The sequence below is a fragment of the Coregonus lavaretus genome (genome assembly GCF_964263955.1).
Source record: "Coregonus lavaretus genome assembly, chromosome: 33".
Taxonomy (NCBI): Eukaryota; Metazoa; Chordata; class Actinopteri; order Salmoniformes; family Salmonidae; genus Coregonus; species Coregonus lavaretus.
Window position 1 is genome coordinate 35714512 of NC_140020.1, and position 72089 is coordinate 35786600.

A 72089-nucleotide genomic window follows, 5' to 3' on the forward strand; every position below is an offset into this window, starting at 1 on the left:
AGACATGATTAGCCCAAATTACTTACATCAACTGTAAGATAACAACCCACACAATGGAATGGAAAAATATGATTTCCAGGGTTAATTTACAAATAATATACACACTGCAACTCCTTTTAGACAACATTCTTTCGTTCCAGTAGTGTGCTGGCAGTTTTAAGACTCAATGTAGGGGGCTTACGGATGGAAGAACCAAAAACATATAGTGACTATCAGGTGTATTACAGAAAATATACCGTTCACAAGTCAAAGCAGCCACAGCCACCATTGCATTATCTAACACATTTCCATGTGTCCTATCTGTGCTTGGAATTCAAAAAAGTTAACCCCAAATAAGCTAGCAGTGTTATTGAAACATTCAGTGGAAGATTTAAGGAAGTTATTCTTAAAACTCCAAATAACCATGTACATTTCGTGTTAAGAAAATGTTTTCACATTGGTGGTAGGAACAAAGCCATACGTTTCCTGACCGTTTATTTTAGGGCAAGCTGCCTGCTAATTATCTATAGGCTGTGTTTCAACTTGTCAATTTCTAATTATTTTCTAATCGTTTTTTAATTGAGGTGTTTTCCGCCTCATTAATTCACATAGAAGTAGCCCATTTTCACTGTTGCGGTCAATTTATGTTTGAGGCTTTACTGAGCAGAACAAACTTCTCTCTTCAACGAGAGCCCAAACACTTCCCCAGTGTTTCCCCAGATCAAGTATGCAGACATTTGCGCATCTCCAGTCAGAACAGAAATTGCACAAACTTTTCCCCCTGGCACATTTTCTGGCTGGCGCCCGCATTGCCTTCATTATTGTTTTTCTTACTAATAATAACTTTGAACATTTGTGCGTTCCTATCAGTGCCTTACTACGTTATCATTATAGTTTATGTATATCGTGTTGTCATTTCTACTGTAGTACACCGTATGTATGTATGTAGCATAATGTATTTACTGTTTTATTCACAAGTACTGGTGACAAATCATGCATCCTGATTCTTGCATAGATTGTAATGGAAACACATGATGTGTTTAAAATACTTTTTGGAAGGTTGTACTGATTATGATGAGCTAATGCTAAGCTAAATGCCAGCTATGTGTGGTGGCATGCTTGTTGACATCATACAATGCATTCTGGTTGTCACGTAAACGTCTGTCAGACCAAAGATGTTATAACAAAATGAGGTGAAGGGATGGTTCACTCGACTGACTTAGTTACAATTTATCATTACTCAGGGTTGCCAGTTCTGGGGTGATCTGTGAGGTGATAAAATATTTTTTGCTTTGTGATTTGTCAAACTGTAAATTACTTATCAAGTCATGTGATCCGGTTCTTGTATACACTGTAACAAGTAAATCGAAGATTTGTAATATGCTGAAAAATGGCCAAACTAAGTTCATAATTTTCGGGCAATGGGCGCAGCCATCTCTGACTTTGTTTTACTTGCCTTTTATAGTGAATGGGATTTGGGAGTTTTCACTTGTCAAACATAAACAAACATGGCTGCCATCATAAAGAATTTAGCTGCTGTTAGCTTAGCTGACATGCATCTCTTTTCTAAACAATATTACATTTCTCCTTTGTGCTCACCAGAGATTTGGTACATTGTAAACAAGTCTAGCTGTTAACAACCTAACTTATGTTTTGTTTTTTGTCAGCGCAACATATTATTTAGACTGGTTTATGGAATGTGTTTGTGTGACACTCTGGCTCCGGGACTTTTGTATTTGAGCCAGGGTGTATTTTGTTATGTTTGGTTGGGTGTTTCTAAGTGTTGTATTTCTAGGTTTGGTCAATGACTCCCAATCGGAGGTAACGAGTGTCAGCTGTCGGCTCGTTATCTCTGATTGGGAGCCATATTTATTTCTGTATGTTTTCCTGTGGGGTTTGTGGGTTTTTGTTCCGTTTCAGTCATAGTCACTGTTGGACTTCACTATCGTCATTTGTTTTGTATTTACGTGCTTTATCTATTAAAGTCATCATGTTCACTCAACGCGCTGCGTATTGGTCCGTTTCCTCAGACGATCGTGACAGAAAAACCCACCATAGAAGGACCAAGCAGCGTGTCCAGGAGCAAGACAGCTGGACATGGGAGGAAGCGCCTGGTAAAGAGATCGAGAGGCTGGCGATGGCCCAGGTGGGCAAATCGTGGTCCTGGGAGGACATGCTCGGGGGCAAGGGACCTTGGGGGAAGATCAAGGCCCTGGCGAGAGAGGAGCAACGGCGTCAGCAGGGCCATCATCGTTGGAAGGACGAGAGGCAACCCCAAAAAGTTTTTTGGGGGGGGCACATGGCTTGGACGACGGGGCTAACGGAGGCAGAGAAGGGGCGAATTCAAGAGGCCACCAGGTTACGGGGGCTACTGGTTAAAGGAGGGAAAGGAGATGTAGAGGCACGGCGTGAGAGACTGAGGTGTGTATCCAGTCCGGTCCGGCCCGTTCCAGTTCCCGGGGTAGAGCCAGTGGTGTGTGTCCCCAGTACGGTCCGGCCTGGTACGGCCCCTCGCACCAAAGGGACGGTGCGCGTCTCCAGCCCGGTCCGACCTGTTCCTGCCTCTCGCACAAGGCCTACGGTGTGCGTTGCCAGCCCAGCCCGGCCAGTTCCTGCTCCACGTACTAAGCCTACGGTGTACGTCGCCAGCCCGACCCGGCCTGTTCCTGCCACTCGCACCAAACCTACGGTGCGCGTCGCCAGCCCGGTCCGGCCTGTTCCTGCCACCCGCACCAAGTCTACGGTGCGCGTCGCCAGCCCGACCCGGCCTGTTCCTGCCACCCGCACCAAGTCTACGGTGCGCGTCGCCAGCCCGACCCGGCCTGTTCCTGCCACTCGCACCAAACTGACGGTGCGCGTCGCCCGGCCAGAGTCTGCCGTCTGCCCAACGGCGCCTGAACTGCCCGTCTGCCCAACGGCGCCTGAACTGCCCGTCTGCCCAACGGCGCCTGAACTGCCCGTCTGCCCAGCGGCGCCTGAACTGCCCGTCTGCCCAACGGCGCCTGAACTGCCCGTCTGCCCAACGGCGCTTGAACTGCCCGTCTGCCCAACGGCGCCTGAACTGCCTGTCTGCCCAACGCCGTCTGAACTGTCCGTCTGCCAAGCGTTGCATAAGCCGCCCGTCTGCCATGAGCCGTCAGAGCCGTCCGCCAGACCGGAGCTGCTAAAGCCTTCCGCCAGACAGGATCAGCCAGAGCCTTCCGCCAGACAGGATCAGCCAGAGCCTTCCGCCAGACAGGATCAGCCAGAGCCTTCCGCCAGACAGGATCAGCCAGAGCCTTCCGCCAGACAGGATCAGCCAGAGCCTTCCGCCAGACCGGATCAGCCAGAGCCTTCCGCCAGACAGGATCAGCCAGAGCCTTCGGCCAGACAGGATCAGCCAGATCCGTCGGCCAGCCATGAGCAGCCAGATCCGTCGGCCAGCCATGAGCAGCCAGATCCGTCGGCCAGCCATGAGCAGCCAGATCCGTCAGCCAGCCATGAGCAGCCAGATCCGTCAGCCAGCCATGAGCAGCCAGATCCGTCGGCCAGCCATGAGCAGCCAGATCCGTCGGCCAGCCATGAGCAGCCAGATCCGTCGGCCAGCCATGAGCAGCCAGATCCGTCAGCCAGCCATGAGCAGCCAGATCCGTCAGCCAGCCATGAGCAGCCAGATCCTTCAGCCAGCCATGAGCCGTTCAGCCAGGATCCGCCAGAGCCGTCCAGCCAGGATCCGCCAGAGCCAGCCAGCCAGGATCCGCCATTGAGTCAGGTGCTGCCCCTTATCCTGGTGCTGCCCCTTAGTCCGGTACTGCCCCTTAGTCCGGTGCTGCCCCTTAGTCTGGTGCTGCCCCTTAGTCCGGTGCTGCCCCTTAGTCCGGTGCTGCCCCTTAGTCCGGTGCTGCCTCTTAGTCCGGTGCTGCCCCTTAAACCGGTGGGGGTCATGTGGAGGAGGCTAGGGAAGCGGGTGGTGACTAAGGTGGGGTGGGGACCACGACCAGGGCCAGAACCGCCACCGTGGACAGACGCCCACCCAGACCCTCCCCTAGACTGTATGCTGGTGCGCCCGGAGTTCGCACCTTTAGGGGGGGGTACTGTGACACTCTGGCTCCGGGACTTTTGTATTTGAGCCAGGGTGTATTTTGTTATGTTTGGTTGGGTGTTTCTAAGTGTTGTATTTCTAGGTTTGGTCAATGACTCCCAATCGGAGGTAACGAGTGTCAGCTGTCGGCTCGTTATCTCTGATTGGGAGCCATATTTATTTCTGTATGTTTTCCTGTGGGGTTTGTGGGTTTTTGTTCCGTTTCAGTCATAGTCACTGTTGGACTTCACTATCGTCATTTGTTTTGTATTTACGTGCTTTATCTATTAAAGTCATCATGTTCACTCAACGCGCTGCGTATTGGTCCGTTTCCTCAGACGATCGTGACAGTTTGGCTGTGGATGTGTTCCGAGTGATGCTTGGATGATGAAGTTTGCATTTATCTTTTACATTAAAAGGTGAAATTGAGGCACAAAGTTGTGAAGACCTTTATTTCCCATCAGTACAACACATTGTTTAGATGCTTTTCAGACAACACTACTGTTTAGACGCGTTTGTTGCATCATATGTTCTGTTGCTACTGTTCCAATCACATATTTGCAATGGTACGCTGCAGGGACCACCCAACAATGATTACAAATATGTGATAGTACGCGTCAGGGTTAAATGTGCTGAGAATGTTCCAAAGCCAAGCAACTATCCTGCACCATTCCCAGAAAGTTGTGGGAAGGTTGTATGCAAAATAACCATAGGACAAGCACGCTCTCACCAAGGTTTAATAAACATTCCGTTTACCGGTCAGTAAACGTATATGGCTTCGTTCCCACAACCAATGTGAAACCAAAAACATACGTTCCCACAACTTCTAAGGAACCACGTGCTAGCTGGGGAGAGATGAAAGTAAGGAGAGGCTGCATGGCTGTGGATAATAAGTGTCTTTCCCTCCCTTTTCTGTCTCCCTGGCTGAATCACTGACACCAGATGCCAGAGCTGACAGCTCGGTTAGCATGGTAATCATTAGATCAATGGGAGATAAACTATTCAATGAGAGAAACGTCTATCATCCTGCTATAGTTCCATAGGGGATAGCTAAAATAGTAGTTAGCTCAGAGACGTTTAAAACATGAGCATTTATATGATTTTAAAATGCTCTGAAAGTTCCTAGGAGGAGCTTCTTCTGAGTGATTTAATGTTCACAATACACTAAATACCTACGTTCAAGTAAGCATGTCTCCTATCGAATGAATGGAGAATTTACCTTTTGATCCTGGTTAGAATAGATCTCAATTTATCTATCCAATATTCTGACTTACTCTTATCCAGAGTCTAATAGCAAGATGCAGCCCCTCTTCCCTCAACACCTACCTACTTCCTGTCAAACAGGATGTGTGTCACACAGAGAGAGCCTCAGGGAACCAATATGGCAGCAGAGGTGGTGAGATGCAAGGGGCCCTGACAGGGACAGAGAGTGGACATGGAGCGTCCTTACCCTCCCTTCTCCTCCTCAACCTCCTCCTTCACCCAGAGTTAAACACTGAGGCCCTGCCAATGCTGATAAAACTCTGCACAGGAGCTCAGCACTTCTACACAGGAGGTAGCACCATCTGTGTGGTTTTCTGGACCACTGTCACATAAGCCCCATTTATACCTGGTTAGGGATGCAAAATTCCGGTAACATTCCCAAAATTCTGAGGTTTTCCACATTTCCTAATGATTCCCTACTGATTCCGGGGAATCTTTCAACCAGAATTTATAGAAAACCAGGGAATTTTGGGAAAGTTACCGAAATTATGTAACCATATACCTGGTGCTAATGTTAGGGGGAAATAAACTCAGCAAAAAAAGAAACGTCCACTCACTGTCAACTGCCTTTATTTTCAGCAAACTTAACATGTGTAAATATTTGAATGACATAACAAGATTCAACAACTGAGACATAAACTGAACAAGTTCCACAGACGTGACTAACAGAAATTGAATAATGTGTCCCTGAACAAAGGGGGGGTCAAAATCAAAAGTAACTGTCAGTATCTGTTGTGGCCACCAGCTGCATTAAGTACTGCAGTGCATCTCCTCCTCATGGACTGCACCAGATTTACCAGTTCTTGCTGTGAGATGTTACCCCACTCTTCCACCAAGGCACCTGCAAGTTCCCGTACATTTCTGGGGGGAATGGCCCTAGCCCTCACCCTCTGATCCAACAGGTCCCAGATGTGCATAATGGGATTGAGATCCGGGCTCTTCGCTGGCTATGGCAGAACACTCATTCCTGTCTTGCAGGAAATCACACACAGAACGAGCCGTATGGCTGGTGGCATTGTCATGCTGGAGGGTCATGTCAGGATGAGCCTGCAGGAAGGGTACCACATGAGGGAGGAGGATGTCTTCCCTGTAACGCACAGCGTTGAGATTGCCTGCAATGACAACAAGCTCAGTCCGATGATGCTGTGACACACTGCTCCAGACCATGACGGACCCTCCACCTCCAAATCGATCCCGCTCATTCCTTCGACGATAAACACGAATCCGACCATCACCCCTGGTGAGACAAAACCGCGGCTCGTCAGTGAAGGGCACTTTTTGCCAGTCCTGTCTGGTCCAGCGACGGTGGGTTGTGTGATGTCTGGTGAGGACCTGCCTTACAACAGGCCTACAAGCTTCCAGTCCAGCCTCTCTCAGCCTATTGCGGACAGTCTGAGCACTGATGGGGGGATTGTGCGTTCCTGGTGTAACTCGGGCAGTTGTTGTTGCCATCCTGTACCTGTCCCGCAGGTGTGATGTTCGGATGTACCGATCCTGTGCAGGTGTTGTTACACGTGGTCTGCCACTGCGAGGACGATCAGCTGTCCGTCCTGTCTCCCTGTAGCGCTGTCTTAGGCGTCTCACAGTACTGACATTGCAATTTATTGCCCTGGCCACATCTGCAGTCCTCATGCCTCCTTGCAGCATGCCTAAGGCACGTTCACGCAGATGAGCAGGGACCCTGGGCATTTTTCTTTTTGTGTTTTTCAGAGTCAGAAGAAAGGCCTCTTTAGTGTCCTAAGTTTTCATAACTGTGACCTTAATTGCCTACTGTCTGTAAGCTGTTAGTGTCTTAACGACCGTTCCGCAGGTGCATGTTCATTAATTGTTTATGGTTCATTGAACAAGAATGGGAAACAGTGTTTAAACCCTTTACAATGAAGATCTGTGAAGTTTTTTGGATTTTTACAAATTATCTTTGAAAGACAGGGTCCTGAAAACGGCTGTTTCTTTTTTTGCTGAGTTTATACATAGAAATTGCAAGGAGATGTAGCTTTGGCTTCAAGTCACTTGTAATGAGTGTTTTTCATATACAAATCAACCATAGGTACAAAATAGAATGATTCACAAATGCACAAAATATCTTCTCTCAAATTACAATGCTGTTACAATTGTTCAATAAACCAGTCTTCTTATTTATACATTACAATGGCTCAATTAATACTTTTTTAGTATCCCTCTTTAAATTGACACTATGAAATGTAATGTCAAATCTTTGTACCTTTTTTTTTATGCATCACATATCCCACTATTTGTTATCATCATGAATTATCCTTGTATATACTGTTCCTATATTTGGGTCAATGACGTGACGTGTCCATTTTGGTGTCCAAAGCATATTTACAGTATTACAAAAACAAGCATTTTTATAAACACAGCATTATAAGACTTAATTTTCCCCTATGTATTGGCTTATAAGAGTATTCATTATGAATAATGGGAATTTGGGGAGCAATAGCGCTCAGAAGTACCAAAATGTCATTCGGAGTAACTGTCCACAACTAAAATCAATATGCAAAAATGCTCAAATGTCAACCCCAATAAAAATGTAAAAACTCCCCTGGCATATTTGTGAGGGTATCTGTATTGATGATAATTAAAAATGATGGTAAGGATCCTAAACTGTTAAATGTTTATGCTTGAAAGACTTTTGTCCCTACATTGAATGACATCCCAATGTAATTCAGGAGCCATTTCAGACCATAATGCTTTGCAATAGTCACATGACAGGATATTGCATCAGAAAGAAGATTCAGAAGCACCCCCACACAGCACATGAAGGTCAATAAGTCTCTCCTAAAATGTTGATAATTTCACCTTTTCGGTCACTGGTGCACTATGATACAAACTCCTGTGTCATACGGTACAACGCTTAAACATTCATTTTTTTTTTTTTAATGGAATATTTGATGTGAAAGATGACATTAAAAAGCTGTAGATCAAGGTCATAGTTTTTTCATAGGTGGCCAAGCAATTGCCTGTAGAATAAGTAAAACTGTTTTTTTGTCATACGGAGTAACGATTGTCATTCTGTATAACTGTTATACCACAATGTCATTCGTTACTCCGCATGACACATATATCGTTTTTGCGTTTTTATGACTATTGTTAAGCTTTTAGGGAATGTGTGTATATATGTATGTTTTATTAACATATTTAAGGTATATTTTCTTTACTTTAGTTTTTCACAATGTAATAAATAATGACAACATGGTCATTATTATTTTGTTTTTGTGAAGTGACCTATTCAAGTCATAAGCACTTAATTATTTTCATAATGTTTTATTAATGCTTTATCAATACAGTTTAGATTTTTTAGATTTATTTTTGATTTATTTCACCTTTATTTAACCAGGTAAGCCAGTTGAGAACAAGTTCTCATTTACAACTGCGACCTGGCCAAAATAAAGCAAAGCAGTGCGATAAAAACAACAACACAGAGTTACATATGGGGTAAAAAAAACATAAAGTCAAAAAAAATACAACAGGAAATATATATACAGTGTGTGCAAATGTAGCAAGTTATGGAGGTAAGGCAATAAATAGGCTATAGTGCAAAATAATTACAATTAGTATTAACACTGGAATGCTAGATGTGCAAGAGATTATGTGCAAATAGAGATACTGGAGTGCAAAAAAGCAAAATAAATAACAATATAGGGATGAGGTAGTTGGGATGTTGAGGGAATATTTGTCCTTATCGATGCCTCTATCCAACAAAGAGAGGGCTGCACAGTTCAGGGCCTGGGAGAACTCAGATCCTTTAGTTAGGGAAGAGTGGATTCTAAGCAGGAAAGCAAGGTATTATAGTGGTCATGCAGTTAAGTGAAAAGTGCAGTTCAGTAACCAGCAAACCTGAATTAAGACTAAGTTCAATTAGGTTCACACTAATTTGCAGTACTAAGCTGTGGGTGATTACTCAACGGATGTTTACAACAGCATTTAGGAAATATTAATGTAATGGAAGTAAATTTTTACTATAGCCTGCATTATATCTCTGTAATTATATTCGTCTTGTGCTTAGCTACCGCAGACGTAAGGAGGATGGACACATAGACCATCGCCCTGTTAGGGAGATGACGACCTCTGCAGTTGAAAAGTGAAGGGATAAATGGAGGAAAACCCAGAGGAGTCAGAGGGAAAAATTGAGGCAGATGCATGCTGTGATGAACCTCACTCCAGTGTCCATGGATGGTGACCATCTTGAGGAGCACCCTGATCAACATCTACAAGAGCCACAAGCTCAACAGCAGCACCCACCTCAGCCCTCAACTCCACACCAAAGCCAACCACTTACACAGCACCCACCTGAGAAGCCACCAACAGAGCAGGGACAACCACTTGCTTCATCAAGCCCAGAGAGAAGTGATGTAGAGAAGATATCCAGGCGATGCACGCAGTTGGGTAAAGAAAAGACACAAGTAACAAATGATCAGACTTAAAATGCAACTTCCACAGTCAAAAAGAAAATGTGAGAAAATTTGAGAATATGCATAGAAGGGAAAAAGAGAACTGTGAATGAGAAATACAAGCAAAGAGGGAGAAAGAAACTGGCAGCAGAGAAGGCACAGGCCACTCAATTCCTGTGTAGGGAAGAAAATAGCAGACTTCTTCCTAGGAAGAAAGACACCGTAACGAAGCACAAAGAGAAAGTTTAGAGACAAGTCCTTCTCAAACCATTGAAAGGGCAATAAAAATAACTCTCCCTGTCATACAGTTTGTGCGTTTGTGTCCCTTTTAAGTCACAGAACCAAAAACAAGTGATCGCAACACTTGTGCATGCATTGATCATGAACATGTCAAGCTCCTTGTTGTCAAACTGAACCAAAGTGGATATTTGAAAACCTTATGCATCTCAGAGCTGCTGGCCTCCATAGTGTGACCCTAATAGCAATGACTGTATGTATCGTGTCTGTGCAAATTGTTGTTAAAGTGAGGTATAACTATCTCTGTCTGAAGTGAATACCACATGGCAGCAATGGGAAAGAGATAAGACCAGCACTGAAGAAAAGACGTTCAAACTTTGTGAAAAAAAACTAAGACAGGAACATGGCAGGTCTGGACAGAATCCTGAATCTAAAACTGGACCTGCTCGCCAAGCACCATTTCATCTGGCTTCATCAAGTTTAGAAGTGACGAAATCTAAGGAAAACATCGGTGACAATGAGGTAGTTCTTCACATGGACTTCTCAGAAAACTATGCATGTAAATTGCACACAGAGGTTCAGACTTTCCATTTTGGAGGGAGCAGAAAACAGACCACCATACATACTAGGAAGTGGGGCAAAATCCCTCTAACTACTCTTCACTTCATGAGTGACGGTCCTGTCACACAGTACAGGAACAAAATAAATGTTTACCTATTCAGCACACTTCCATTACTTTGGGGATTCAAAGAAGTAACATGGAACTTCTCAGAGAAGGCGCATGGTAAAGATGCTCCTGATGGAGTCGGTAGAGCAGTCAAACGTAGAGCTGATGACATGGTGAAAATGGGAGCAAGTAAGTCGCTCTGGATAAGAGCGTCTGCTAAATGATGTAAATGTAAATGTAAATATCCAGACCCCAAAATATCTGTACAGCAAACTAAAGGAGAACACAAGCTCAAGCATAAAGTACTTCCGGATATCTGCAGGGCCGAGTCAGTTGCAAGTGGTTAAAGGCACCATGAAAATAAATCAGATCGCCTCACAAACCCCTTGGAAGATAAGTCACAGTGAGCTGTCCTGCTTCTGCAGTCGCAGAGAGAGACATTGTGACTGCAACGGTCCAAATGAGGTGGACTTCAATCAAGAAGGATCTGAGGAGCCTGCCACCTCAAGCTCATAGTCAACACTGCAGCCTGCACAAAAAAACCACACCAGATTTAGTTGGGAAGTTTATTGTGATGTATGATGACCAACCTTTCGTCGGCCAAGTCCTTGATCTGGTGGGGAATTCAATTGAGGTGAGCTGCATGAGACAAACTTTGGGAAATAACTCATTCATGTGGCCATAAACAAGTGATGTGATCTTTTACTACATATCTGACGTGAAAGCAGTCATCTCAGAGTCAGAGCCATCCACCAAACGCAGCTCAAAACTATGCAGCCCGGACTGGGAAAAATTCAAAGATATGTGGTAACTCAAAGGCTCCATCTAACATGGAGAGAGTTCACCACAGATTGGATACTTTGTAGCTTAATTTAAAGTGATAGTTACAAGGCTATGTAACAGAAGTCAAATGTGAAGAGAAAATATTAAGTAAAAAAAAAAAAGTTACTTTAAGTTTTAAACCAACATTCCAAATGATAAACAGGGACAGTGTCATTATTTCATAGCATCCTCAGTCCTGTCAGTTGGATAAGACACCAACCAAGATTTTGTTAATTTAATTTTCAATCCAAGTTCATCACATTTTGCTGACAATGTTATTCAATCAAAATGTTGTACTTTTCAATGTTTCAAAATGAATTGATCTTGACTTCATGTCATATATGAATTAGAGTTCTGATATGCCTTTTCCATATGCCTTTTCTCCATTTACATTATTATAAAAAAGCTGATTTTAAAAATGATTGCCAGTGCCTCTCATTTCATATTTAGTATGTAATAAGTACATCTTTGTTGTTGAGACAGTCTTTTAGGATCATCCAATGTGGAATCTCACAGTATGTCATTTGGTATAATGATTCCACAGTCAGACGGTGTAACACAGGTATTTCACGTCATATTACATAATTTAGTTTAGTCAAGCTGAGAATACAATCACCATCTTTACCACTTTACAGAAAAGCAGAACATTTTCAAGTTTTCACTTATTAGCGTTAAGTTTTTGGTGCTAAAATCAACAAATGAACTCATGTTAGTAGAAAAGCCTAAATATATTATATTAATTGATGCAATTTTGATTTTCAAAGCAGTACATGTTTGTTGAGATCAAACTATTACTATCTATAAACAGCTGAATGCTAACACTGGTAAATAATCAAATGATTGTAAAATCCATTATCATTACACCGAATGACATTATTCATGTGAGAAATAATGATTCAAAATTAAAATGCATGGTTTTAATTATCGGTGACTAAAACTTGTTGAAATATATATACACAACACTAATGAAGGTAGAAAGAACTTTAATTAGCATTATGAACTTCCATTGACCTGTTTTTTACATATAATAATTCCTATCAGTATGCAAACTCATCCTAATAACAAAGAAAACATTCACATTTCCCAAAAGTTTTCCATTGATCCCATTCACCCACACACACAGGAGCTGTGCGCGTGTGGTCTCTCTCGGGCACGCTCTGATCAAGAAATCACCTCGTGCAAGCTAGCTAGCAAAACAGCTAATGGCTAATTTCTAAGTGGTCTAAACATACAAATAATAATGACTAAATAACACCGTAACATATGTAACATTTTGACATGAACAGATACATTCGAAATCACATTCATACCTGAAAGGGGAAATATACAAATAAATCACATGGAGATATAGCTTCGGCTTCAAGTCACTTGTAATGACTGAGCTGGGAAGCCTGTGCGCCCCTATTGGAATTCCTAGGTATAACCAATCAAACTCAGATCAGACATCAATAGAGCACACAGATCGCATTATCAACATTTGGTTAAATGAATAGCATATTACTTACTGGACAGTGCTTAATTTGAGCCGGATCCTGCCGGAATAGTATCCGGCAGCTCTCAGATTTCACTTTGCTTGTTCCGGCACCTATTTTCCCAGATCTGGTACCTCTCGCGGCATGATTTATTTCACAGTTCGCACTGTAGACATTCTAATAAAAGCGATCAGCATTAAATCAAGTTGCCTCCTCGTTATTTCTCCTGCCCCACAGAAAGACCATCATGTAAAAGCGGTAGGATCCTTCGGTGTACATAGAAGTTATGGGGAGGGCCAATGGGGGTAAGTTACTGATCTTGACACAGGTCTTGGTAGTGGTGGTCAGCTAATGAAGAGGTCCCTATGTAATCACGTCACATAGCCTAGTCTAGTCGTCTCCCTACTGAATTTGAATTGTGGGAAAGCCAAATATTTTTTTAAATAATTAAAGGCAATCGAGTTTGACATTTTTCAGCTCCAAAAATCCAGAGAAAGATGGTGAATCTAACCCAGAACGAGCCAGAGAACTGGCAGTGCCGGAGGAGAGGAGTGAGGGGCAAACTGTTCCTGATGGCGATGCCTTAGCAAGCAGCGCTGCTATTCCCGCCAGTTCAGCATCACCACCGGCACCTCTACTAGCTAGTAGGCCTACTAGCGAGTCAGAGGGAGACGGTGAGCTGGGGGGGAGTGGGGCAGTGCATCCACCGATGCTCGGAGCAGGTGCAATTTGCAGTTCAAGAACAGGCAAACGTATAACCCCTGGCTTGTCATGCAGAATTCAAAGTTGGCCTGTACAACATGCAAAAAGGTAGGGAGCTTGGGTTTAGAAATGACTGGGGGGTTTAAACTAGCAAAAGAGTGGGTGGAATGTACAGTAAATGAACATCCTATGCATCAGACGTAAAAAAAAAAAAAAAGGGTTTTGAACATGCCTGAACCAAGGTGCATTTGGTGGCAGCAAGCCTTGTAGACAAGGCTAAAGAGGACACCCAGGTTAACACTCAAAACAGCCTTAGAAGGAGGCTTAACATCACAGCCACATGCCCGCTCATGGCTTTGAGCATGAAGTTGACTCTCAGGAGTTAAATGGACTTGACATGGGGAGAGTCATTGTGGGAGGTTTTGAAAACTAAGGTAGGACATTTTTTTTCTTTACAAACTTGTTCTGTGCTGTGAAGGTAATATGAATATGTGCTTCATATTATTATTCTCATGTGTGTTCTGCTGTAGCCTACATTTACATTTACGTCATTTAGCAGACACTCTTATCCAGAGCGACTTACATGAGCAATTAGGGTTAAGTGCCTTGCTCAAGGGCACATCGGCAGATTTTTCACCTAGTCAGCTCGGGGATTAGAACCAGCAACCTTTCAATTACTGGCACAACGCTCTTAACCACTAAGCTACCTGCCGCCCCACCTACATTTAGTTATTTTATTTGAAGTCATATTCCGATATTGTGATATTTGTTCTACTGCTACATTGATGTCCTGAAAATTATATGAAATTCTGGTCTTGTAAGCCCCACAGCTGAGTATGTGTGCATATGGCGGGTGTTCTGCAGTGTCCTCTAAAAATGTTGCTGTACATTGATGTCTAGAAAATTAGGCTGTAAGAAATTCTGACTATTGTAAGCCCTGCAGCTATACTTAAATATGTGGGCATACTGCAGTGACGTCTAAAATGCTTAGAATTAATTAGTACCTTGGAGAGTGCTGTCTGTTTCACCACCATAAATACTAGGCTACTTGGCTGCTACGTTGTGTTTGACACTTTTTTTCTCAATGCGTTCCGGTACCTCAGAGCCCCCTGGTGGCACCATTGACTTAAGGCATGAGGTGTCTTAAAATAAATACATAAATATTATTATGAAAGAATAGCTGTCAATTAATTTGCAATACAGGGAGGGACAAGGAAATCTGGTCACAATGCAGACACAGTGCACAGATAAGACATTTTAGTAACATGTGTAGACACATTTCTGAAAATGTGGGCACAATCAGAATGTGGACAAGATCAGGACACAGGACGTATGTCAGAACCAGGTGTAAAGGGGCTATAGATATCAGCATAGAGATCCCAAACCTGATGATGTACAGCTAATCATCTCCATGGTATTACAGGGGCTAAACAGATAATGAACCACTTAACATATTGGAAGACATATTGAGAGTGGCCCCAGCTGAATGGGCATCTTTGGGTGTAATGTAATTGCTACACTAACAGGACCTAATACAAAACTGGCGGACACTCAACACAGAAAAGAGAAAAGGCTGTTTTTGTTGCTGTTTGGCAAGTGCAATAGGCCCCAGAATTGCTTCGAAGAGCTTTTCACTTTCAAATCGACATCTTGCGTGTTTTGCTAGGTGAGCAAAGTTGGGAGAGCCAGGAGAGAAACTAGGGAATATTCGTGAGTCGATGCCATTAAAAGTTAATTTGGGGTATTTATTGTCTTTCGATTATGTAACCAAACATCATTAATTGAGCAGGTCCCAGTGGGACCTGTTGGGATGGGCCAACATATGGCCGGCAGAAACTTAGAATGCCAGAACTATAAATCACCCATGACAACAGATTACGAATACAAATCTATTGGAGAGGATTAGTTTGTCCATCTCAATATCAGCACTGGCTGCCTCAGTCTGTGATGATGGGAGGGGCAGGAGAGCCATGGGTCTGGATCTGATAGAGTAGCAGTATTATATGAGTATTCATGGGGAGGAGTCTGTATGGTGATTCGGACATTGGTGTTTTTTCTAATGTAAGTAAAGTGAAGTCTTATTAGCTGTGAGTCTGTTGATTATGGTGACCAATAATGCTCTACTCAGCTGAACGGCTTTGGCTTTTTACCAGAGCATGTGGTGTAATTGTAGTCTAAATGGCTGGACTTAAAGCTGCAATATGTAACTTTTTGGGCGACCTGCCAAAATTCACATAGAAATGTGTGTTATAGATCTGTCAATCTCATTGAACGCAAGTCTAAGAAGTGGTAGATCTGTCCTATGTGCGCAATTTCTATGCTTTCCGTTCTTAAGTTTAGTTTTTGTGTCTTTTACTTACGGTTTTGTACACCAGCTTCAAACAGCTGAAAATAAAATATTTTTGGTTATGGAAAATATATTTCACAGCGGTACAATGATTCTCTAAATTATACTTGCTTGTTTTGTCACATAAACTGAAATTAGGTGAGCTATTTGAATTTTTGCAACCAGGAAATGGCGGAGCTATATCTGCATAGTGCATCTTTAATAGGTAGCATTTATCAAGGTTAGGACTAGTAAAGGTAAAGGCGTCCACATACTAGGTTCAGTTTAGAACTCGGCTAAGCGAAGTGAACGTCTGTGCCTCACATACTCCCATAACAAGACATTTGCTTGAAAAATGAGAAAAAAGCAGCAATATTACTGTTTGTCCCTCTTGAGACACCGTACAATAACATAGCCATAACACTTCCTCAAAATAGTCTGCATTAATCGAAGATAAATCAAGAAATCTGTAATTTATGAAGACCTCCTCCGCGTTTTTGCGGAGGAGATCTTAGTCGCGCAATTTAACATTTAAGTAAGATGTTTGGTGCAGTATTTCTCAAGTGAAAATATGTGCTTGAAAACATGTAGTCTCTCATTGAATAACAACAAACACTTAATTGAAGAATCCCTACTGTTGACCAATCACCGACGAAGGGGCGTAGATTTTCAGCTACCGAACTTCAGCCTGCCTCAAGACAGACGGAAAAAAAAACCTGCCCAACGCTGCCAAACACCAAAACGTTTCAAAAAGTAATCTTAATATATGCGCAAACTGTTTCGATTGGGAAGCATACAGTAAGCTTAACATAGGTGGGGTAGGGATATGGTTGCCTGCCATGTGGGGACCTCTGCCTTTGAGCTCTCTCTGTATCTGTCCTTCATAACCGTTTATCCACAGCACATCTGGCCATTCTACACAGACAGATGGAGGGAGATGACCCAGTCACAACACAAACTCATCCTTCAATGCTCTCTCGATAAGCTAACCTTACCCGAGACCTGAATATGGCGTCATTTCAGTCTTACAATTCGAGTGCGTTATTTTGGTCTGTCTTTTTGAGAGGTTTCAGAGATGGACTGATTTAGCATTCTTTTTTGAGTCAACAGTGTTCTAACTTTATTGCGAGAAGATATTGATCTGTTTGCTGTTACCCTTTGGACAGCAGATCATTAGTATAGCTAGTAGGCAAGGTTATGTAAAATTATTTCAATAAGACTTTTAATAACACTTCTAGCTTAGTTTGAGTTAACTGTTTTGAACTCCAAGCACCATAGGACACCTGGAAATTCACTTGCATGTCGAGAACGCAGAGGATAATGATGAGCGCAAGAAAGGAAGTGTAGAGCACGCATCTCCCTGCTCAAGGTATACTTGCCTGCGCTCGCTCGGAATTCACCTATGCTCGCTCGATATGATCTCTGTGCACTCGCAAATCTACAATGACATGTTACTCAAATGTGATTGGCAGCCTTACTGTCCAATCATATAGCACTGCTTTTTGTTACAATGCCATAGATTGGCTAGCTAAATGGAAGGTGGGACCCATACATCTTGACATTTACATCCCCAGGTAGCCACATTGCAACATGGCGGACCCCCAGCAAGGCGCTTCTTCTCAGGTAAGAAAGATAAAGTGCATTCGGAAAGTATTCAGACCCCTTGACTTTTTCCACATTTTGTTACGTTAAAGCCTTACTCTAAAATTGATTAAAATCTTATTTTTCCTCATCAATCTACACACAATACGAATACATTTGGCTTGGCACCTAAAACCCTCACAAACTTTTACAGATGAACAATTGAGAACATCCTGTCAGGATGTATCACCGCCTGGTACGGAAACTGCACCGCCCGCAACCACAGGGCTCTCCAGAGGGTGGTGCGGTCTGCCGTACGCATTACCGGGGGCAAACTACCCGCCCTCCAGGACACCTACAGCACCCGATGTCAAAGGAAAGCCAAAAAGATCATCAAGGACATCAACCACCCGAGCCACTGCCCGTTCACCCCGTTATCATCCAGAAGGCGAGGTCAGTACAGGTACATCAAAGCTGGAACCAAGAGACTGAAAAACAGCTTCTATCTCAATGCCATCAGACTGTTAAATAGCAATCACTAGCACATTAGAGTCTGCTGCTGCCTATTGAAATCACTGGACACTTAAAGAAGTGGAACACTAGTCACTTTAATAATGTTTACATATCTTGCATTACTCATCTCATGTATATACTGTATTCTATAATATTCGACTGTATCTTAGTCATTTCTCGTCCATATAAACTACCGTTCAAAAGTTTGTGGTCACTTGGAAATGTATTTGTTTAGAAAGAAAAGCAATTTTTTTGTCCATGAAAATTACATCAAATTATCAGAAATACAGTGTACACATTGTTAATGTTGTAAATGGCTATTTTAGCTGGAAACGGCTGAATTTTAATGGAATATCTACAGTTGTGGTCAAAAGATTTCAGAATGACACAAGTATTGGTCTTCACAAATTTTGCTGCTTCAGTGTTTGTAGATATTTTGGTCACATGTTACACTGAAGTATAATTACAAGCATTCCATAAGTGTCAAAGGCTTTTATTGACAATTACATTAAGTTTATGCAAAGAGTCAATATTTTCAGTGTTGACCCTTCTTTTTCAAGACCTCTGCAATCCGCCCTGGCATGCTGTCAATTAACTAGCCAGCTAGCCAGCCAACACTACCAGCTGGCTGTACTGTGGTAGCTAAATACAATATCTTTGTGCTAGCTACCCAACGTTTAATCATTGCTGCGTTATGAAAGGTAAGCTTGGCTTCTTATATGGTGTTGAGTTAAGCTTAAACCATGTATTTAGATTGTAGGTAGGTATTGTAGTTTGGTATTATAGGTAGCTTACTCAGGTAGTTATTGAAGGTTATTGTAGGTAATTATTGTAGGTAAGGACTGTATTCGGCGGACCCCGGCGAAGCACGAGGCTAGCTTACCCACTACTTGGACCAACAAAGCTAGCTAGCTAGCGGGTAGCTACTGGTAACTTTTTGCAACTGTGGTTAATTGTTTCCAATGTTATTTCATGCTTAAGAGTACCTGTGATTGAGCCAGCTAGCTGCTACTATTCAGCTGTTTTTCTAACCTCATCCGAGGCATTAACGTTAGGTGGTTGGTAGCTGCTGTACTTAATTACAGCTACTGATAACAGTCTGCTGTAGTTTACAACAATTCTAATTTCTAAAGTGGAAGTTGGGAAAGTTTTACTCGGGTGGTTCAGTGAAACAATTATAGTTTCTGAGGTGGAAGTTGGGAGAGTTATATATATATATAATTATTATTATTATTATTATTATTTATTTTTTGGTGAGGGAGGCCTGCTCTCTCCTTTCCCTGATGTTTAGTTCATTTCATTCCGATCTCCTCTGCATTATTGTAGCCATCTGCTGCAGCCTGTCAACTATGCCTCTGCCTATCCCTGTTCTCTCCTCTCCGCACAGGCTACACAAACGCCTCACACCGCGTGGCTGCTGCCTCTCTAACCTGGTGGTCCCTGCACGCACCACACACCTGGAGTTCCAGGTCTCAGGCAGCCTCTGGAACTGCCGTTCTGCCGCCAACAAGGCTGACTTCATCCCAGCCTATGCTACCCTCCAGTCCCTCGACTTCCTGGCGCTGACGGAAACATGGATTACCACTGAAAACACTGCTACTCCTACTGCTCTCTCCTCGTCTGACCATGTGTTCTCGCATACCCCGAGAGCATCTGGTCAGAGGGGTGGTGGCACAGGAATCCTCATCTCTCCCAAGTGGTCATTCTCAATTTTTCCCCTAACCCATCTGTCTATCTCCTCATTTGAATTCCACGCTGTCACAGTCACTAGCCCATTTAAGCTTAATATCCTTGTCATCTATCGCCCTCCAGGTTCCCTTGGAGAGTTCATCAATGAGCTTGACGCCTTGTTAAGTTCCTTTCCTGAGGATGGCTCACCCTTCACAGTTTTGGGGGATTTCAACCTCCCCACGTCTACATTTGACTCATTTCTCTCTGCCTCCTTCTTTCCACTCCTCTCCTCTTTTGACCTCACCCTCTCACCATCCCCCCCCACTCACAAGGCAGGCAATACGCTTGACTTCATCTTTACTAGATGTTGCTCTTCTACTAATCTCACTGCAACTCCCCTCCATGTCTCCGACCACTACTTTGTTTCCTTTTCTCTCTCGCTCTCCTCCAACACTACTCACTCTGCCCCTACACAGATGGTAACGCGCCGCCGCAACCTTCGCTCTCTCTCTCCCACTACTCTCTCCTCTTCCATCCTATCATCTCTTCCCTCTGCTCAATCCTTCTCCCTCCAATCTCCTGATTCTGCCTCCTCAACCCTCCTCTCCTCCCTTTCTGCATCCTTTGACTCCCTGTGTCCCCTATCCTCCCGGCCGGCTCGGTCCTCCCCTCCAGCTCCGTGGCTTGATGACTCATTGCGAGCTCACAGAACAGAGCTCCGGGCAGCTGAGCGGAAATGGAAGAAAACTAAACTCCCTGCCGACCTGGCATCTTTTCACTCCCTCCTCTCTACATTTTCTTCATCTGTTTCTGCTGCTAAGGCCACTTTCTACCACTCTAAATTCCAAGCATCTGCCTCTAACCCTAGGAAGCTCTTTGCCACATTCTCCTCACTGCTGAATCCTCCCCCCCCCCCCCTCCTCCCTCTCTGTGGATGACTTTGTCAACCACTTTGAAAAGAAGGTTGACGACATCCGATCCTCGTTTGTTAAGTCTAATGATACTGCTGGTCCTGCTCACACTGCCCTACCCTATGCTTTGACTTCTTTCTCCCCTCTCTCTCCAGATAAAATCTTGTGACTAGTGACTGCAGGCCGCCCAACAACCTGCCCGCTTGACCCCATCCCCTCCTCTCTTCTCCAGACCATCTCCGGTGACCTTCTCCCCTACCTCACCTCGCTGATCAACTCATCCTTGACCGCTGGCCATGTCCCTTCCGTCTTCAAGAGAGCGAGAGTTGCACCCCTTCTCAAAAAACCAACACTCGATCCCACTGATGTCAACAACTACAGACCAGTATCCCTTCTTTCTTTTCTTTCCAAAACTATTGAGCATGCCGTCTTTAGCCAACTCTCTTGCTATCTCTCTCAGAATGACCTTCTTGATCCAAACCAGTCAGGTTTCAGGACTGGTCATTCAACTGAGACTGCTCTTCTCTGTGTCACGGAGGCTCTCCGCACTGCTAAAGCTAACTCTCTCTCCTCTGCTCTTGTCCTTCTAGACCTGTCTGCTGCCTTTGATACAGTGAACCATCAGATCCTCCTCTCCACCCTCTCCGAGCTGGGCATCTCCGGCGCGGCTCACTCCTGGATTGCGTCCTACCTGACCGGTCGCTCCTACCAAGTGGCGTGGCGAGAAGCTGTCTCCGCACCACGTGCTCTCACCACTGGTGTCCCCCAGGGCTCAGTTCTAGGCCCTCTCCTTTTCTCCCTATACACCAAGTCACTTGGCTCTGTCATATCCTCACATGGCCTCTCCTATCATTGCTACGCTGACGATACACAACTAATCTTCTCCTTTCCCCCTTCTGATAACCAGGTGGCGAATCGCATCTCTGCATGTCTGGCCGACATATCAGTATGGATGACGGATCACCACCTCAAGCTGAACTCTGGCAAGACGGAGCTTCTCTTCCTCCCGGGGAAGGACTCCCCGTTCCATGATCTCGCCATCACGGTTGACAACTCCGTTGTGTCCTCCTCCCAGAGTGCGAAGAGCCTTGGCGTGACCCTGGACAACACCCTGTCGTTCTCCGCTAACATCAAGGCGGTGACCCGATCCTGCAGGTTCATGCTCTACAACATTCGGAGAGTACGACCCTGCCTTACACAGGAAGCGGCACAGGTCCTAATCCAGGCACTTGTCATCTCCCGTCTGGATTACTGCAACTCGCTGTTGGCTGGGCTCCCTGCCTGTGCCATTAAACCCCTACAACTCATCCAGAATGCCGCAGCCCGTCTGGTGTTCAACCTTCCCAAGTTCTCTCACGTCACCCCCCTCCTCCGCACACTCCACTGGCTTCCAGTTGAAGCTCGCATCCGTTACAAGACCATGGTGCTTGCCTATGGATCAGTGAGGGGAACGGCACCTCCGTACCTTCAGGCTCTGATCAGTGCCTACACCCAGGCGAGGGCATTGCGTTCATCCCCCTCTGGCCTGCTGGCTCCCCTTCCTCTGCGGAAGCATAGTTCCCACTCAGCCCAGTCAAAGCTGTTCGCTGCTCTGGCACCCCAATGGTGGAACAAGCTCCCTCACGACACCAGGACAGCGGAGTCACTCACCACCTTCCGGAGACATTTGAAACCCCACCTCTTTAAGGAACACCTGGGATAGGATAAAGTAATCCTTCTACCCCTCCCCCCACCCCCCCCCAAAAAAAAAAATAGTATAATTGTAAAGTGGTTATCCCACTGGCTATAGGGTGAATGCACCAATTTGTAGTCGCTCTGGATAAGAGCGTCTGCTAAATAACGTAAATGTGCCCTTGAGCAAGGCACTTAAGCCTAATTGCTCCTGTAAGTCGCTCTGGATAAGAGCGTCTGCTAAATGACTAAAATGTAAAAATGTAAATGTAACTTCTGGGCACATCCTGACTGATGGCAGCCCATTCTTGCATAATCAATGCTTGGAGTTTGTCAGAATTTGTGGGGATTTGTTTGTCCACCCGCCACTTGAGGATTGACCACAAGTTCTCAATGGGATTAAGGTCTGGGGAGTTTCCTGGCCATGGACCCAAAATTTCGATGTTTTGTTTCCCGAGCCACTTAGTTATCACTTTTGCTTTATGGCAAGGTGCTCCATCATGCTGGAAAAGGCATTGTTCGTTACCAAACTGTTTTTGGATGGTTGGGAGAAGTTGCTCTCGGAGGATGTGTTGGTACCATTCTTTATTCATGGCTGTGTTCTTAGGCAAAATTGTGAGTGAGCCCACTCCCTTGGCTGAGAAGCAACCCCACACATGAATGGTCTCAGGATGCGTTACTGTTGGCATGACACAGGACTGATGGTAGCGCTCACCTTGTCTTCTCCGGAGAAGGTGTTTTCCGGATGCCCCAAACAATCGGAAAGGGGATTCATCAGAGAAAATGACTTTACCCCAGTCCTCAGCAGTCCAATCCCTTTACCTTTTGTAGAATATCAGTCTGTCCCTGATGTTTTTCCTGGAGAGGAGTGGCTTCCTCGCTGCCCTTCTTGACACCAGGCCATCCTCCAAAAGTCTTCGCCTCACTGTGCGTGCAGATGCACTCACACCTGCCTGCTGCCACTCCTTGAAGTTCTTGATGATCCGATAAATGGTTGATTTAGGTGCAATCTTACTAGCAGCAATATCCTTGCCTGTGAAGCCCTTTTTGTGCAAATCAATGATGGCTATTCCATGCGAAAAATTGACAAGAAACTGAAGATCTCGTACAATGCTGTGTACTACTCCTTTCACAGAACAGCGCAAACTGCCTCTTACCAGAATAGAAAGAGGAGTGGGAGGCCCCAGTGCACAACTGAGCAAGAGGACAAATACATTAGTGTTTAGTTTGAGAAACAGGCTCCGCACAGGTCCTCAACTGGCAGCTTCATTAAATAGTACCTGCAAAACACCAGTCTCAACATCAACAGTGAAGAGGCGACTCCGGGATGCTGACCTTCTAGGCAGAGTTGCAAAGAAAAAGCCATGTCTCAGACTGCCCATCTTAATCTTTTCTTTTTATTGGCCAGTCTGAGATATGGCTTTTGTAGATAGCTTATATAGCCTAATGCTAAATGGAAGGCGGGACCCATACAACTTGATGTTTACATCCCCAGGTACAGTGGCTTGCGAAAGTATTCACCCCCCCTTGGCATTTTTCCTATTTTGTTGCCTTACAACCTGGAATTAAAATTGATTTTTTGGGGGTTTGTATCATTTGATTTACACAACATACCTACCACTTTGAAGATGCAAAATATTTTTTTGGGTGAAACAAACAAACTTGAGCGTGCATAACTATTCACCCCCCCCCCCCGAAAGTAAATACTTTGTAGAGCCACCTTTTGTAGCAATTACAGCTGCAAGTCTCTTGGGGTATGTCTCTATAAGCTTGGCACATCTAGCCACTGGGATTTTTGCCCATTATTCAAGGCTAAACTGCTCAGCGCCTTCAAGTTAGATGGGTTCCGCTGGTGTACAGCAATCTTTAAGTCATACCACAGATTCTCAATTGGATTGAGGTCTGGGCTTTGACTAGGCCATTCCAAGACATTTAAATGTTTCCCCATAAACAACTCAAGTGTTGCTTTAGCAGTTTGCTTAGGGTCATTGTCCTGCTGGAAGGTGAACCTCCGTCCCAGTCTCAAATCTCTGGAAGACTGAAACAGGTTTCCCTCAAGAATTTCAGGGTTATCTTTGGTCTCTTTGTTGCCTCTGATTAATGCTCTCCTTGCCTGGTCCGTGAGTTTTGGTGGGCGGCCCTCTCTTGGCAGGTTTGTTGTGGTGCCATGTTCTTTCGATTTTTTTTATAATGGATTTAATGCTGCTCCGTGGGATATTTTTTTATAACCCAACCCTGATCTGTACTTCTCAACAACGTTGTCCCTGACCTGTTTGGAGAGCTCCTTGATCTTCATGGTGGCGCTTGCTTGGTGGTGCCCCTTGCTTAGTGGTGTTGCAAACTCTTGGGCCTTTCAAAACAGATGTATATATACTGAGATCATGTGACAGATCATGTGACACTTAGATTGCACACAGGTGGACTTTATTTAACTAATTATGTGACTTCTGAAGGTAATTGGTTGTGTAACCCTCTCACCAGGCTCGAATTTGACTCTCACAATATTACCTTATTTAGAATATCTGAACAGCATGGGATATTAGGTGAGAAGGACATCTCCAATAAGAATCCCTATTGTAAACTTGCTAGGGTGAATGACAAATAGGGTAGTAACTTCAGATAGAATGATTATAGACTTGGTTATTATTGTAAGGATATGCTTTCCCATGCATTAAATGAAACGGAAACAGTAAATGACTCCACCAATACAACAGACATAAGGTTCAAGATCTATATTAATCAAATGTTCAATGTATCACATCAAAAGAAATAAAAATAATAAACCCCAATGATTTTTCCACAACCCATGTCCAAATTATTTGCAAGCTTGCTTAAACCCTGGGCGCGCGTTGGAGCTCATGAAAAAATTACGACATACATAAAGTCCCGTAGTACACCCCACATTTGTAGTTACTCACTACTTGTAGATAATGCCTCAGCAAAATATAATAGTTCCATGCAGGTGTCCTCACAAGATCCACAGTGAACACAGCTATCAATGCAGCCAGTGCTCGGTAGCAGCAACAGACATCCGTTGGAAACCCGAACTCGTTGATCGTCACAAGCAATTCTCTCCAAGTCTTGCACGATGCTAGGCTAACCTCTAGGATGTCGAATGTCTCCACAATGCGACAGCAGCTTCAGTCTCCACTAGGTCTTTCTTAACGAAATAATAAACACTCTCTTATAGAAATAAAATCAGGATTTCCCTTCAAAAAACTCTGTAGGTATGGTTTTTTTCTCTCTTTATCGTTTCCTTTGGTCGTTTTTCCTTCACCAACCCCACTAACGTCTCTCCTCTCCCTTCTTTCAACCTTTCCCTCTCTTTTCTTTCCCAGCAACCAGTCCACTCTCCCATTGGTCAAAACTTTAACAAGATACGTGGGAAACTTAAACTTAAAAGTAAACCAAACTATTCACTCATACATTTTTTTTAACATTGCTTCAAAAGAAATGCATTAACGACATTACAAATCAGGAGCTATTTGATCACCTTTTAAATCTAATACCAATGAATTATAACAAATAAACTCTATACTTGGTTTTAGCAAGGTATTACAGTTGCACCAGATCTTATTTAGGGGCTTCATAGCAAAAATCCATACATTTGCACGCACCACTTTTCCGTTATTAATTTTTTAGAATTGTTTGAAACAAGTTATTCATTTCACTATTATGTGTATGTCCATTATATGAAATCCAAATAAAAATCAATTTCAATTACAGGTTGTAATGCAACAAAAATAGGAAAAATGGCAAGGGAGATTAATACTTTTGCAAGGCACTGTAGCCACATTGCATCATGGCGAACCCCCAGCAAGGTGCTTCTTCTCAGGTAAGAACGCTAGATAGCTAATATAGCATAATGCTATTTCAATTTGCTTAGGCATTAATCATGCAAACATATTTATTTTTTGTATTGTGGCACTGCGTCAGTGAGATTAAAACCTATGATCTTCTGATCTCTTTCAATGGATTTAGTGCACTGCGCCACCAGGATGGAGCTAGCATGCTTAAAAAAAAAAAAGTGCTTATACAAACTGTTCATTTATGTTTATTCAAACAGACCCCATTTCAAAGAAACAAGCAGTCATTAAGATCCGGTGTGGCCAATTAGTGGGTGCGGTCAACAATGTAGAGGTGTGATCAGTTCGCTTGAATGTTTGCTATGCTGTGGAACAGTTTGTACCCAAAACGTTCTTGTACATTCTTGAGCAGACTTTGAGGTACATTTGCTCCCGTTTTGTGGGTGTGGCGAGGTGTGGCTTGAAGCAATGAGTGACGTATTTAAAGGGCAGTGGCTATGCTGACAGCGTTCCCCAACCCACAACCTCCCTGTTTTTCAACTGGTCGTTCAGTACATCACCGTTTCTGTTCAATTTAACTTTCCAGAACATAAAAACGTAGTTTATCGTTTGTGTCAACTTTTAATTCAATCTCAGCCACAGATTGCTAAAGTCCTCCATTTTGTATTTTACCTTTTTATAGACATTCAAGCAGCACTGTGAGAGCAAGCATCTAAAGTCTCCAATGGTCCCAGAACTGGTTGGTGTGCAGGGCTATGATGTGTTGATGTGATTACTAGATTTTCTTATGTAGCTAGAACGAGCTGTGGCTCAAAGCAGCAATTTTCAGTCAGACATTCAGGCTTGTCATACAGAGTTGAAATAACAAACCAATACATTTTAAATGTAATAACATTGCTTGTGAACATCAGAGGTGTAACGATTTTACGCTTTGGTTAAAGGCAAGTCCAAACACGTACTACTAGTAGTTATCGCTCCTGTTCAAGAGTCTACACATTCTGGGTGATCCAGTACAACTTCATCTCACTAGCTTCTTCTCTGGCGAGCTCTCATTGGTGGTCCTCTGTAGCTCAGCTGGTAGAGCACGGCGCTTGTAACGCTAAGGTAGTGGGTTCGATCCCCGGGACCACCCATACACAAAAATGTATGCACGAATGACTGTAAGTCGCTTTGGATAAAAGCGTATGCTAAATGGCATATTATATTATTATTGGCTATTGCTGATCACCTTTATGAAAACTTGTCGTTGCACATCTCCTACTACAAGAGCATTGCAGATTTTGTGCCATTAAAAGCAAACATGTTTGAAAATCTGGGACGGCTCAAAGACGGGATCGGTTGCCCTCAGATTGCGTCTATGACTCGCTCACATTAAACAAGCGTTGGTGACGGCCGCACGCCCCGAGTAGCCAACGACATGGGGATTTTTTCTCCAATCTCAAAAAAAGTATGGGACAGCAAAATCGGGGCCAAAATCATGTAGTGTATGCCAGGCTTAAGTGTGTTGTTTATGACTCAATTTGTTGAAATGCTGTGATCACTCATCCTCTTTAAAGGCCCAGTGCACTAAAAACCGTGATTTTCCTGTCTTTATATATACAGTACCAGTCAAAAGTTTGGACACACCTACTCATTCCAGGGTTTTTCTTAGTTTTTACTATTTTCTACATTGTAGAATAATAGTGAACACATCAAAACTATGAAATAACACATATGGAATCATGTAGTAACCAAAAAAAGTAACGGTAGCCGCTAAGCTAATAGCAACCCTATAGGCTTGACAGGCACAGTTAGCGGAGTGTTAGCGTATACAGTTAAAACATATATATACTACTCTGTAATACACAGTGCCTTCGGAAAGTATTCAGACCCCTTGACTTTCTACATATTTTCTTACATTACAGCATTATTCAAAAATGGATTAAATAAATAAAAAATCCTCAGCAATCTACACACAATACCCCATAATAACAAAGCGAAAATAGTTGTATATTTATACAAAATAAAAAACCGAAATACCTTATTTACATAAGTATTTAGACCCTTTGCTATGAGACTCGAAATTAAGCTAATTTGCATCCTGTTTCCATTGATCATCCTTGAGATGTTTCTACAACTTGATTGGAGTCCACCTGTGGTAAATTCAATTGATTGGACATGATTTGGAAAGGCACACACCTGTCTATATAAGGTCCCACAGTTGACAGTGCATGTCAGAGCAAAAACCAAGCCATGAGGTTGAAGGAATTGTCCGTAGAGCTCCGAGACAGGATTGTGTCGAGGCACATATTTGGGGAAGGTTACCAAAACATTTCTGCAGCATTGAAGGTCCCCAAGAACACAGTGGCCTCCATCATTCTTAAATGGAAGAAGTTTGGAACCTCCAAGACTCTTCCTAGAGCTGGCCGCCCAGCCAAACTGAGCAATCAGTGGAGAAGGGCCTTGGTCAGGGAGGTTGAACTCTTTGGCCTGAATGCCATGCGTCATTTCTGGAGGAAACCTGGCACCATCCCTACGGTGAAGCATGGTGGTGGCAGCATCAAATATGAACAGAGCAAAGTACAGAGAGATCCTTGATGAAAACCTGATCCAGAGCGCTCAGGACCTCAGACTGGGGCGAAGGTTCATCTTCCAACAGGACAACGACCCTAAGCACACAGCCAAGACAACACAGGAGTGGCTTCGGGACAAGTCTCTGAATGTCCTTGAGTGGCCCAGCCAGAGCCCGGACTTGAACCCGATCGAACATCTCTGGAGAGACCTGAAAATAGCTGTGCAGCGACGCACCCCATCCATCCTGACAGAGCTTGAGAGGATCTGCAGAGAAGAATGGGAGAAACCCCCCAAATACAGGTGCCAAGCTTGTAGCGTCATACCCAAGAAGACTCGAGGCTGTAATCGCTGCCAAAGGTGCTTCAACAAAGTGCTGAGTAAAGGGTCGGAATACTTATCTAAATGTTATATTTCAGTTTTTTATTGTTTATAAATTTGCAATTATTCATAAAAAAAATTTTTTGCTTCGTCATTATGGGGTATTGTGTGTGTATATTGATGAGGGAAAAATACTTTAATCCATTTTAGAATAAGGCTGAAACGTAACAAAATGTGGAAAAAGTCAATGGGTCTGAATACTTTCCGAAGGCACTCTATGTAGGATCTTAATTTGATCACCCTGTTGCAGGATAACATATTAATTTCAGACTTGATTTGAGGACTTTTTGAAGATCGGAAGGCACATGCCAAATCTTTTCAACCTCCTGAGGAGGAGGAGCCGCCTCTTTCTCAACTTTGTGAGTGTGTGTGGACCATGTTAATTCCTTAGTGATGTGGACACTGAGGGGCTTGAAGCTCTCAACCCGCTCCACTACAACCCCATCGATGTGGATGGGGGCGTGCTTGCTCCTCCGTTTCCTGTAGTCCACGATCAGCTCCTTTGTTTAGCTGACGTTTAGGGAGAGGTTGTTGTCTCTGACCTCCTCCCTATAGGCTGCCTCATCATCGTCAGTGATCAGTCCTACCACCATCGTGTCGTCAGCAAACTTGATGGTGTTGGAGTCGTGCACATGGTCGTGGGTAAACAGGTAGTACAGGAGGGGACTAAGCACACACCCATGAGGGGCCCCAGTTTTGATGATCAGCATGGCAGATGTGTTGTTGCCTACCCTCACCACCTGGAGGTGGCCCATCAGGAAGTCCAGGATCCAGTTGCAGATGGAGGTGTTCAGTCCCAGGGTCCTGAGCTTGGTGATGAGTTTGGAGGGGACTATGGTGTTGAATACTGAGATGTAGTCAATGAACAGCATTCTGACGTAGGTATTCCTTTTGACCACTTTATAATTGTATAGTAACAGCTTATTTAAACAATAAGGCACGGGGGGGGTGTGGTATATGGCTAATATACCATGGCTAAGGGATGTTCTTATGCATGACGCAACGCGGAGTGCCTGGATACAGCCCTTAGCCGTGGTATATTAGCCATATACCACAAACCCCCGAGGTGCCTTATTGCTATTATAAACTGGTTACCAACGTAATTAGAGCAGTAAAAATACATGTTTTGTCATACCTGTGGTATACGGTCTGATATACCACGGCTGTCAGCCAATCAGCATTCTGTGCTCGAACCACCCAGTTTATAATGCATTACGCATATGGGCTTCATAGAAAGTCAAATCAAATGTTAATTCTCACATGCTTCATAAACAACAGGTGTAGGCTATCAGTGAAATGCTTACTTACGGGCCCTTCCCAACAATGCGTAATAAAAAAATATATAAAATAATGATAATATAAAAAAGATTGTAACATGGAATAAATACACAATGAGCAATGATAGCTTGGCTGTATACATGAGGTACAAGTACCGAGTCGATGTGCAGGGGTACGAGGAAATTGAGGTAGATATGTACATATAGGTAGGGGTAAAGGGACTACGAAACAGGATAGATAATGGACAGTAGAAGTAGCGTATGTTTTGGAGTGTGAGTGTGTGGGTAGAGTCCAGTGTGTGTGTGCATAGAGTTCAAAAGAGTTAGTGCAAAAAGGATCAATGCAGATGGTCTGGGTAGCTATTTGGTTAACTATTTAGTGTTACTACTATGGCAACAATATCCTCTCTGACAGGGCTAGATATGTCTGTTGTTTCTTTATAAAAGCCTGCCTGTCAATCTTTAGTACCCAAAAATAATTGCACCCAACTGAAGATCCCTGACAACAACTGTAAGAAAATAGATGTTTACTTCAGCCAGGAATTACTATTCTGTTGTGAAGACCTTTGACCTGTAGCTCAGTTGGTAGAGCATGGCGCTTGCAACGCCAGGGTTGTGGGTTCGATTCCCACGGAGGGCCAGTATGAAAAATGTATGCATTCACTAAAACTGTAAATCGCTCTGGATTAGAGCGTCTGCTAAATGACTAAAATGTAAAATGTAAGTTTAGAGAAGACCCTTTAGCATCAGGCTCAAAATTCTCTCAGAACACTGCAAGTCCAAAATCATCTCTCTTCCAAACTACCAATAGGAACCTAGCTTTTGTACCAGTCCAAAGTTTGTTTTCAGAGAATACAAAACAAAGCCGAACCATTCAATTGTCTTTATTCTTACCTCCATTTGAGGTCTCATTCATTCTCTTAACCTTAATATACCATTTTAGAATGACGTAGTTGATATATTCCCAACTGAAAAACCCAGGTAAGAACTTTGCCCAGTGCAAATATGGAGTAAATCTGGCTCTTATAGTTTGAACATTGATCTCTGTGAGGACTCCATGGCGCCCGGTGAGAGGGCCTGACTATAAAGACCAGTAAACACTTCAGCCCTCCCACATGCCTGTCAGTGTGGCACTCACTCACTCTAATAGCCATCTCCCTTCCAGCTTTGAGGAATGGTCTAGCTGGTTCAGTGCCCTGCTCTGACCTGACAACCACCTGTCTTTCTCCTTCTCTCTCTACCTTCTACGCTCGCCCACGGCCCTTCTTCCACCTCCTCCAATCTAACGCCCCCACCCTCAGGGAAGAAGGGTTTGAGGAAATGTCGAAGTGTGTGATTGTGTGTGAGGAAATGTGTGTGTGTGTGTGTGTGTTTTACTCCTGAGTGGCGCAGTGGTCTAAGGCACTGCATTGCAGTGCTAACTGTGCCACTAGAGATCCTGGTTCGAATCCAGGCTCTGTCGCAGCCGGCCGTGACCGGGAGACTCATGGGCGGCGCACAATTGGCCCAGCGTCGTCCAGCGTAGGGGAGGGAATGGCCGGCAGGGATGTAGCTCAGTTGATAGAGCATGGCGTTTGCAACGCCAGGGTTGTGGGTTCGATTCCCATGGTGGGCCAGTATAAATTTAAAAAAACAACAACATGTATTCACTAACTGTAAGTCGCTCTGGATAAGAGCGTCTGCTAAATGACTAAAATGTAATGTAAAATGTGTGTGTGTGTGTGCGCGCAGCCTGGTCTCATAGACTAGATGTAACATAGTAAATGTAAATCGGAGACACTCAAATTAGTATGACATGTTACGTTTGGTATTGTTACGTAAGACAGATGGTTACTTGAGGCAAAAACGAAAGTAGGGTGGTTGGTCGGGGAGGATGGGTGAGCATATAACATGAACGTCTAGCAATCCAAAGGTTGCAAGTTCGATTCTCATCACGGACAACTTTAGTATTTGAGCTAATTAGCAACTTTTCAACTACTTGCTACTTTGCAACTAATTAGCATGTTAGCTAACCCTGATGTTAACCCTTTAACCTAACTCCTAAACTTAACCATATCCCTAACCCCCTAGCCTAGCTTACGTTAGCCAGCTAGCTAATGTTAGCCACCTAGCTAAAATTCGTAACATACCACGTTTTGCAAATTCGTAACATATAGAACATTCTTCAAATTTGTAACATATTGTACATGTTTGAAATTCAGAACACATATTACGAATTGTAATTTGTAACATATTATACAAAATGGGTGACGGATACAAATTAATACATACCATACGATACGTAAGATATCATAGTAAATGTAGTGTCATGGATTTACATACAGAATAATACGAAATGCTCTAAGACCAGGTTGGTGTGTGTGTGTGTGTGTGTCCACATTTGTGTGTGTGTGGGAGCCCTATTCATCAGTGGCAGTCTGGGGGCATAGACTATGGGTAGAGCTGGTGTGATTGGCGTTTAGGATCGATACGTAGCAGGACAACTTCACCAACAAATTGGAGGGAGATGCTGCTGAGCTAGGGCTGGGCGGTAAACCGTATTTTACGATATACAGGTATTGATGCACGGACCGGTTTGGGTTTTTACTTTACCTTCTATAAAGGTATTTCAAAGTTTGGTTTGTTAAATGTGATACGCCGTGTGTAACGCCCATTTTTATAGTTTACTTCGCTACTTGACATGCTGACTACATCGGGAACTTACGTGCGTGCGCCATCGCGCTCATGTTGATTTCTTCCATCCACACCAGACGTGATCAGGACATGCAGGTTGAAATATCAAAACTCTGAACCAACTATATTAATTTGGGTACAGGTCGAAACACATAAACATTCATGGACATTTAGCTAGCTAGCTTGCTGTTGCTAGCTAATTTGTCCTGGAATATAAACATTGGGTTGTTATTTTACCTGAAATGCACAAGGTACTTTTTTCCCTCGATCTTTGTAGATTTTTGACCCATTTTGAGTCACACACAATTTTGTGTTCTCTACTCCTACAATTAATCCACAGATAAAAGGGGAAACCTAGTTAGTTTCTAATCATCTCTCCTCCTTCAGTGTTGTTCTTCTTCTGTGGACTTTATATTGTGGTTGGAAACCAACTTTAAGGTGCATTACCACCACCAACTGGACTGGAGTGTGGACCTCAATTCAGCTTTCAATCACCCTCGTGGGTATATGCTCCTAAAAACCAATGAGGAGATGGGAGAGGCGGGACATGCAGCGCGTCAAGCATGCAAAATAGAACCAAGTTCTATTTTAGCACCTGGCTACGCAGCCGCTCACAAGTAGTTTGGATGAAATGGTTGAATAACATGTACAGTGGGGGAAAAAGTATTTAGTCAGCCACCAATTGTGCAAGTTCTCCCACTTAAAAAGATGAGAGAGGCCTGTAATTTTCATCATAGGTACACGTCAACTATGACAGACAAAATGAGAAAAACAATTCCAGAAAATCACATTGTAGGATTTATTATGAATTTATTTGCAAATTATGGTGGAAAATAAGTATTTGGTCAATAACAAAAGTTTCTCAATACTTTGTTATATACCCTTTGTTGGCAATGACACAGGTCAAACGTTTTCTGTAAGTCTTCACAAGGTTTTCACACACTGTTGCTGGTATTTTGGCCCATTCCTCCATGCAGATCTCCTCTAGAGCAGTGATGTTTTGGGGCTGTCGCTGGGCAACACAGACTTTCAACTCCCTCCAAAGATTTTCTATGGGGTTGAGATCTGGAGACTGGCTAGGCCACTCCAGGACCTTGAAAGGCTTCTTATGAAGCCACTCCTTCTTTGCCCGGGCGGTGTGTTTGGGATCATTGTCATGCTGAAAGACCCAGCCACGTTTCATCTTCAATGCCCTTGCTGATAGAAGGAGGTTTTCACTCAAAATCTCACGATACATGGCCCCATTCATTCTTTCCTTTACACGGATCAGTCGTCCTGGTCCCTTTGCAGAAAAACAGCCCCAAAGCATGATGTTTCCACCCCCATGCTTCACAGTAGGTATGATGTTCTTTGGATGCAACTCAGCATTCTTTGTCCTCCAAACACGACGAGTTGAGTTTTTACCAAAAAGTTCTATTTTGGTTTCATCTGACCATATGACATTCTCCCAATCCTCTTCTGGATCATCCAAATGCACTCTAGCAAACTTCAGACAGGCCTGGACATGTACTGGCTTAAGCAGGGGGACACGTCTTGCACTGCAGGATTTGAGTCCCTGGCGGCATAGTGTGTTACTGATGGTAGGCTTTGTTACTTTGGTCCCAGCTCTCTGCAGGCCATTCACTAGGTCCCCCCGTGTGGTTCTGGGATTTTTGCTCACCGTTCTTGTGATCATTTTGACCCCACGGGGTGAGATCTTGCGTGGAGCCCCAGATCGAGGGAGATTATCAGTGGTCTTGTATGTCTTCCATTTCCTAATAATTGCTCCCACAGTTGATTTCTTCAAACCAAGCTGCTTACCTATTGCAGATTCAGTCTTCCCAGCCTGGTGCAGGTCTACCATTTTGTTTCTGGTGTCCTTTGACAGCTCTTTGGTCTTGGCCATAGTGGATTTTGGAGTGTTAATGTTTGAGGTTGTGGACAGGTGTCTTTTATACTGATAACAAGTTCAAACAGGTGCCATTAATACAGGTAACGAGTGGAGGACAGAGGAGCCTCTTAAAAGAAGAAGTTACAGGTCTGTGAGAGCCAGAAATCTTGCTTGTTTGTAGGTGACCAAATGCTTATTTTCCACCATAATTTGCAAATAAATTCATTAAAAATCCTACAATGTGATTTTCTGGAGAAAAATAAATCTCAATTTGTCTGTCATAGTTGACATGTACCTATGATGAAAATTACAGGCCTCTCTCATCTTTTTAAGTGGGAGAACTTGCACAATTGGTGGCTGACTAAATACTTTTTTCCCCCCACTGTATGTGTACATTTATTTTCCAACGCATGCCAAGCAATGCTTTGCTCTCTCCATGCCGCTTTCCACAAAGACCTAGCACCGCCCCCTGTCACTCAAGCAGCACATTTGCTGTTCCTCTACCACGAGACACTTGCGTTCAGTATCTGCATGGTCAATAAACTCACACTGCATTTGCTTCCACACTCCCTATGTCTACGTTACACGTTCTATAATTACACTATTAGTTTGTTTTTCTTACATCTGCAAGCAGCTAGATTGTATTTTCTTAGTAAATTGGGCCTAAATCTTGTTAGCCACTAATGTTAATCACTAGCTAGCTAATGAATGTACTGACTCAGAGCAAACGTAACTAGCTATACAGCTTGATAATACCAGTGATGGTGTAGACCTACACTACAGGTCAACGTTTTAGAACACCTACTCATTCAAGGGTGTTCTATATTTGTACTATTTTCTACATTGTAGAATAATAGTGATGACATCAAAACTATGAAATAACACAAATGGAATCATGTAGTAACCAAAAAAGTGTTAAACACTTCCAGGTTATGTAAGGGCTATTTTCCCAAGAAGGAGAGTTATGGAGTGCTGCATCAGATGACCTGGCCTCCACAATCCCCGGACCTAAACCAAATTGAGATGGTTTGGGATGAGTCGGACCGCAGAGTGAAAGAAAAGCAGCCAACAAGTGCTCAGCATACAGTGCCTTGCAAAAGTATTCATCCCCCTTGGTGTTTTTCCTATTTTGTTGCATTACAACCTGTAATTTAAATTGATTTTTATTTGGATTTCATGTAATGGACTTACACAAAGTAGTCCAAATTGTTGAAGTGAAATGAAATAACTAACTTGTTTCGAAAAATTCTAAAAATTAAATAACAGAAAAGTGGTGCGTGCATATGTATTCACCACCTTTGCTATGAAGACCCTAAATAAGATCTGGTGCAACCAATTACCTTCAGAAGTCACATAATTAGTTAAATAAAGTCCACCTGTGTGCAATCTAAGTGTCAAATGATCTGTCACATGATCTCAGTATATATACACCTGTTCTGAAAGGCCCCAGAGTCTGCAACACCACTAAGCAAGGGGCCCCACCAAGCAAGCGGCACCATGAAGACCAAGGAGCTCTCCAAACAGGTCAGGGACAAAGTTGTGGAGAAGTACAAATCAGGAAACTTTTAACATTCCACGGAGCACCATTAAATCCATTATTTAAAAAATAGAAAGAAAATGGCACCCCAACAAACCTGCCAAGAGAGGGCTGCCCACCAAAACTCACGGACCAGGCAAGGAGGTCATTCATTAGAGAGGCAACAAAGAGACCAAAGATAACCCTGAAGGAGCTGCAAAGCTCCACAGCGGAGATTGGAGTATCTGTCCATAGGACCACTTTAAGCCGTACACTCCACAGAGCTGGGCTTTACGGAAGAGTTACCAGAAAAAAGCCATTGCTTAAAGAAAAAAATAAGTAAACACGTTTGGTGTTCGCCAAAAGGCATGTGGGAGACTCCCCAAACATATGGAAGAAGGTACTCTGGTCAGATGAGACTAAAATTGAGCTTTTTGGCCATCAAGGAAAACACTACGTCTGGCGCAAACCCAACACCTCTCATCACCCCAGGTTGCTATTGTTAGCAACCTGGGGACTGTTTCCTTATCAATACAATACCAAGAATAAGGAGTGTTTTTGCTTTAAATGTAAGTTCACACCCTGCTCTGTTTCACCTGTCGTGTGCTTGTCTCCACCCCCCACCAGGTGTCTCCTATGTTCCCCATTATCGCCTGTGTATTTATACCTGCGTTTTCTGTCTCTGTTGCCACTTCGTCTTGTCTCGTCAAGTCGTCCCAGCGTGTTTTTCCTTCTCTCTAGTTTGTGGTCTAGTCTTCCTGGTTCCGACCTGTTTTTGCCTGCCTGCCATTCTACGCCTGCCTGACTCTTATTAGGATTACTGATCTCTGCCAGCCTTTTGCCTACCCCTTGTATATAATACATCTGAGACTCAAACCATCTGCCTCCTGTGTCTGCATCTGGGTCTCATCCTGTGTCGTTATAGTAAGCAATCATCAGTGGTTGGTATGCCTTTTAATAGCTCTAAGAATAGGAAGGCAAACACCAAAAACCTATTTAACGTTGCTCAGCAGCTCTATTACGATCACTACTATAATTCAGGAATATCTGTGTGTCTATAAATAATTATGCACTACATGTTGTTGTAACTGTTAACATGCACAGTTACGGCCAAATCTACTATCAGAGCCAAGCACTTCAAATCACCAGCACAGAAAAATTGGTTTCTTTTGAAAATACTAAAATAAATTCTACTTGGCTGATTTGCATAATTAAGGGCTCTATTCAATCCACATCATGGAAGTTCAGCTTGATTTAAATTTAAAGGAAATGTTCCCGCTTTAGCAGAGACTGCATTCATGGTAAACGCTGCATATGTCGGCTCAATCGGAAATGACCTTTACATTTCTATCGCGGAATCCGTAGCGCTTAAGCTACATCTAACAAGACGCAATTAACGGAAACATACGGGCGGAATACAATCACCGTCTTCATTTCTCAGTGAATTACACATTTGTAGAACACTGGAATTATTAGTTAGTGCTGGGAAATAGCAGCACATATTTACAAAAATAGATTAAAAAGAGAGAAAATATAATTCTACAATTTGTGGAGTAGGGAATTCTCTGTGGAAGTACACCAATATTGTAATTATTCTATTAAGTGGTAGCAAAGGCATTCTGCTTGCAGAAGGAAGATGAGGAAGATGAGCAATCCATTTTTAATCCTAATTTTATCTGCTGGGAGGAAGGTCATCCTTAAAGCCAATTTATGCGCCGTATGGATGGTGTGAAGCAATTGCGAAGCCTCCTGAGGCATGCAGAGGCCAAATTGAGCTCCGTGCACCGGCCAAATGTTGTAACAGTGCGAGGGCTCCGTATAGCTCCGCATTGACATGATTGGTTGACGGTAGGTGGGGGCGGGAGGTCCAGTATAAACACAAACTCACTTCCTTGACAACTTCCTTCACAACAGCTCTGCGCAAGAAGTATAAATGCCCTGACTTCTGCCGTATCCCAGTAAATGCTGTACAGCTACTGTAGAGGTCGGATCGACCATGCAGAGCCTTTTACTGAGACCCTTTGGTCATGCAGGTCATAGAGGTGTAATACCTTCAGGAGCAGTGTGTGTATGTGTGAGAGGGAGTCATGTTGCACATGCATCTATGTGTGTGAGGGAGGGGTGGTCACAGATTGAATTTACAGCCACCCAACACAACATGACAAGGTTTGAGAGTAAAGCACCAAGATTAATGGCACCTGGCCTTGGATCTGGGGAAGCATTCCACTTCCGCTGATCTGAGCACAGCTCTTTAATTACACACCAAATGGCCTCAGCAGAAATATCACCCCAAAACACCACATAAGCAGAAACAACCAATGTAACTGTATACCACAGCCCGCAACAAGCACACATGCACCATCCCTCCTCCAACCCCCACCAGCCACACCTTATTTAATCTCATCCCATGAAGTTGGACCATACACAGACACACCACTGTTTGCCTGTACTTCTTCATTGAAGTGCTTACAAAGCTAGACGCTTGGAAACATGAACATTTCTTCTCCAAGACAGACGCCACAATACAACAACATCAGCACAATTAACTCTGAGAAAACTGTGCAATTTATTTGTTCTATTGTGACTAATATTTTGCAATTGTTTTCGTGACGCACAAAGATTGTCTCAAGATTTGAATAGATCTAAATAGACATGTTGCCAAGACAACCCTGAGGATTCCATCTGTCATTATAGCTTAAATGTCACCAAAAAAAAGAGGTTTGATGTCGAGTGACATGCGGAAGTGATTCAATTGAAGGCACTGTATGAGGAAACAATGGCTGATCAACGGCATAACATCACTCCACAGAAATAATTGACCTTGGTGGGGAAAGAACAGTCGAGAGGAAGGAACTTTTTCTTCTTTAAAGGTGTGTAGAGTGGATTTACCACTAACCTTACACTTTACCATGCAATTACCTTACATATTTTATTGAGCACAGCGCTCGGTCTCAGTGCCAGAATAAAGACATATTCTGAGACCCTTTTCCCAGGGACTGTAATACTTTACATGATAATTGCAATGATGGGGAAACAAGAATAGGCAAACCACAATGACAGTAAATTGTACACAATGACAAAAACCCACTGGGCAGAACATGTCATTTCAACGTGGATAATTGGGTAACATTTGGTGGCCGTGGATGTGGCCATGGGATGTGTTACTCATTTTACGGTTGAACGTTACATTAGTTTATAAGATATCCTTAACTTTAGGTTATTTAGGCCTACTGTATTACAAAAGTTATATTGAATTGTGTTTGGTTGACATAGCAACCAAATATCAACATTTAAAGGAGATGTACAGTACACTGCCATTGGCTTAATCCCATTCTTTAACTTTTATTTTTGGTTCAGTTGGAGACTTGAATCCAACATATAATTTGTTAGCTTGTCGACAACTTAACAGGCTATTTATTGTATTTCAAAAGTGATATTGAATTGTTTGGTTGTCAACGAAACCAAATATCTACATTTTGAAGGCGATTTATCTTCTGCTTGGATACAATGGCGCCGGAGGGGATGGCTGCCGTTTTATGGACTCTTAAACAACCATGCTATTTTGTGTGTTTTTTCGCATTGTTTGTAACTTATTTTGTACATAATGTTGCTGCTACCGTCTCTTATGACCGAAAAGAGCTTCTAGACATCAGAACAGCGATTACTCACCTTGAACTGGATGAATAATTTTTCTTTAATGAGTCGGACGAGAGGGATTTGCTCCAGACACCCGACAGGGCCATCATCCCTGTCATTCGCAGTAGAAAGAAAAGGCGATATCGCAGAAAGAGATCGGGGTTCCTGGTAAGGAGCCAGCGACGAGTGGCTATTCTGCAATTGCCATCGATACTATTGGCCAATTTACAATCGCTTGATAATAAAATGGACGAATTACAAGCACGTATATATCCTACCAACAGGACATTAAAAACTGTAGTATCTTATGTTTCACCGAGTCGTGGCTGAACAAATACATGAATAACATACAGCTGGCGGGTTATACACTGTATCGGCAGGATAGAACAGCAGCCGCTGGTAAAACAAGGGGTCTATGTATGTTTGTAAACAACAGCTGGTGCACGATATCTAAGGAAGTCTCGAGGATTTACTCGCCTGAGGTAGAGTATCTCTTGATAAGCTGTAGACCACACTATCTACCAAGAGAGTTTTCATCTATTTTCTTCGTAGCTGTCTATTTACCACCACAAACCAATGCTGGCACTAAGACTGCACTCAATGAACTGTATACGGCCATAAGCAAACAGGAAAACACTCATCCAGAGGTGGCGCTCCTAGTTGCAAGGGATTTTAATCTTAAATCTGTTTTACCTCATTTCTACCAGCATGTTAAATGTGCAACCAGAGGGAAAAAAAACTCTAGACCACCTTTGCTCCACACACAGAAACACGTACAAAGCTCTCCCTCGCCCTCCATTTGGCAAATCTGACCATAATTATATTCTCATTATTCCTGCTTACAAGCAAAAACTAAAGCAGGAAGCATGCGCTGACCAACTGGCAAGTGTCTTCTATTCAAAGCTCTCCCCCGCCCTCCATTTGGCAAATCTGACCACAACTCTATCCTCCTGATTCCTGCTTACAAGCAAAAACTAAAGCAGGAAGCACCAGTGACTTGGTCACTAAAAAAGTGGTGATGAAGCAGATGCTAAGCTACAGGACTGTTTTGCTAGCAAAGACTGGAATATGTTCCGGGATTCTTCCGATGGCATTGAGGAGTACACCACATCAGCCACTGGCTTCATCAATAAGTGCATCGATGACGTCGTCCCCAAGGTGACTGCAGGTACATGCCATAAATTACAGGCAACATCCGCACTGAGCTAAAGGGTAGAGCTGCCGCTTTCAAGGAGCGGGACTATAACCCAGAAGCTTATAAGAAATCCCGCTATGCCCTCTGAAGAACCATCAAACAGGCAAAGACTCAATACAGGACTAAGATTGAATCGTACTACACCGGCTCCGACGCTCGTCGGATGTGGCAGGGCTTGCAAACTATTACAGACTACAAAAGGAAGCACAGCCACGAGCTGCCCAGTGACACAAGCCTACCAGACGAGCTAAATTACTTCTATGCTCGTGTCGAGGCAAGTAACACTGAAGCATGCATGAGAGCATCAGCTGTTCTGGATGACTGTGTGATCACCGATGTGAGTAAGACCTTTAAACAGGTCAACACTCACAAGGCCGCAGGGCCAGACGGATTACCAGGATGTGTACTCTGAGCATGCGCTGACCAACTGGCAAGTGTCTTCACTGACATTTTCAACCTCTCCCTGTCGGAGTCTGTAATACCAACATGTTTCAAGCAGACCACCATATTCCCTGTGCCCAAGAACACAAAGGTAACCTTCCTAAATGACTACCGACCCGTAGCACTCACGTCTGAAGCCATGAAGTGCTTTGAAAGGCTGGTCATGGCTCACATCAACAACATTATCCCAGAAACTCTAGATCCACTCAAATTTACATACTGCCCCAAAAGATCCACAAATGATGCAATCTCTATTACACTCCACACTGCCCTTTGCACCTGGACAAAAGGAACACCTATGTGAGAATGCTATTCATTGACTACAGCTCAGTGTTCAACACCATAGTGCCCTCAAAGCTCATCACTAAGCTAAGGACCCTGGGACTAAACACCTCCCTCTGCAACTGGATCATGGACTTCCTGACGAGCCGCCCCTAGGTTGTAAGGGTAGGTAACAACACATCCGCCACGCTGATCCTCAACACGGGAGCCCCTCAGGGGTGCGTGCTCAGTCCCCTCCTGTGCTCCCTGTTCACTCATGACTGCATGGCCAGGCACGACTCCAACACCATCATTAAGTTTGCCGACGACACAACAGTGGTAGGCCTGATCACCGACAACAACGAGACAGCCTATAGGGAGGATGTCAGAGACCTGGCCATGTGGTGCCAGGACAACAACCTCTCCCTCAAAGTAGATGATTGTGGACTACAGGAAATAGAAGTGGACCGAGCACACCCCCATTCTCATCGACGGGGCTGTAGTGGAGCAGGTTGAGAGCTTCAAGTTCCTTGCTGTCCACATCACCAACAAAAACTAACATGGTCCAAGCACACCAAGACAGTCGTGAAGAGGGCACGACAAAACCTATTCCCCCTAAGGAGACTGAAAAGATTTGGCATGGGTCCTCAGATCCTCAAAAGTTTCTACAGCTGCACCATCGAGATTATCTTGACTGGTTGCATCATTGCCTTGTATGGCAACTGCTCGGCCTCCGACTGCAAGGCACTACAGAGGGTATTGCGTACGGCCCAGTACATCACTGGGGCCAAGCTTCCTGCCATCCAGGACCTCTATACCAGGCGGTGTCAGAGGAAGTGTTACGAACCCCGTGGCTTTACAAGTCTAGGGTGGATGGAAAAGAGACCCGTAACATAACTTATGCGAATTAGAATATTGACAAGGGACAGTGAGAACAAAATACACCGACAACCATATGCTACCGTCAAACACAAAATGTTCATTATAAACACACGGTAAACGGTTTGGGGAAAGGGGCTGATCTGGACCCAAAGAATGAAACAATAAAGTCAAAAAACCCTAAACTGATCTTGCCTGCCTCAAGAACTGATAAGCTTACTGCTAACCATACAAAAATACAATGGGTGGTCCGCTCAGGTCTAATTAGTGTTTTTAGACAAGGTTTTCCTACGGGTAGTGTATGCCCAAGGGCGACTTGCTAAACCCCCCTTTTCCCAGGCATAAACAAATAACATAGGTCCAATATGGACTAGACAGCAAACGTGTGAGTACACAAAAACAAGACACCACAGTATCCATACTCACAAAGAAAAATAGTCTCTGTCAGAAAACACAACTGACTGGCTTTTAAAACCGGGGATTTGAAATGGTAACGTCTAACCAGAAACATGTGGTGCAATACAGAGGAATGTCCACCCATTGGTCCACCTCAGCAATCAGCAGACGAACGGATGTCGGACAGGTGGGACACCCCAACGACCACCAATCAGGAAAACAAGGGACACCTGTGATTAGGGCTGAAGGAGAGGAAAAACAAATACACATACAGGATACCTATATCCGTAACAGGAAGGCTCTAAAAATTGTCAGACTCCATCCACCCTAGTCATAGACTGTTCTCTCTGCTACCGCACGGCAAGCGGTACCGTTGCGCCAAGTCTAGGTCCAAGAGGTTTCTAAACAGCTTCTACCCCCAAGCCATAAGACTCCCCCCTCCCACCCCTCTTTTACGCTGCTGCTACTCTCTGTTTATTATCTATGCATAGTCACTTTAATAAGTCTACCTACATGTACAAATTACCTCAATTACCTCGACTAACCGGTGCCCCCGCACATTGACTCTGTACCGGTACCCCCTGTATATAGCCTCGCTATTGTTATTTTTACTGCTGCTCTTTAATTATTTGGTACTTTTATTTTGTATTATTTTATATTGATTTTTTTTGTGTGATTAACTTTTTTTGGTATACTTTCTTAAAACTGCATTGTTGGTTAAGGGCTTGTAAGTAAAATTTAATTTCAATATGTGCCACTGACTTAGTCTGGCATTGTTAGGTGAATTATTAAACAAACTATTTCAGTGTCTCTGTGCGTCTTCCAAAATCAAGAAACGGACAGAGTCCCGGTCTGCATAGTCAGAGATGTTTATTCCTTGAGAATTCTGCCATCACAATTTCAGAGTCCATCTTTTATACTCATACGTCATACAAAAATCCCTCCCCTCTTTAGGCAGGCTGTAGGTTTCCACTTTATAATTGCTTTCCTGACCATCAGTTCACACACACACTTTATTATCATAGCCTACTCCCTGCATTCCTCAGTTATCGCCGTTCTCACAATATTCTGCACCATGTTTCATACTCCTTAAAAAGCCTAACAGTTTCTCTCCTCCCTAAATTGGGAGGCCTCTTTATCTTGGTTTCTCAGTTGTCTGTAGCCAGCTCTCCTTGTCCTTTGTTGTCTGGTCTAACTCTTACTCACATTGCTAAATAGTAGCTCAATGTCATAATCTTTACTGGTCCTACAATCACACATTCTAACACATTTCACACAGTTTCAGGGTGTAATAATTAGTCATTAATAATTATTCTATCAGGCTTTAATTCCAATTTGACTACAAATCAATAATTTATTTGTTGGATTCACTTCTAATCTAAGTTATATAGGCCTAAATAGCATAATTGATGATATATGAGTGAAAAAGTATGGTCACATTTAATTTGCTCTGTTAAACCTACCCTTTGTTTGTGCCTAGTGGAAATGCATCTTGTGGGAGATCACCGTTGTTGGGTTTGGGACACAGCCGAATATTCATGTTCACTTGCAGAGCCCCATGTAAGGCCCATCTCACTGCCCCCTGTGGGCTTTGTAGCACTGTCCATCTTCATGCTATAGGCCTCCTGTAGCTCAGTTGGTAGAGCATGGCGCTTGCAACGCCAGGGTTGTGGGTTCGATTCCCACGGGGGGCCAGTAGGACAAGTGTATGCACTCACCAACTGGAAGTCGCTCTGGATAAGAGCGTCTGCTAAATGACTAAAATGTAATGATGTTTCCCCAAGACTTGAATTTGCTTCCCCTGGCTATGTAAAGCGTATTATTTATCCTCAAACCCATAAAGACTTCATCGTGTTCTGCAAAAAAATATATATGTGGAAATCATATTGCATGGCTTGTCTTCGGGGAGGCATCCACTTCAGATTCTTATTATGTTCTCCAACCGTGCAGACAAGGGAAGTTGTTGACTGCTAGATGGGCCTATTTGGCTACAGCAGTTCTGGATCTCCCATTTTAACTTAGGACAATTGCGTTTTATAATGGAGTTGGGATTGGGCCCCTACCAGGCATTCGGTCCTAATAACAATGCACCGAGTTCGCAGCCGGTTGTTAGGTGCCAAATATGATATCACGCATTCCGTGCCAGCCGGAAGACATCGATCTGCCTTTTGTGTTGTGCAGAGTAATGGACTATCATCGTTACTGCACCGCCTGTTATTTATGAGGGGACATTCATCTCAGGCCATCACTGAGCTGATCCAATGTTTATCATTTTCAGAGATATATGTTCTGCTGCTGCCATCTAGTATCCCCCACTGTTACCATTTGCAGTGCAAGGGTCTGAGTTTACTGCCATCACAATGTGAATTAGGCTCTTTTCACATTTTTTAAAACATTTTAGTCATTTTAGCAGACGCTCTTAACCAGAGCGACTTACAGTTAGTGAGTGCATACATTTTCATGCTGGCCCCCCGTGGGAAACAAACCCACAACCCTGGCGTTGCAAGCACCATACTCTACCGGGGACAAGACAGAGTTAAGGAGAGTCTCGAGAGACATTACTGTAATGTAAACTTGTGAATTTCTTACGTCTCGACCTCTACCTCCGGAGGTCACGGGCGAGCCTTCCTCGAGAGTCACCCTCCCCAGAGCATGGCAGTGTAAACAGAATTGTCTCGTTGAGCCCAACACTCCTACAGTAAAAATCGTAATAACAGAGCAATGTTTTTGAAACAGCTGAAATGTATCGACATTTTCCTTATATTTGAGACTTGTTTTGTTGAGTTTTAACCGAAATTGCAGTAACAGCCTGTAACATTCAGAAATTGTTGTCGTAGCTTTAAGAAAAAAAAGATCAAAGGTGCTTTAAATGGCAGACCTGAGCTACGTAAAACAGTGAATTACCCTCGTTTTCAGTATCAATGTAATGAGTTGCACGATATTCATAAAAATTAAGCGTAGTTTGTTCTAATGTAAGGTAGGCCTACTGTACTATTATATTCTTAAGAGAGGGGTAGCTACTAGCTAATCATTCATTTTTGATAGGCGAACGTTACTTGATGAAGACGTTGTTAGCTTTAGCTAGCTAGAACTGTGCTTTTTTCTTGTAGCTAAAAGGTTATGTAAACTCTCTCTTCTGCACATGACAGTCTGTTGCTAATGTAAACTGAAAAGTTGATGTACATATTATGTAAATTGAAATCTCGTCATTGTGCCTCTCTTCAATCTGAATAAGCCTTGCTGTGAAGGACCTAGCCAGGGCAATTATGGAGTCGCACCTGCTATTTCTCTACTGACTTTAATATCAAATCATTCTACAGGTTCTGCTACACTGCTTCACTGCTGAAAGATACATTTTGAGGTGTGGACACAAAGCAGACTATAGTCTCCTACTGTGTTATTTACCTTAGAGACATAACCTACCATTATTCTTCCATTATAAAGTGATGCCATTATAATAATAATAATATAATAATATGCCATTTAGCAGACGCTTTTACGGTAAGTCTCTCCTTCAGCATTAAGTGGTCTCAGAATATAAGAGCCTCAGAGCACTTCCACCTAAATGAGTCATTACAACAGCGAGAAGGAGAAGTCTCTCTTTTACCTCTTTCTCCCTTTTTGTCTCACTCTCTTTTGCTCTCTCTCTTTTCTCCCCCTGACCCTCTGCCTGAGTTCAAAAGGCCTGGGAGATGTGAAATACTGTTTTCTAATTGGCTGCTGTCCCTTTCATGCTAGGTTCACTATGATGTCCCGGCAGGCCAGGCTATCTGGGTAGAGTGCCTCACAGAGGTAAAGGGGGCCTAAGGCTCTCCGTGCTCATTTGCTCAAGGCAGGTGTATGAATATATTACAATACGTTCAAAGACTAATTTGGTCCTTGTTGCCTGGCTGCAGCATTCGTAAAAGCAGCTAGTACTTTAGTTATTACTGGATGACAGTCCTGTAATTATAGTCACTCATTAAAAACCCATGACTGATTTAATTAAGGGACTTTTAGTGACTAAAGCTCACTTTTAGACTGTTTGTGGCAGAGAGAAAATGACAGTGGCAGTAACTGAGGTCCTGCATTTAAAAGCTGATCAGTATGAGTCACTAATGTTAAGTGTGAGTGGTTGGACTACTGCTTAGATTAGAGAGACTAGAGGGTTCTCTTTGTTCAGTATGAATTACAATAACAGCCGTTTGGGATGTGGAATGGAAGTAAGAACAGAAGGAACTAGTGAATAAAGGGGAAATGTGACTGTAGCAAAGTGGATGTGGCAGTCAGACAGTTGTAAAGTTAGGGTGAAGTTTGTGTAATGGCCCCGATAGGACAGGTCCCTCTCCAGTCTCTGTCCCTGGCTCCCTGTCCCTGTCCATTCCCCCCTCTCTCTACACCATAATGAGAGGAGAAGGAGGGCTTTCCACCCCCCTGACAACCCTTCTGTTCCTGGAGGGTGGAACCGTTCTCCTTCTCGAGCCCCAGAGAAGGATCTCGTTATTCCGGTCCGCTCCTCTCCTCCTTCCATCCAGCTGCTGCCCTACTTGGGTTTCTCATTCTGCACCGGTGATTACTATCTTGGCTCAAACCCTGTGCCAGTTTCATCAGAGGGCCATTTTTAATTAATTTCACCCTGAATAATTGTGTGGGTCAGGGCTCCATGTGGGGGCGCTGGGTTCAGGGTGGTGTGACACTCTGGGCTTTATTGCACATTTAAGCATGAAGGTGAAGTGGGATGGTTTGAATGAAATGCTGCTTCAGGGCATGGATGAAAAAAAAATGACATGCATTGGTTGTGCTTTTTGCAAGGTAAAGTAGTAAATTTTTTCCACACAAGACCAACCTGTCCTCTACCCACACAATATTAGTGAGTACCATTTGCTTCAACTCTTGACTGTGCTGTAAGATAGCAAACGCTTCATTACTTTACCAGAGGAGAAACTTTAATCGAGCACTATGATGATCTTCATCAGACACACAATGGAGAGAGAGAGAGGATCAGTGAAAAATGGGCCTTGTTATGAATTCAGGTCGGGCGATTGAACTCTGTATAACATCCTTTAAGTTGTCAAGACAACCCTCATTAAAGCCTTCTTCATATTAGCGTTAGCTCAGTGAATATGCGTGGACGGTAATAGATGCTGGCCCCTCTCCTCGTTAAGGGCTGGAGCGTCCATTTATCAAGATATAACGAGTGGCCTTGTTCATTAAGAGAGAATCGCTCTGAGAGGGGCGTGGTGGATGGCACTGGGGATACTGCCTCACCCCCCTCACATACCTCTCACACCCACGGGCAGAATGTAGACTGAGATAGAGGAGGGGGAGCAAAAATACACATACAACAAGGGAGAAAGACAGAGACCAAGAAGGAGGACGAACGAGAGAGCGAGAAAAGGGAGAGAAGACAGAGAGGGAGAGAGCAAAGAAAGTAATGGAGAGTCAGACAGGCAGAGCCAGAGAAAGTGATGGGAGAGACAGACCGAAGAAGCACAGCCATAGACAGAGAGCGAGAGAAACAGATTGATTAAAAAAGGCCCAACTCTCCCCTGTGATCTGCATACCTCATCATTGAGTAGCATCCTCTCCAGCAGCAGGACCACATAGTGGGAAAGACTTAAGATTTTCCACTTCCAGAGTTTACGCTTTAAATTCTCCCTGCTCTCTCCCCCAGCTCCTGCTGTCGGCTCCAATATTGAATATTCATGTCCCTGGTTCATTTCGTCTTCTCCATTGTTCAAACTGACAACTGCATCAGAGCCTCCCCTCCAACCTTAAACCCAGCTAGAGGAAGAGTGGACAGGGACACTATTAATAGAAATACATAGAGTTGCTTTATACATGGAGGTGCTTTGCTGTAGAGGTGCCCTCCTGTAGCTCAGTTGGTAGAGCATGGCGCTTTTAACGCCAGGGTTGTGGGTTCGATTCCCACGGGGGGCCAGTAGGAGAATTAACAGACAATTAATTTTTGTGTAATTAACAGACAATGTTTACAAAACATTCTAACCGTATTTCTGATTGTATTCTCAATTCACCATCATGTACTTTTAACCCCCTAAGGTTGATGTTCGCACCCCCGCAGGAATCTAATTAGCATAATAAAAAATCCCCATAAAAATCTGCCCGTTTAAGCTACAGATATCTGTTTTTTTTTGCATTGGATGCGTCTCAATCCACCACATTGACCTATATCGCACTTCTGCATGAAAAGTGACAGAGCTAGAGCGGTGTTTGTCAGACCATGAGACATCCCGAAAATCGGTCTTCTCACAAAATTGTATGTAGCATCCAAACAGTTTGGCCTATACACTATTACCCCTCTGTGGAACGATGAGATTCTCACGAACACGATGGTGTTCTCCGTTTTGTTCTACAGCCTCCACAAGCATCTTGGGACTCGTCTGAAGTCGAAACAGACGATCTGCCAACTTCAGTCTGTAGCGTCCGAACAGTTTGGGCTACACATTAATGTGACCCCTCTGTGGAAAGGTGAGGCTCTCATGAACACTGTGATGCGTGTGATAGAAGGAGTCAGGCACAGGAGAGTAATACGCATCCAAAGAGCTTCTTCCATCGATAAACAGTTGCGCAAGCATGCAACAACAAAACTCAGACACAGGGGAAATATCTACCCTGGCAACAACAAAGTAAGGGTAGCTCAACCAAGCTACACACAGCTCACTACAAACAATCATCCACACAGACAAGGAAGCAGAGGGAACACTTATACAATGATTAATTGGGGATAAGGACCAGGTGTGTGTGATAAATTAGACAAGACAAGTGGAGTGATGATAAATGGATTGGCAGCAGCTAGGAAGCCGGTGACGACGAACGCCGAAACCTGCCCGAACAAGGAGGGGAGGCAGCCTCGGCGGAAGTCGTGACAGTACCCCCACCTTAATGCGCGGCTCCAGCAGGGCGCCGACCCCAGCCTCAGGGACGGCCAGGAGGACGCGGAGCAGGGCGAGCCGGATGGCGACGGTGGAAATCCCGTAACATGGAGTGATCGAGGATATCCCTCACCGGGATCCTGCACCGTTCCTCCGGACCGTACCCCTCCCACTCCACAAGGTACTGAAGGCACCCCACCCGACGCCTCAAATCCAGGATGGAATGGATCGAGTACGCCGGAGCCCCCTCGATGTCCAGAGGAGGTGGAGGAACATCACGCACCTCAGACTCCTGGAGCGGACCAGCTACCACTGGCCTGAGGAGAGACACATGAAACGAGGGGTTAATACGGTAATCAGGGGGAAGTAATAACCTATATGTGACGTCGTTGACTCTCCTCAGAACTTTGAAAGGCCCCACAAACCGCGGGCTCAGCTTCCGGCAGGGTAGGCGGAGGGGCAGATTCCGAGGTCGAGAGCCAGACACGATCCCTCGTTACAAAGACGGGGGCCTCACTGTGGTGGCGGTCAGCGTTGGCCTTCTTACGACGCACGGAGCGTTGGAGGTGAACGTGGGCAGCATCACACATCTCCTCCGCGCGCCGAAACCAGTCATCCACCGCAGGAGCCTCGGTCTGACTCTGGTGCAACGGTGCCAGAACCGGTTGGTAACCTAGAACACACTGGAAAGGTGTTAGGTTATTGGAGGAGTGGCAGAGAGAGTTCTGGGCATATTCTGCCCATGGCAAGAACACGACCACTCCCCCGGCCGGTCCTGGCAGTAGGAACGCAGGAACCTACCCACGTCCTGATTTACCTGTTACACCTGCCCATTACTCTCGGGGTGGAACCCAGAGGTCAGGCTGACCGAGACCCCCAGACGTTCCATGAATGCCTTCCAGACCTTGGACGTGAACTGGGGACCTTGGTCGGACACCATATCCTCTGGTACCCCGTAGTGCCGGAAGATGTGAGTAAACAGGACCTCCGCAGTCTGCAGGGCTGTGGGGAGACCGGGCAGAGGAAGGAGGCGGCAGGACTTGGAGAAGCGGTCCACAACGACCAGGATGGTGGTGTTACCTTGGGACAGGGGAAGATCAGTTAGAAAATCAATGCTAAGGTGAGACCATGGTCGTTGTGGAACTGGTAACGGTTGAAGCTTACCCGAGATGCCTAGGTGCCTTGCTCTGGGCACACACCGAGCAGGAGGAGACGTACACCCTCACGTCCTTAGCCAAGGTAGGCCACCAGTACTCAGGCAGCGCACTGTACGGCCGATACCTGGGTGACCAGAGGAGGGTGACGTGTGTGCCCAGTAGATCAGACGATCATGGATAAGAGCAGGCACGTACTGCAGCCCAGCTGGACACTGCGGTGGAGATGGATCTGTGCGTAATGCCCGCTCTATATCTGCGTCCATCGCCCATACTACCAGCGCCACAATGCAGGAGGCCGGTAGTATGGGAGTGTTGTCTCTGGGCCTCTCCTCTGTGTCATACAGCCAGGACAGCGCGTCTGCCTTCACGTTCTTCGTACCCAGGATGTATGATAGAGTGAAATCAAACCGGCTGAAGAAGAGGGCCCACCTGGCCTGGCGAGGATTCAGCCTCCTCGCTGCCCGGATGTACTCCAGGTTACGGTGGTCCGTCCAGACGAGGAAAGGGTGTTTTGCCCCCTCGAGCCAATGCCTCCACACGGTCAAGGCTCGGACAACAGCCAACAACTCCCGATCACCAACGCCGTAGTTCTGCTCCGCCAGGCTGAGCTTCTTCGAAAAGAACGCACAGGGGCGGAGCTTGGGTGGCGTACCCGAGCGTTGAGACAGGACAGCTCCTATCCCAACCTCGGATGCATCCAGCTCCACTACGAACGGTAGTGATGAATCGGGGTGGGCCAGTACTGGGGCTGAGGTGAACAGACTCCGCAGTTTGCTGAAGGCCAGGTCAGCCTCAGCAGACCAGCAGAGCCGGGACGGCCCATCCTTAAACAGGGAGGTAATGGGAGCTGCGATCTTGCCAAAGTCCCTCATAAACCTCCGATAATAGTTGGCAAAGCCAAGGAAGCGCGGCACCTACTTAACCGTGGTTGGAGTCGGCCAATTACGCACGGCTGAAATGCGATCTCCCTCCATCTCCACACCTGAGGTGGAAATGCGGTATCCAAGGAAGGAGACGGACTGCTGGAAAAAGATACACTTCTCTGCCTTAGCATGAAGGTCATTTTCCAACAGTCGGGCCAGCACCTTGCGAACCAGGGACACATGCTCGGCGTGCGTAGCGGAATACACCAGGATGTCATCGATGTAGACCACTACACCGCGACCAAGCATGTCCCGAAACACCTCGTTCACAAAGGACTGGAAAACTGAAGGAGCATTCATCAAACCATAGGGCATCACCAGGTATTCATAATGGCCCGTGGTTGTGCTGAATGCTGTCTTCCACTCATCTCCCTCTCGGATACGCACCAGGTTGTACGCACTCCTGAGATCTAATTTGGTGAAGAAGCGCGCCCCATGCATTGATTCAATCACTGAAGGAATGAGGGGAGAGGATAACTAAATCTTATCGTCTCCCTGTTCAGTGGTCGATAGTCAATGCACGGGCGCAGACCTCCATCCTTCTTCTTCACAAAGAAGAAACTCGAGGAGGCGGGTGAAGTGGATGGACGTATATACCCCTGGCGCAGGGACTTAGTGACATATGTTTCCATAGCCACCGTTTCAGCCTGTGACAGGGGTTATTTCTGACTCCTGGGAGGTACAGCGTCTACCCGGAGGTTTATCGCGCAATCCCCCGCCCGATGAGGTGGTAATTTAGTAGCCTGCGTTTTAGAGAACGCTTGCGCCAGATCGAGGTATTCAGGGGGAATGCGCACGGTGGAGGGACTGTCTGGACTTTCCACCGTGGTTGCACCAACGGAAACACCTAGACACCTACCCTGACACTCTCGCGACCACCCCGTGAGAACCCTCTGTGGCCATGAGAAGGTGGGGTTGTGGAGTGCTAGCCAAGGGATACCTAATACCACAGGGAAAGCAGGAGACTCAATAATGGAAAAATTTACTTGCTCACAATGAGTCTCCTGGGTAATCATGGTGACTGGTGCAGTAACTTTCTTAACCAACCCGGACCCTAATGGTCGACTATCAAGTGCTCTGATGGGGCGTGGAATGGATAGGGGAATTAATGGAATGCCTATACGGTGTGCGAATGCCCTGTCCCTAAAGTTCCCAGCTGCGCCTGAATCGAATAGCGCCTTACACTGGGGAACATCCATGTGCTCAGGAAAGGAGACAAGTATTTTACAGTGCGCAGCAGAGGGCTCTGAATGAGTGTGTGTGTACGATACCTGGTGTGATGCGAGAGTGCCCTGCCTGCTGCCTCCCGGCCCAAAAGAACGTTGACGTGTGGTGTATTGTCCCTTCGTGCCACCAGAGTGGCACTGTCGCTGTCCTCCTCCGCTCTCTCGGCCGGCAGCTCCACCCAGCTCCATCGGCTCGAGCTCCGAGTCCTCCGGGGTGGAAATGGTCAGACCCCTACCAGGACGTCCTCTGGCTGCCAGCAGGTTGTCCAATCGAATGGCCATGTCCACCAGTTTATCGAAGGACAACATGGTGTCCCGGCAGGCTAGCACCCGTTGGACGTCCTCCCGCAGAAAGCACCGGAAATGGTCGATTAGGGCCCGCTCGTTCCACCCGGACCCCGCTGCCAGCGTCCGGAACTCCAACGCGAAGTCCTGTGCGGTCCTTATCCCCTGCCTCAGGTGGACCAGTCACTCACCCGCCTCTGGTTGAATACCGCCCGAAAGAGGCGAGCGAACTCCCTGTAGTCCTCCAACGCGGCTCCTCCTTCGTTCCACACCGCGTTGGCCCACTCAAGGACTTTCCCACAGAGGCAGGAAAGAGGATGGACACCTTCTCCCGCTCCTATGGTGCCGGCCTGATGCTGGCGAAGTAAAGCACCAATTGGAGGACGAATCCCTGGCACAGCGCCGCTGTCCCATCAAACGCCGTGGTCAGGATATCTGGATCCCTCCTGGTGCTGGGGTGTAGGTGGCTGGATCCAGTTGGCCAACTGGTCTCGACAGATCGGGTCTGCTCCTCTCCAGGCGTTGGCCGACCTGAAGAACCCGATCCATCGCTTCCCCCAAGCTGGCCAGCATCGTGGAGTGCTCCTGGACCCGGGTCACGACTCCAGGCATGCACTCTTCTCCCGCTGACTCCATAGCGGGTGGGGTCCGCACAGTCCGCCTGGAGGATTGAACTCGGCAGTTCAGGGTCGGCCGTCCTGGTGTGGTCGGATCCCCTCGTGGGACTGATCCCCGGTGACGGTCAGATTTGCGTTAATCATCAAAGGAATGAGCGTTACATCGAAGCCTGTACTCTGGAGCGGGATCGATTTGCAGGTGGAGGGTCCGTCATGGTCTGGGGCGGTGTGTCACAGCGTCATCGGACTGAGCTTGTTGTCATTGCAGGCAATCTCAACGCTGTGCTTTACAGGGAAGACATCCTCCTCCCTCATGTGGTACCCTTCCTGCAGGCTCATCCTGACATGACCCTCCAGCATGACAATGCCACCAGCCATACTGCTTGTTATGTGCGTGATTTCCTGCAAGACAGGAATGTCAGTGTTCTGCCATTGCCAGCGAAGAGCCCGGATCTTAATCCCATTGAGCACGTCTGGGACCTGTTGGATCGGAGGGTGAGGGCTAGGGCCATTCCCCTCAGAAATGTCTGGGAACTTGCAGGTGCCTTGGTGGAAGCTTGGGGTAACAATTTGTAAGTCGCTCTGGATAAGACCGTTAAAAAATGTAAATGTAAATGAAACATCTCACAGCAAGAACTGGCAAATCTGGTGCAGTCCATGAGGAGGAGATGCACTGCAGTACTTAATGCAGCTGGTGGCCACACCAGATACTGACTGTTACTTTTGACTTTCTGTTATTCACATGTCTGTGGACCTTGTTCAGTTTATGTCTCAGTTGTTGAATGTTGTTATGTTCATACAAATATTTTTTTTTAAATTCTGAAAATAAACGCAGTTGACAGTGAGAGGACATTTCATTTTTTGCTTAGTTTAGCTTAGTAGAACCCCCCCCCCCCCCCCCTTCCTGCGGCTTAGACTATTTAGTGCCAAAAATAAGGGGTTAAATACATGTAAAAAAAAAAAAAATAATCTTATTTTTTATATCTCTCAGAAATAGGACAGACACTTCAGAACATACTTCCTTTAGAATTTGTTTGGGGGGACTATCTGTTGTTCCATGCGTTTTTATGGGCTAATAGCAGTAAGGGCAAATATCAATGTTCATCAAATAATTATTTTATATATTTTTTCGATACTTCAAGGGGTCTTAAAATTCAAAATCAAATAGCATAATTATTCTTGGTATGACCTTCTTTAAATAATTCCATATAGTAGAACCCCCAACCTTAGACAGGGTTTAGATGCTTATGTGGGACTATGACAGTCCATTATGACAGCAAATTAGTCTAACATAATTTATCTTATCTCACCACCACTAATGAGATGGGGTGTGCTTGATTCATGTCACACCGGAGCTTCTCATAATCAGGGGGCGTGGTCGACAGTGCACACCTCATCTCCCCTGTCACATCCAACCTGTATCGACATTTGTTTTTAATGTAGACTAGAGCACTGAATCAGCGTACCGTGAGTTTTAATGCTCAGAGGGAGACTGCACAGTATTCCCTTTGAGTCAGGAACCAAAACTCTGCCATAGTGACCTGTGAATGCGTTGTCTGCAGCATTCGGTCACATGACCGCTCGATCAGCTGTTCGATTTCACTTACTGGCGTGTCAACTGAGCCAGGATCACAGTCAAATGGATTTCGCTGATTCGGTCACTCATCTGTATATATTTTTTGTATTTCCCCTTCATTCTTACGTTCAATTCATTCAATTTCCAAAATATGTCTGTTACATAGGCAAGGAGGCATTTTCTTTTCATTACACAAAGTCAACAAAGTCTGTTTTTTACATCTATTTTGAACGACAACAGTCCCTCTCTCAATTTGAAAAATCTTTCCAACACTCCCCGCTCGATAACCATCAAGCATCAATTGTCATGCTCTGATCCCATATCTCCACATAGTATTGCGAACAGTTACCTGCTGCGTATCTGAGTTCTGCACTCTGCTCTTTTGCCACCAGTTGCTCTCGGTGTATCCATTATAGCTCAGTGGATGTATCATACAATGCATCCATATGACAGAGGGAGACACATTCATAACTAGAGTGCAGAGGCCTGCCCACCGTCCCGTGATAGATGGAGCCCCATCTGTGCAAAAGCTCACCATTCATCCCATGGAATCTGTTTTTCCTCAATATACTGTAGCCACGCAGCACACTGAACATCCCCTATGCTGTTTCATGCTTGGGAATCGTGAGACAGAACAATATGTCCTCATGAATAGGATCTCCCGACATGTAGCTAACAAAAGTCAATACATGGGCATCTCGGCCCTCACAGCTAACGTCTATTTGGAGAGCATAATGTGGGGAGTTTTTGAGTCGTTCAATCAGTTTCCTCTTGATTTCTAGCTATAACATCAATTCTTAGTGTCACAGTGCTATCTGACAAAGGTATTGATGTGAGTTTCTGTGCCTCTGCTTCTACACACATTGTTTTCACCATATCAATTGCGGCCAGTAATATCAAAGACTCTGCAATAGTGTGTGGTTTCATGGGTAGTGGGCTTAGCCATTCTCCGTAGGAATCAAGTGCAGCCTTTTCCCACGATCTGAGGGCACTCTCTGGTTGATTGTTAACTTTTAGATTAGAATACTTTTCATTTTGATTTTTAAGTTTAACCACATGACAACAATTTTGAGAGACAAAGACAAAATTATTTTTGATATTCTCCCAGACCCCATTTTCATATCAGGCGACCCCACAGTATGGGAAATGCTACAGTAAATGTATGGCAAATGTACCTTAGCCATGAGGTGTGTGCGTGCGTGCGTTTTCACTACCCATACATTTTCGAAGAGATTTTACATGGTATGTGTAAAGGCTACAATTTAAAGATTGCTTACTAGATGGTGAGGTGAGGTTTTGTTATTGTTGTAGGAAAGGGCAAGTTTCAGGGGAAATTCAATAACCACTCTGGAGGTAAATGACCTTTACAATAAATCAATTTCTTATTTGTTTTGGACCAGAGACACTTCAGTGAATTCTTATTAATTCTCAATGAAGCAGAACCAAATTCAGCATTACATGGATGCACACACTTGCACATATTATATACTTTATATATACATGAGCAGGCAAAACACAAACACAGACAGGCATGTATGCACACTCACAGACATGCATGCACACACACATGCACGCAAGCGCGCACACACACACAATATTGGAGATGGAAAAATCACAATGTAAGCTAAGACGTGTTAAACAACCTAAAGAGGTGTGTAAAATTAAAAAGCATAAAGCATTCATCAGCATAAGCTGTCAAAAACCTGATGCTTCCCACTGTTTCCAAGGAACCATGTTCTGAGCTGTCATTCAAGGCTCTGATATCATTCATCTAACAATGGCCTCTGCAATGTTCCAATTTCCTAATCAAATTTAACAAGAGGGAGGGGAATAAAACTGCAACCTAAACAGATGGTTATTGTTTTATTTAATACACTGCTTCTCAGATTTTCATCTAGCCTTTTCTACCCTTAGTAAATTGAATTCAGCATTGGCTGACATTTTGTAAAAAAAAATTTGTCCATATTCTTGGCCGGTTTTCATCATAAATATGATGAATGTGAATAGGCCTATCAGAGTGGTCTGTGAGAACATTCATATGATTCATATGGGGTAGGAACTGACTTTATTTGGCTGCAGTGGGAGCAGGAGCATCTACTGTGTGTCACGCCCTGACTCTGGGGACTCTTATTTGTTGAGTCAGGGTGTATATTTTCTATGTGGTGTAGGTCTATGTTTTAAGTCTAGTATGTCTAGATCTATGTTGGCCGGTGTGGTTCCCAATCAGAGGCAGCTGTCGCTCGTTGTTTCTGATTGGGGACCATCATTAGGCAGCCTATTGGCACTAGTGGGTTGTGGGATCTTGTTCTGTATAAGGTTTGTTGTGTTACCTTAGGACTTCACGTGTCGTTAGTTTATTGTTTTGTCGTGTGTTTATTTGTGTAAATAAACATGTTTGCATATCACGCTGCGCCTTGGTCTGACCCGTCCTTCAACGAGCGTGACACTGTGAGACAAACACACTCTTATTACAGCCCACTCTGACACACTAATTTAATTCCGTTCACCCAAATGGCAGGCGGTCACAGTGAAAAGCTTTCATTGTATTTGTGAAAACCCCCAGCTTTTATTTCTCTGCCTCACCCCATCCCTGGCCAGATGCTAGGTGAACAGGGGTGAATGACCCTACAGTGGACCCGATCCATGGGAATCTCGTTAAGTTGTCCGATGGCCTATCTTTGGCCCTTAAACGGAAAACGCGGCTGGGTGACATTTGTCTCTAGCTTTTCCAAATGGCTGTTAGAGATTTGAGAGATGCTGTCATTGGTGAAAGTGACATCTGCTCAGCCACAAGGCCTTTTGATTATCATCTCTTTAGGCCTCTCACTGTGAGGCAGGAAAAACTGTGTGTATGTGTGTGTGTATCAGTGTGTGTGTGTGTGTGTGTATGCGTGTGTGTGTGTGTGTGTGTGTGTCTGCCAAGGTAGGGTTATGGCTAGGATTAGGGTTGAGCCGGGAGAGGGGACATAAAGCTAGGTTAAGGGTTAGGGTTAAGGCCAATATTATCGTTCAGGCCAGGGCTACCAAAAACATAGTGATCATTAGCATAGTAATAACACGGTTACAACACTAACCTTAATCCTAACTCTAACCCTTAACCCTAACCTATGTCCCCTAACCCTAGACTGGTAATAACCTGCTGTGTGTGTGTGTGTGTGTGTGTGTGTGTGTGTGTGTGTGTGTGTGTGTGTGTGTGTGTGTGTGTGTGTGTGTGTGTGTGTGTGTGTGTGTGTGTGTGTGTGTGTGTGTGTGTTTTTGTGTGTGTGCGCGTCTGTTAACACACTTATGTTTATCCAATTTCCTCAGGAAACCTCCAGCACAGCACCATAAAATTATTTATTCATAAAATGTAATGGAAGCAATTTATCCACTCTCCCACATCTAATAAAATGGCTGGCGAGGATTTACAGTGCCTTCAGAAAGTATTCACACCCCTTGACTTTTTCCACATTTTGTTGTCTTACAAATTGGGATTCAAATGGATTTAATTATCATTTTATGTCAACGATCTACACAAAATACTCTAATGTCAAAGTGGAAGAAAAATTCTAACATTTGTAAAAGATTCATGAAAAATATAACCCATCTCTTGATTAACTACTGTAATTATTCAACCCCCTGAGTCAATACATGTTAGAATAACCTTTGGCGGCGATTACAGCTGTGAGTCTTTCTTGGTAAGTCTCTAAGAGCTTTCCACACCTGGATTGTGCAACATTTGCCCATCATTTTTAAAATAAATTCTTCAAGCTCATTGCTAGACAACCATTTTCAGGTCTTGCCATAGAGTTTCGAGCAGATTTAAGTCAAAACTGCAACTCGGCCACTCAGGAACATTAATTGTCTTCTTGGTAAGCAACTCCAGTGTAGATTTGGCCTTATGTTTTAGGTTATTGTCCTGCTGAAAGGTGAATTCATAATATGATGCAGCCACCACTACAGTGGGGAAAAAAAGTATTTAGTCAGCCACCAATTGTGCAAGTTCTCCCACTTAAAAAGATGAGAGAGGCCTGTAATTTTCATCATAGGTACACGTCAACTATGACAGACAAAATGAGAAAAACAATTCCAGAAAATCACATTGTAGGATTTTTAATGAATTTATTTGCAAATGATGGTGGAAAATAAGTATTTGGTCAATAACAAAAGTTTCTTAATACTTTGTTATATACACTTTGTTGGCAATGACACAGGTCAAACATTTTCTCTAAGTCTTCACAAGGTTTTCACACACTGTTGCTGGTATTTTGGCCCATTCCTCCATGCAGATCTCCTCTAGAGCAGTGATGTTTTGGGGCTGTCGCTGGGCAACACGGACTTTCAACTCCCTCCAAAGATTTTCTATGGGGTTGAGATCTGGAGACTGGCTAGGCCACTTCAGGACCTTGAAATGCTTCTTACAAAGCCACTCCTTCGTTGCCCGGGCGGTTTGTTTGGGATCATTGTCATGCTGAAAGACCCAGCCACATTTCATCTTCAATGCCCTTGCTGATGGAAGGAGGTTTTCACTCAAAATCTCACGATACATGGCCCCATTCATTCTTTCCTTTACACGGATCAGTCGTCCTGGTCCCTTTGCAGAAAAACAGCCCCAAAGCATGATGTTTCCACCCCCATGCTTCACAGTAGGTATGATGTTCTTTGGATGCAACTCAGCATTCCTTGTCCTCCAAACACGACGAGTTGAGTTTTTACCAAAAAGTTCTATTTTGGTTTCTTCTGACCATATGACATTCTCCCAATCCTCTTCTGGATCATCCAAATGCACTCTAGCAAACTTCAGACGGGCCTGGACATGTACTGGCTTAAGCAGGGGGACACGTCTGGCACTGCAGGATTTGAGTCCCTGGCGGCGTAGTGTGTTACTGATGGTAGGCTTTGTTACTTTGGTCCCAGCTCTCTGCAGGTCATTCACTAGGTGTGGTTCTGGGATTTTTGCTCACCGTTCTTTTGATCATTTTGACCCCATGGGGTGAGATCTTGCGTGGAGCCCCAGATCGAGGGAGATTATCAGTGGTCTTGTATGTCTTCCATTTCCTAATAATTGCTCCCACAGTTGATTTCTTCAAACCAAGCTGCTTACCTATTGCAGATTCAGTCTTCCCAGCCTGGTGCAGGTCTACGATTTTGTTTCTGGTGTCCTTTGACAGCTCTTTGGTCTTGGCCATAGTGAAGTTTGGAGTGTGACTGTTTGAGGTTGTGGACAGGTGTCTTTTATACTGATAACAAGTTCAAACAGGTGCCATTAAGACAGGTAACGAGTGGAGGACAGAGGAGCCTCTTAAAGAAAAAGTTGCAGGTCTGTGAGAGCCAGAAATCTTGCTTGTTTGTAGGTGACCAAATACTTATTTTCCACCATAATTTGCAAATCAATTCATTAAAAATCCTACAATGTGATTTTCTGGATTCTTTTTCTTCTCAATTTGTCTGTCATAGTTGACGTGTACCTATGATGAAAATTACAGGCCTCTCCCATCTTTTTAAGTGGGAGAACTTGCACAATTGGTGGCTGACTAAATACTTTTTTCCCCCACTGTATGCTTGAAAATATGAGGAGTGGTACTCAGTAATGTGTTGTATTTGATTTGCCCCAAGCATAACATTTTTTTTCAGTATAAAAAGTGAATTGCTTTGCCACATTTTTTGCAGTATTACTTTTGTGTGCCTTGTTGCAAACAGGATGTAGGTTTTTTTAAAATAATTTTATTCTGTACGGGCTTCCTCCTTTTCACTCTGTCAATTAGGTTAGTTTTGTGGAGTAACTACAATGTTGTTGATCCATCCTCAGTTTTCTCCTATCACAACCATTATACTCTGTAACAGTTTTAATATGACGATTGTCCTAATGGTGAAATCCCTGAGCGGTTTCCTTCCTCTCCTGCAACTGAGTTACTGGGTGTATTGATACATCATTCAAAGTGTAATTAATAACTTCACCATGCTCAAAGGGATATCCAATATTTGCTTTTTGGGACCTTACAGATAATTGCATGTGTGGGGTACAGAGATGAGATAGTCATTCAGAAATCATGTTAAACACTATTATTGCACAGAGTGAGTCCATGCAACTTATTATGTGAGTTGTTAAGCAAATATTTACTCCTAAAATTTATTTAGGCTTGCCATAACAAAAGGGTTGAATACTAATTGACTCAGGACATTTCAGCTTTTCGTTTGTAATGAGTTTGTACACATTTCTAAAAACATATTTCCAATTTGATACTATGGAGTATTGTGTGTAAGCCAGTGACAAACAATCTCAATTTAATCAATAATAAATTCAGGCTGTAACACAACAAAATGTGGAAAATGTCAAGGGGTGTGAATACTTTCTAAAGCCAGACGTAAACAGACAGATCTCTTCTACAAGTTTACGGTAATGTGAGGCACTTCAGTATATAATGATGGTCTCTAAGTATTGACATTTGAGAGGCTTAAACAGATTTGTGTTTTTTCAAACGGTTCAGTAAAGAAAGTGAACAGAAGAAACAAAATACATTTACCTTTGTATTTTTTGTGTCAGTTATCGACCGTCCACTCTGCTGAGGACAAAGCAGTGGCCTTTTGAATAGGACATGCAGGGAAACAGTCGTTCTGAAGGGGATACATTTTGAGAGCATTATGATAATTGTCCCTTTGTTGTGTTTGAAGGTCAATTATCATATTAAACGGATCACATTGGTTTTCCTGATTTGATGGTAGCAAGTTGTTGTAGGCACTAGGCAGTCGGCACAACCATTTCTACCTTTCCTGCCTTTGCTTTGGGTAAAAAATAAAAACACACTATATTATGTACCACGCTATTGACCCACAGTAAAACATTATGCTTAAGTACATCAAGAGTAATGGCTTGAGAGATTCCTTTGTACAGTCTGGAGAGCACTGGGGGATTCTACAGGGTATGAGAAGGCTATAAAAATAGCACCTATCACTGTACTGGTACAGGAGTCTAGGGGTTTGCACTGTGCAGGCTAACACAAAATCATCAACCCCTGTTTAAAAGGGTGATTTCAGAGCACAGCAATCTCACACACCATGATCAACTTGACCATGCTTTCCGAAGCAGGTGGCGGAGGATAGGACAAACTCCCCCTGCAGAATAAATATGAAGTCAAACCATTGGAGCTCTGAGGCACGGATTGGTTGGAATAACTGCCTAAAACTGTTGTGCATGTAATTGGCCTATTTTAAAGAGATGCAGGGGTTCTGTTCTGGTTCTCCAGGTTTCTCTGCCTTGGACAAGATGGAGGACTGTTTTAGGCATTGGTATCCCATTACATGGCTAGCCAGACAGGGTTAAAAGACAGAAAACTGGTGGATAGATCAGAGAAACGGTGCAAAAGAGATTATGTTTTAGAGACTGTAACACAACATCAACAAACATTGGATCTGAGGCCGTGCAGATAAAATCCTCATTATGGTGAAAAAAGGAGAGAATGAGTGAAAGGAGGAGGGGGGAGAGAGAGAGAGAAACAGCTAATAGTTTGCTTCTGATCAACCACAGTAAATTGGGTTGTTAACGTTAAAATACCTTGGAGTTTTCAGAAAGCACTCTTCGCCATAGACCTAACCTCATAGGTCCCATCTTATATGTTCTCCAAAATGCATAATTTGTTATATCAAAGTTATATATAAAAAAAAAGATGAATCGGAAAGTGGGAAAGCGGTATCACCACAATAACTTCTGTACTCTGACATTTTTAGTTTAAAAGGATGGATTCAACACTACGGCAAAACTAAATGTATTTCTTATTTTGCAAAATGTTCAGTTGTGATAAGCTAATAGACACTCTCCATCATTTGTTTAGAATACACTCTTAGAAAAAAAAAGAAGGTGCTATCTAGAACCTAAAAGGGTTCTTCAGCTGTCCCCATAGGAGAACCCTCTAAAGAACCCTATTTGGTTCCAGTTGGAACCCTTTTGGTTCCAGGTAGAACCCTTTTGGGTTACATGTAGAACCTTTTCCACACAGGGTTCTACATGGAACCCAAAGGGTTTTACCTGGAACCAAAAAGGGTTCTCATATGGGGACATCCGAAGAACCCTTTTGGAACCCTTTTTTTGTAAGAGTGTACACTGTATATCATAATTGTTTACAGGAGGTCTTTCTGAATTTGAATTCCAATTATTCGTGTGCCTGTGTCTTCTCCTTTTGAATAATGGGAAGCTGGACAAACTGAGAGAACAATAGAAGGCAGAAAGATAATGGAGAAAAGCGAGAGGTGTGGTGTGTTTTGTTTTCCTCCCTTCTGTGCATCGGCTTCTGTTATGAAGAGAAGTGTGAAACTGACATTTAAATGGTACTGGTGCTGCATTCAAGACGGTTCCAAATCAAATCACATTTTATTTGTCACATACACGTGTTAAGCAGACGTTATTGCGGGTGTAGCGAAATGCTTGTGCTTCTAGCTCCGACAGTGCAGTAATATCTAACAAGTAATATCTAACAATTTCACAACATATACCAAATACACACAAATCTAAGTAAGGAATGGAATTTAAGAATATATACATACATGGACACGCACTGACAGAGTGGAATGGACTAAGATACAGTAGAATATTATAAAATACAGTATATACATATGAGATGAGTAGTGCAAGATATGTAAACATTATTAAAGTGACTAGTGTTCCATTTCTTATGTTCTAGTGATGGCTATTTAAAGTCTGACGGCCTTGAGATAGAAACTGTTTTTCATTCTCTCGGTCCCAACTTTGATGCACCTGTACTGACCTCGCCTTCTGGATGATAGCGGGGTGAACAGGCAGTACCTCGGGTGGTTGATGTCCTTGTTTATCTTTTTGGCCTGCCTGTGACATCGGGTGCTGTAGGTGTCCTAGAGGGCGGGTAGTTTGCCCCCGGTATTGCGTTCGGCAGATCCTCTGGAGAGCCCTGCGGTTGCGGGAGGTGCAGTTGCCGTACCAGGCGGTGATACAGCCCAACAGGATGCTCTCAATTGTGCATCTGTAAAAGTTTATGGGTTTTAGGTGCCAAGCCACATTTCTTCAGCCTCCTGAGGTTGAAGAGGCTCTGTTGCACCTTCTTCACCACACTGTCTGCGTGGGTGGACCATTTCAGTTTGTCAGTGATGTGTACGCCAAGGAACTTGAAGCTTTCCACCTTCTCCACTGCGGTGCCGTTGATGTGGATAGGGGGGTGCACCCTCTACTGTTTCCTGAAGTCCACGATCATCTCCTTTGTTTTGTTGACATTGAGTGAGAGGTTATTTTCCTGGCACCACACTCCCAGAGCCCTTACCACCTCCCTGTAGGCTGTCTCGTCATTGTTGGTTTTCAAGCCTACTACTGTTGTTTCGTCTGCAAACTTGATGATTGAGTTGGAGGCGTGATTGGCCACGCAGTCATGGGTGAACAGGGAGTACAGGAGGGGGCTGAGCACGCACCCTTGTGGGGCCCCAGTGTTGAGGATCAGCGAAGTGGAGATGTTGTTTCCTACCTTCACCACCTGGGGGCGGCCCGTCAGGAAGTCCAGGACCCACTTGCACAGGGCGGGGTTCAGACCCAGGTCCTCGAGCTTAATGATGAGCTTGGAGGGCACTATGGTGTTGAATGCTGAGCTATAGTCAATGAACAGCATTCTTACATAGGTATTCCTCTTGTCCAGATGGGATAGGGCAGTGTGCAGTGTGATGGCGATTGCATCGTCTGTGGATCTATTGGGGCGGTAAGCAAATTGAAGTGGATCTAGGGTGACAGGTAAGGTAGAGGTGATATGATCCTTGACTAGTCTCTCAGAAGTGAGTGCTACGGGGCGATAGTCATTTAGTTCAGTTACCTTTGCTTTCTTGGGTACAGGAACAATGGTGGCCATCTTGAAGCATGTGGGGACAGCAGACTGGGAAAGGGAGAGATTGAATATGTCCGTAAACACACCAGCCAGCTGGTCTGCACATGCTCTGAGGACGCAGCTAGGGATGCCGTCTGGGCCGGCAGCCTTGCGGGGGTTAACATGCTCCATCTTTATGCAGTATGTTCGTGCTCTCTCTGTTTAAGTGAGTTTGCGTGTTCCTGAGGCATTGGGACATGCTTTAGAATAGGCTGTGTTTTCAGAGGCATCATAGGAGTTAATTCATTCAGAAATTACAGCACCCCAGGGGTTCTAAATACTAAAGCAAAGTGTTACCAAAATGACCAGTTAAAGCCTAAGGCCCAACATATTCATCCGCTGTTACCAAGAAACCTCCTAGGTGCTTATGTAAAGCTTGAGACCAAGAATGCCCAAACACACACAGACAAAGACATATACTTGCATACCCGCACGCACACACTCATATACAAGTATGCACACATACTCGCATGCACACACACACTTAGACACAAACACACACCTGACATGGTTGACATGTAATCTTGGGGGAGCAAGAGAAAGGTCACTCAATATGTATTTTTCCTCTGCCTCTTTTGAGTTTCGCATTTGTCTGTATAAATATGAAAATGAGGAATGATTTATTTGTCTGAACCTGGACGACCCAGTGGCTCTGTATGCCTCCAGTAGGCTTGCATCACTGCAAGGAAGAAAGGGAGGGAGGTAGTTTGCAATGAGCTCTATCATTTTGTGATCTTGTACAGTATTTATCACCATGGTAATCACACCATACATTACGGGGCTTCTGCATTATTGCTGCTCTATCCCCCTCATGAAACCCCACCAACTTGACCCAGTTCCTGATCAAATGCGTTTGTTTTCCTCCTTCCGGCCCTTTCACAAACAAGCAAAACCATTGCTAAATATTAAATATATTTGTCAAAACGATTAAATAACGTGCAAAGAACTTGAAAGATATGTTAATTCTATGTTGAGAAAAAAAACATTAAAACGTTTGTTTTCATGTAGTGTAAGCACTCAGAAGTCAAGTTAACATAATTAGCATTCTCGTAGACTTAACATGGTGGGTTAGCTAGCTAGCGTAATGGACTGTATCTATTCGTCATTATCCCTTTTCATTCAAAGATCAATTGTTGAAATGGCAATGTTGTTAGACACAGAATATCAGTAACAAAAGACCGAAATTCCAGATGCCGCCAGAGAAGATGGCTGCCATTTTACAGCCCTCTAACCAATTGTACTATTATGTGTGTTTTATCGTGTTATTTGTAATTTATTCTGTACATAATGTTTCTGCCATCGTCTCTTATAACCAAAAAGAGCTTCTGGATATTAGGACAGCGATTACTCACCTCGTATTGGACGAAGATTTTTTCTTCAACGAGTCGGACGCGAAGGATATCCTACAGACACCCGAAAAGGCCCAAATCCCAGTCATTCGCAGGAGAAAGAGACAGAGATATCGTGGACGTAGGTCGGGGTGAAAATAAATTAGATGACCTAAGATTACGGTTATCCTACCAACGGGACATTGAAAACTGTAATATCTTATGTTTCACCGAGTCGTGGCTGAACAACGACATTGACAACATACAGCTGATGGGATATACACTACATCGGCAGGATAGTACGGCTGACTCCGGTAAGACAAGGGGTGGCGGTCTGTGTATATTTGTAAACAACAGCTGGTGCACAAAATTAAAAACTAAGGAAGTCTCGAGGTTTTGCTCGCCTGAGGTAGAGTATCTTATGATAAGCTGTAGACCACACTATTTACCAAGAGAGTTTTCATCTATATTTTTCATAGCTGTCTATTTACCACCACAAACCAATGCTGGCATTAAGATTGCACTCAATGGGCTGTATAAGGCCATAAGTAAACAGAAAAAACGCTCATCCAGAGGCAGCGCTCCTAGTGGCCGGGGAATTGAATGCAGGGAAACTTAAATCCGTTCTACCTAATTTCTACCATTATGTTAAATGTGCAACCAGAGGAAAAAAAAACGTTATAACACCTTTACTCCACACACAGAGACGCATACAAAGCTCTCCCTCACCCTCCATTTGGCAAATCTGACCATAACTCTATCCTCCTGATTCCTGCTTATAAGCAAAAATTAAAGCAGGAAGCACCAGTGAATAAAAAAGTGGTCAGATGACGCAGATGCTAAGCTACAGGACTGTTTTGCTAGCACAGACTGGAACATGTTCCAGCATTCTTCAGATAGCATTAAGGAGTACACCACATCAGTCACTGGCTTCATCAATAAGTGCATCGATGACTTCGTCCCCACAGTGACCGTACGTACCGACCCGTAGCACTGACGTCTGTAGCCATGAAGTGCTTTGAAAGGCTGGTCATGGTTCACATCAACACCATTATCTCAGAATCTCTAGATCCACTCCAATTTGCATACCGCCCCAACAGATTTTCAGATTATGCAATCTCTATTGCACTCCACACTGCCCTTTCTCACCTGGACAAGAGGAACACCTACGTGAGAATGCTATTCATTGACTACAGCTCAGTGTTCAACACCATAGTGCCCTCAAAGCTCATTACTAAGCTAAGGATCCTGGGTCTAAACACCTCCCTCTGCAACTGGATCCTGGACTTCCTGACGGGCCGCCCCCAGGTGGGAAGGGTAGGTAACAACACATCTGCCACGCTTATCCTCAACACGGGGGCCCCTCAGGGGTGCGTGCTCAGTCCCCTCCTGTACTCCCTGTTCACCCATGACTGCATGGCCAGGCACGACTCCAACACCATCATTAAGTTTGCCAACGACACAACAGTGGTAGGCCTGATCACCGACAACGATGAGACAGCCTATAGGGAGGAGGTCAGAGACCTGGCCGTGTGGTGCCAGGATAACAACCTCTCCCTCAACGTGACCAAGACAATGGAGATGATTGTGTACTACAGGAAAAAAAGAGGACTGAGCACGCCCCCATTCTCATCAACGGGGCTGTAGTGGAACAGGTTGAGAGCTTCAAGTTCCTTGGTGTCCACATCACCAACTAACTATCATGGTCCAAACACACCAAGACAGTCGTAAAGAGGGCACGACAAAGGCTATTCCTCCTCAGGAGACTGAAGAGATTTGGTATGGGTCCTCAGATTCTCAAAAAGTTATACAGCTGCACCATCGAGAGCATCCTGACTGGTTGCATCACCGCCTGGTATGGCAACTGCTCGGCCTCCGACCGCAAGGCACTACAGAGGGTAGTGCTTACGGCCCAGTACATCACTGGGGCCAAGCTTCCTGCCATCCAGAACCTCTATACCAGTCGGTGTCAGAGGAAGGCCCTCAAAATTGTCAAAGACTCCAGCCACCCTAGTCATAGACTGTTCTCTCTGCTACCGCACGGCAAGCGGTACCGGAGTGCCAAGTCTAGGTCCAAAAGGCTTCTCAACAGCCATAAGACTCCTGAACAGCTAATCATGGCTACCCAGACTATTTGCACTGCCCCCCCACCCCATCTTTTTACGCTGCTGCTACTCTGTTAATTATTTATGCATAGTCACTTTAACTCTACCCACATGTACATATTACCTCAACTACCTCAACTAGCCGGTGTCCCTGCACATTCAATCTGCACCGGTACCCCCCTGTATATAGCCTCCCTACTGTTATTTTATTTTACTTCTGCTCTTTTCTTCTCAACACTTTTTTGTTGTTTTTGTTTTATTTTACCTTTTTATAAAAAAATTAATGCATTGTTGGTTAAGGGCTGTAAGTAAGCATTTCACGGTAATGTCTACACCGGTTGTATTCGGCGCATGTGGCAAATACAATTTTATTTTATTTTATTTGAAACGGTGGCAAAATGTTTTATGTAGATAACATTAGGATATTTGCAATCTGTTGTGCCACAAAGCTAACCTGCCATGTTAAGTCTATGAGAATGCTAATTATGCTAACTTGGCTTCCGAGTGCTTATACTACGTGAAAACATTTGTCAATAATATATCAACGTAGGATTAACATATCTTTCAAATTCTGTGCACTTTATTTAATAGTTTTGGCAAAGTAAATTAATATTCAACAATGGTTTTGCTTGTTTGTAAATGGGCCAGAAGTAGGAAAACAATCATAACAAATTCGATGCACCCTTGTTGCCAGGCTGCATGAGGTGGATACTCTTTTGGGAGCTATCATTAGAAAACCATCATCGGTGTGATTACTGAGTCACGATCTAAAACCATTATGAAAAATATGGCCTCAGCTCAGATCTGCTCCCACACAAGTAAGTAGACTAATTTTAGACACACACACACACACATACACACACACACACACACACACACACACACACACACACACACACACACAAACACACACACACACACGGTAGAACTAAAAAACAACTCATTAGCCCACAAACGTCCGTTAGAGTGGGAGAGAGAGGGAGAGCACGAACGGAGGAGTTCTACATCCATTCATCTCTGCCCGTTAGAATGCGTGGCTTGGTGGGCCAGAGCCCATCACATTAGCATGAAATAGTCGTACTGGAATTAACTGACCGCATCCTAACCTCCCACAACACAGATCCCCAGGCCATGGTCCAAGTATGAAACATTTACATTTATTTGAAAACACAACTACACTGCACAAACACACTTACACTACATTACCAAAAGTGTGTGGACACCTGCTTGTCGAACATCTCATTCCAAAATAATTTGCATTAATATGGAGTTGGTCCCCCCTTTGCTGATATAACAGCGTCCACTTTTCAAGTCTTTCCACTAGATGTTGGAACATTGCTGCAGGGACTTGCTTCCATTCAGCCACAAGAGCATTAGTGAGGTCGGGCACTGATGTTGGGCAATTAGGCTTGGATCGCAGTCAGCATTACAATTCATCACAAAGGTGTTTGATGGAGTTGAGGTCAGGGCTCTGCAGGCCAGTCAAGTTCTTCCACACCGATCTCGACAAACCATTTCTGTATGGACCTCACTTTGTGCACAAGGGCATTGTCATGCTGAAACAGGAAAGGGTCTTCCCCAAACTGTTGCCACAAAGTTGGAAGCGCAGAATCGTCTAGAATGTCATTGTATGCTGTAGTGTTAAGATTCCCCCGCCCCCCCAAAAAAAAAAAAAAAACTTAACTGGAAGTAAGGGGCCTCGCCCAACCCATGAAAAACAGCCCCAGACCATTATTCCTCCTCCACCAAACTTTACAATTATCACTATGCATTCGGGCAGGTAGCGTTCTCCTGGCATCCGCCAAATCCAGATTCGTCTGTCAGACTGCCAGATGGTGAAGCGTGATTCATCACTCCAGAGAACACATTTCCACTGCTTCAGAGTCCATGGTGGCGACCACTCCAGCCGAAGCTTGGTATTGCAAATGGTGATCTTAGGCTTGTGTGCGGCTGCTCGGCCATGGAAATCCATTTCATGAAGCTCCATACGAACAGTTATTGTGCTGAAGTTGCCTCCAGAGGCAGTTTGGAACTCGGTAGTGAGTGTTGCAACCAAGGACAGACGATTTTACGCGCTTCAGCACTTGGCGGTCGTGTTCTGTGAGCTTATGTGGCCTACCACTTCGCCGCTGAGCCGTTGCAGCTCTAGCAGGATAGAAATTTGACAAACTGACTTGTTGGAAAGGTGGCATCCTATGACGGTGCCACGTTGAAAGTCACTGAGCTCTTCAGTAAGGCCATTCTACTGCCAAAGTTTGTCTATGGAGATTGCATGGCTGTCTGCTCGATTTTATACACCTGTCAGCAAAGGGTGTGGCTAAAATTGCCGAATCCACTCATTTGAAGGGGTGTCCACATACTTTTGTATATATAGTGTACACACGCTCACACATGCCTACAAATAGTCCCGTGTGAGAGTGTGGCCCAAAAGAAAATAGCTTTCTGATAAAACAGCATCAATTCTAATTTATGGGAAAATATAAATGTTGTGTGTGTAGAGCACCAGTCCCTCTCCTCTTGTTGTTGTAAACCCTAATGGACTGTTCAGATCAGATTGCTGTGCTCCAGTCAGTCTGTCCGTGTATGTGTCTCAGAGGCCTGGCCCACTGTTATTTCCCTCAGCTCCTATTGTTTAGGAGAGGAATGAGCTGTTCTGCCCAGAGTGTGACCAAGAGAATACTGGTGGAGAGGATACACCATGGCCAGAACACACTATCAGTACAGGACCAGTCAAACATCCCATAATGCCACCAGCCAGGTGTCACCATGACATCCTGCTCCCTTTGGCGTGCTGTCATTGGCTGGATTAGAATTAGGATTAAGCTGCTAGGTTTAGCTGCTAGGCTGATTTAAATAAAAAGGCCTTGTCATAGATATGTTGTATTTTGTAAACATTGGTTTAATACAATGTCAGAGAAGCATAACCCCACAGATTCAGGAGGATAATAGATAATCAATAATGATCCTGTCTTTACATGAGAAGA